The 66,136-nt window shown below is 56.9% G+C and overlaps 3 protein-coding genes across 4 annotated transcripts; 2 read left to right on the forward strand and 1 right to left on the reverse strand.

The window, feature by feature from the left end:
• The first annotated feature begins 19,808 nt into the window (after window positions 1-19,808).
• Window positions 19,809-23,194, forward strand: TIMM22 (translocase of inner mitochondrial membrane 22). The gene is made up of 4 exons (XM_026036979.1): window positions 19,809-20,029; window positions 20,220-20,416; window positions 21,475-21,547; window positions 22,637-23,194. The coding sequence occupies exons 1-4, from the start codon at window positions 19,816-19,818 to the stop codon at window positions 22,711-22,713; spliced, it is 561 nt and encodes a 186-aa protein (XP_025892764.1). The 5' UTR covers window positions 19,809-19,815; the 3' UTR covers window positions 22,714-23,194.
• Window positions 23,195-24,573: 1,379 nt separating this feature from the next.
• On the reverse strand, window positions 24,574-49,466 carry ABR (ABR, RhoGEF and GTPase activating protein). Of its 2 annotated transcripts, none has more exons than XM_026036983.1 (22): window positions 49,304-49,466; window positions 44,130-44,234; window positions 43,323-43,508; window positions 42,138-42,245; window positions 41,441-41,501; window positions 39,455-39,507; window positions 38,992-39,132; window positions 38,528-38,649; window positions 38,220-38,385; window positions 37,853-37,975; window positions 37,523-37,598; window positions 37,244-37,348; window positions 36,598-36,672; window positions 36,316-36,413; window positions 36,094-36,225; window positions 30,581-30,640; window positions 30,391-30,500; window positions 30,158-30,297; window positions 29,250-29,384; window positions 28,889-28,994; window positions 27,059-27,206; window positions 24,574-26,793 (listed from the first exon to the last, which is right to left on the reverse strand). In XM_026036983.1, the coding sequence occupies exons 1-22, from the start codon at window positions 49,409-49,411 to the stop codon at window positions 26,704-26,706; spliced, it is 2,448 nt and encodes an 815-aa protein (XP_025892768.1). In that variant the 5' UTR covers window positions 49,412-49,466; the 3' UTR covers window positions 24,574-26,703. The 2 variants fall into 2 exon arrangements, with proteins under 2 accessions (XP_025892768.1, XP_025892767.1); XM_026036982.1 differs by lacking the exon at window positions 49,304-49,466 and adding an exon at window positions 45,883-45,996.
• An 11,443-nt stretch (window positions 49,467-60,909) lies between these two features.
• Window positions 60,910-64,158, forward strand: BHLHA9 (basic helix-loop-helix family member a9). The gene is made up of 3 exons (XM_026036968.1): window positions 60,910-60,935; window positions 60,973-61,121; window positions 63,647-64,158. The coding sequence occupies exons 1-3, from the start codon at window positions 60,910-60,912 to the stop codon at window positions 64,156-64,158; spliced, it is 687 nt and encodes a 228-aa protein (XP_025892753.1).
• The last annotated feature ends 1,978 nt before the right edge of the window (window positions 64,159-66,136 follow it).

A 66,136-nucleotide genomic window follows, 5' to 3' on the forward strand; every position in this document is an offset into this window, starting at 1 on the left:
AAAAAAAAAAAAAAAAAGAAAAAAAAAAGATAGATATGAAAAGAACAGACTTCACAGCAACTGGACACTAAACAGACAAGCAGAGATACCTGGCATGGATTGAATAAGGTGTATTAACCCATGCTTAGTTCCACGCTAAAAACACATATCTTAAAGATACTTACAAGGTTTTCACCCATACTTAGGAGCTGTGGACTGTACTACATGAAGGCCCAGGAACATGGTCATGAAGGGTTCAGGTCAGGTGAGCAGCAAACCAAAATCATCATGAGTTTAGAACTGTCCCTTCCCCTTCTTACTCTAGTTTAATTTATTCTGCTTAGAGTGAGCACTACTAACAGACAGGTATCTATAGCATAAAAATTCTAGATTTTAACAACTTTGGGGAGAGCTGTGCAAGTCAGAGACTTCTTATCAGCTTCAGGCAAAGCACCCATGAAAGTGCTTCAGGTCATTAAAAGACTCACTGAGAACATTTAAGTGCAAAAATCCACAGCTATTCAAGACATCCTCAGAAAAAAAAAAGAGAAAATACCTCTCCACTGTCAGATCCAGAATCTTCAACTGAAATAGCATTCACTTCAAAAGAATTTACATGAAAAGCAAGCTTCCTTGTTATATGGAAAATGTCATATCTTTATCAAATTCTTCTAGAAAAGTAGCAGCTGATGTTGCGAGTGATAAAAAAAGAAGTTTCACAAGACCAAGATTTACAAAACATGGTAAAAATATCATCTTTGGGGTAAAAAAATCCCCAAAACGTAGATTCAGTATTCCTCAGAGATAAGCTTATGCAACAGACAAATCCTGCCAGGAATCAGTAAATAGACCCAAGTTTCTATTTTTTGGATGTAGCTGAATAAATTCAATCTGCCAGTAAGAACAACTAGTCCGTTTCTCTCCGTCGACCATTGCCACATGAACAGTGAGCTCAACTCTTGCAGATCTAAATAAAGAAACTTTCAACAGCCGTGGTCCCATTCAAGCCAGGAACAAAACAGATGATTTGTTTTTATAAATTCCCCCAACTATAGCCAGGGTGGGAGTGCAGGGGGTGGAGATTGCCTGATATCTCCTCCCTCTCTCCATTGCAGTATCATCATTTTTGTTTCACAGCATCATTTTCTAAAACAGACACAGGATGCAGATGCCTATCAGACTTGTGTGTACAACAGCTAATTTGTGTCTCCACTGTTAGACAGGTAAGCAAAGTGCACAGAGAACTCAACTCAGCTGTCCCAGCTAACAGCAAAGCTATTATTTTATGACCTAAGCATCCAAAGAGACCAGGAGATAAAAATCAGAATTTCTTCTTGGCTGCATGAACAGAAGGGCTTAGGTTACATATTTTTATTCACACCATTTGCTTTAAAAATTATTCCGCATTCACAAATCATACCACTCACTGAACTCATGGGAAACAAGTCCGTGTGGGTAGGATTCATATTCGGCCCCTTCCAGGTGCCACCAGGGTCTCTCTCAGGAGGGGTTTGCTCTGCTGCTCTTCTCCAGAGAACAAAGGCAGCAGGAGACATTTCCTGCCTTCAGCATGGTGCATTTGCAGGGAGGGCTCTCTGCTTTCCCCACATCCCTAACCTGTCAGCCCCTAATTACTACTGACATTTATTTATTTATTTTTACTAAGCATATTCATTAAGCCATTAAAATTCTTAACACATACCATATGGAGCCATCCACTGATCTCATTAGAGGAGAAAGCGCTACAGGCTTTGTTGGGGATTATGCTGATCACTTGACTCTTTAAAGCATTCACAGATACATATGCTATATTACAATAAATAATAACCTTCAGCATTCCCACAGTTCATGATTTACCTTAACTATCCTTGGTGCTTTACATATATTTAATAAACTATTTTTAACAGCCAAATAGTTCACAGTATTTATGTGGATGAACAAGCAACCGCACATGCAAATTATCTCACTGATTAGATCTCCAAATTACGCAGGTTTGGGGTTTTGCAGCCCCAGTGGTTGCACATACGTTTTTGTCTCATTACTCCCTCTGGATTTCTTCATAACTGTATCTGATACTTTCCTGCTGGGAACTGCACAGATGCTTCTTTCCTGATATCCAGAGGAATTTACTCGAGTCATCCATGGCATTACAGAGTGCCAGTGGAGTGGTAGGTACATTAGATTGTGATAATAGATGTAAAAGGAAAGGTGCTAAAACAAACTTAGAAAAACACAGCCAGGAGCTTCACATGACTTTATCATGTCTGTCCTGATAGCTGAACTAAGTGCTGCGGGTATTTAACAATATTTTACCACATCAAGCAGATGAGTCTAGAATTTTTCATTAATTTTCCATGAATTTAGATGGGAATAAGCATCTGTTAAATATGGAAAAAAGGCTTCTCATGTAATTGGCTAACCTGAACCTGTGCTGCAGGTAAAAAGCTGTAAATCTCTGAAGTGGGAGCCCAGGACTTTCCACAAGCCTTATATGTGCTTCAAAGAATAAAGCCAGGTCACACACATCTTAAGCTGCTTTCCTTCCTCGGTGACACGCAGCTGAATTATTAGAAGCATTACTTCAGGAGGAGTTCAAAATAAAACTACTTTCCAAAAGAAAAAATCCTCACTGTTTTTTGCTGAGAGCAGGAAGAGTCACACAGTGAACATCAGTTTTTCCTTCTCCAAATTCAATTCATCATATTAAAGAAACCAAACAAACAAGCAGAAAAAGCATCAATGAAGCTGCAGGCAGCTGGAACAAGGTTCTCAGAAGTTCTGTATCATGGAATGACATTGTGCACTGAAGACTGAACTGTCTAGTCAGCAATGACTCCTCAACCAAAATATTAGCTTGGATGCATAAGAGAGCAGCAGCCTGCTGTGTAGGGGCAGCTTGAAATCGTTTGTAAAAGACACCATCTCCTTTGTACAAAAGAAACAGCTTTTATCCAGCTCAAGACCAACATTACCTGTAGCTGCATGATTAAAAGCTAAAATATCTTTTAAGCCTGCAAATATGAAAAGAGGTATTTGCGGAGAAACAAATATGCTGAAACAAAGCAACAAGAGCAGGGATTGAGCACTGCTAAAACAAGCCACAGGTACCGACTGCAGCTTCTGAAGAAGCTCAGGATAAAGGACAGACCCTGCACCCTTCCATCCCGAGTCTTAAGCAGGGCAGCAGCCTCAGAGCAGGGCAATTGCTGCCCAGCAGCCTCTGCTGCTTGGGAGCATTTCTTGCAGTGAGGCTGGGAACACTGGCTTGCAGAGATGGGCCATCTGAGCCAGTAGAAATGACTCTGAACATGGCCAATCAATTGCCGCAATCCCTCTGGAATCACAGTCTGGGAATGGGATCACCATTAAGTTTTTAATCACAGCTGAATGGATTTGTCCATTTCACAGGTCAGGACAGAGGTCACATCCACATATTCGGATTGGAATTACTGTAGCAGAAGCTGCTGTTCAATAGCCTCTTGCCCACAACAGTCCAACCCTGCATTTCTGTATCTGCGAAGCTGCCAACAGGTAATGACTCCCAGTGGCTTTGGAAGGCAGTCACAGAAATGAGCCCACTGTAGTTTAAATAGACAGCAGCATTTCCTTCCAAAAGGACCCAAGAGAGATTATGGCTTGATTTCTAGATTACCCGTAGAGAAGCCTGAAAAAGAGAAAACCAGCAGAAAATGCAGCTTTCCACAAGAGCTGCAGTCAAGCTGTTTTTACAAAATAGCTAGTTTTATACCCATTATACCACAATGTGCTTCAGCTGAAGCTTCCTTCTGCGCAGCCTCGCTGCAGATGAGTTTATGAGCAATGCCTGGAGCAATGATTCTGCTTCTCCTTCCTTCCTTCCTTCACATTGCACGGGGATCTCTCCTTAGGAAGGTAGAATGCAGCTGTCCTGAGATCCAAAGCTTTTTCCTGGCATCAGCGAGAGCAGGTCAAGAGTGGCCACAGCCAGATCACTGCAGCAGGCGCCGCTTGGAGCCCTGCGCTGGAAATGGTCACGAACCAAAGATAAGCAGCAGCCCCGCGTTGCTGTAAACAGGAGTTTGTGCCCATAGCAGCAAAATCAGTTCTATGGCAAGCAAATTTCAGAAAGAGACTGCAAGTGTTTTGATCTTTTAAACTCTAAACTGTTAGGGTTTAAACATCCAGCTCTCCAGATTTAGGTGCTGCAAGAGAGCTAACTGGAGAGTTAATAAAAATGGAAAGCTGGTCTTGACAAAGCTTGGCAAGCTTTGTGATGACAAGCCTTATTAATTCACAGTCAGAAAAACTAGCAGTCGCTCTATTAAGTTAATAAAAATCATTAACACCCTTGCAGAAATGAAATTACATAGGAAAATTCTTTTTTGGGTGCTGAAGAGAGTATGTATCTATATAACCCTCTATATTTTGCATAATTTTTGTTTGGGTGCTCATGTCTAATGCTATTCACTCAAGAGGGCAGTTGAATTAAAGCAGAATCATCCAAGTTGCTTTGAGAAAACAAATGAAGGGGAAAAAAAAACTCATTAGTAGGTCTGGAGAGCAATATAGCAGATGGCAGGTTTGTTGATACCTGTGACTGCCCAGTGCTTCTGAAAAAATGAGGGCAGAAGGACCAGTATTGCAGACAGGACTCTCAGAGGACAGAAAGTCTGTAACTTTGGCTGATTAAAAAAAAAAAAAAAAAAAAAAAAAAAAAAAAAAAAAAAAAAAAAAAAAAGCAGTTCCAGGGCCATTTTCCTCCAATTCAGCTCCTTATGTTACACTGAACGGTTAGACTATTCCAGAATTTGTATTACACACTCACACAAAAATCAAAGCATGATTCTGTTCTGGATTTTTGGCATGTAAAATCTGAATCACGCTTATATTGCCTTCCTTCTAAACTCATCAAGCTCTGCTATTTTCAGGCAAATTATCAGCTAGAACAGAGAAAAACCTAACAAGTTCAGTAAGCTATAAAGCATTTCCTACTGGAGTGTGGGAAGCTCTGTGGCAGCACAGCCATTTCTGCTGAAATAAAATTTGTTTCTGCCTTTCATATCAATTCATTTTAAACAACAATTTTTAGGCTTGACAGATGCTTCCATATGACTCATCTTGATTCCTTAGCTGAGATCAGGAACCAAGCCAGGGTCATAAAGCGGGATGGCTGCTAGTCTAATATAGTAATTGCCAACGTGACAGTAGATGGTACAGAAAAATAAATCATACTGGGCTAACAATTAAAAACAAAACAGAAAAAGCAAAAGCGAAGCTTTTTAATCCTCTTCAGCAGCTTCTTTTAAGCTTCCATTCCTTCCAACTCAATGTGCAGCGTTTCTGTATCTAACACATCTACTCTTGCTTCTAGTTTCCATGATCTTGTTTTCAGATTGTCTTTGAGTCTAGGTCAGTGCAACCACCGACATTATTCTCCCCATGAAGGATTTTTGCTGGTATAATGCTGACCTTTTATTAGGACTGGACAAGTAAAAAAGTCACAAGCCAGACCCTCTCTTGCACCCAGCAACAACCCCAAAGAAGTCAACAAGATCTGTCTACTTCCCAGCGCCTCAGCCCTAATTCTCTTAGTTTTGTTGGCCACAGAAACAGAGAATCAATTTTCAATCTGACCCCAACCCCTGAGCAGCTGTTTCCTCTGCTCTGCCTCCGCAGACTTGCGTTCCCATCTCATTTGCAGCTGAACTTTCATGTTTTGCTGGTAAACTACCAAGAGACAAGACATTACTTGGAAATGTTCATGTCCAGACTGCATGCTACAGCAGGGCAAATTCTGCTGGGTTTGTGTGTGCCTTAGGCAACTTTGTAAAGCTTTTTTAATATAGAAAAGCATAGAATAATAGAACAGCTAAGCAGTTATAAAATCAAGGTGTTTTTTGCAAGATGTTAAAATGAATGTACATTGGTTTAGGTATAAAACAACACATAAACATATAAAACAAATAAAGGCTCAAAGTCACACACTTGGACAACAGAAGAATATAGACCAAAACACCAGGTTTAAGATTTAACCAGCAGCGGCTCTGATATAACTTAGCAGTCACAGGTTCATCGTGCTAAGATTGCCCCACAGCGAACCCTTTTAAGGATTTCTGGAAACCTCAGAGGAAAGCTTTTATACAAGACCAGGTGAGAGGTTTCTTTACAAGGCACACGGTTCCCTTCCTCCACAGTATAAGCAAGTGTGACACGGTGCCTGCTCCTCTCCCTTCCACTTTGTGGGACCAGATGGAACTGCAGAGCCAACGGGAACTCCCTTGCAGCTCCCAAAGCCAGAGTTACCTGCCCTGTGGTTACTGCGGGAAGGCAGGACCTCACATTCTTGTTTTTGTGTTTAAAGCTTTTCTTATTTGCTTCCTAACTGCCTTTTCCGTAATTCTCTAAAAGGAAGACTTAGTAACCCATAAATAAATATTCTGGATGGTTACAAGGATGAGTAAATTATATCAAAAATGGTCTAAGTGAAGAAACTTCCAGTGAGACATGAATGAAAGGGTCTGACCATCGACTCGGCTTCCTCAACCATCCCAACACAACTGCCCAACTCCAGGTGAGCACCTACAGGATGCTCTGTAACTCTGAACACTGATTAAAATAAAATCCTGTTTTCTACTAGCTAGCATTGAGCTCATTGATGATTTTTCCAGGCATGGATAGATGAGACCAGCACAAGGCCTCCTGCCTTGCCGCCCCCACAGAAATTCTCCCCAGAGCTTGGGATTTATGAACGTTTTATTTTCAATTAGATCCCATAGAGCAGCTGCATGAGAAAAAAAAAAAAACCACAACAAACCCCTCATTTGTTCATACGGGCAGAGAATTTTCCGCTGCATTCCTCTTGTCCTTGCTCCACAATACTGGTAATTTGTAAGATGGGGGGGGGAAAAAAAATATATGTATACATATACATATATATATATATATATGGAGAGAGAGAGCACGCGCATGCTTTGTTACTTCACTGGATAAAATACCTGGAACAAGCATCAGTCTCTCTGCAGGATGACTAAGATCAAGCCAAAGCTGTACTCTGAAATGCTTGGGAATCTTCTCTTCCAGAAATGTAAATTATGCTGTTTATAGATGGATATTCAATCTCCTCCTCATCACACTGATTATCTAACCAGTCACCACTACACATCTCAGAAGAGAAACTGTGCTACCTCCCTGTGACCCCTGATCATATAAACACGTAGGGATAAAGAGAGGGAGAAAAAAATAAATAAATCAAAATTTAAAATCAAATCCCTGCATGTGGATATGACAGGCATGGGCAGCACATGCTGTCTGGGTCAGCGTGTGTTGAATGAGGCAATGGTTGTTGGTATACGTGAAGGTTAAGAAATTAATTCCCTGCCTTTTCAAGTCACATGAAAATTGCTGCAGTGATTCCACAGTGCAGATTTTGGAGCACTCTTACAAGTTGCAATTCCCCTGTAACATGGGTGTTTGACAAGCAGACAAAGGAAGGAGTTTGCACGGTGCTCATACCCACCCTTTAGAGACTTAAGGCAAAGGAAAGATAAAAGAAGGGTAAAACTCATGCACTGATTCTAAACTTCCTAGTTTGGGGAGGTGAAAGTCATGCCATAAGGATTTAGGTCACTCTGGGCTTTCCCCAATATGTTTCTGCTCTGAATAATTGGGTTTAATTGATGTGCGGTATATTGCAGGTTGAAAACAAAATGTTTTTAGAACAATTTCAAGGTAGCTAGTGCTCATTATTCCAGTTCTTTGAATTAGTGTCCCAATGCACAAAACAAGTGACACATACAGTTAATACTTCACATTTCACCAATCCACAAGTAGGAGGAAAAGAAGGTTTCATTTTAGATAGGGCAAGAGCTACGTAATTGCTAAAGAAATGTTAAAATAATGACAAGGGGTCTCTTCGGTAATTACCTATCATTACTTCTTTCTGTAGCATAAGAAGCAGATACATCTAAAAAGAGAGAAGGAATGATTATGTTTTTTAAAAGTCAGAGAGAGATGAACAGTGTGTGGCTTCACACGAATCCTGCCTGGTGCACGTACACAGCACACAGCTGGTTCCTGTCCTCTCGAAGCCAAGAAGGATGAGAATGTCCTCAATGGATTGGTTTGGGATTTCATCCCATTCCACCCTCAGCTCCACCACAGATTTCTGGTACTGCCTTGGATAAGCATGTAATATTTCCATGCTTTGATTTTTCATTTGTAAAAATGTAATAATGATTCACCAAGCTGCAGATTTAGAAGATAAAAATGATGATGAGTGAACATCACTTGTGAGCCTTGGAAAGGAACCCCATAGAAAAGCAAAGTAAAAAAATGAGATAAATCAACATCTCTCTCAACACATAAGTGAGCAGACCCACAGATGGCCATTTGCCAGGATGTTTCCCTGATTATCATTTTCCATCCTTCACAATGCAGATATATAATTGAGATCTGAGGGCTCTTCCTGGAGGACATATTTATCCGTAAATAAAGTGCAGAATAGACCATTTAATAAAGTCAATAAACTGGGAACTTCTGAACTTCAATGTAAGTAGCAGGCAGTATGAACACCTAACAGGATTGCTTTGGAAAGAAGACGCCATTAGTAATTTTAAAAAAAATGTGAAAAGAACCACAGAACTTCTGCATTTTAAAAATATCCGTATTGCACAGGAAGAGAACAGATGAAACAACACCATCCAGGTCTTACAGGACTACCAGGGTAGGAAAGATCCGCCTTGGTGTGCTGCATAATGAAATTTCTGAGAACTGAGCTAGAAAGGGGAAGAGGTAGCACTTGTGTGCCTGTGTTAGCATGAGGTATCCCTATTGTAGTTAGCAGGAGATTTCTATGAACAAAGGGCAGTATATTAAAAACATAAATAAATAAATAAAGCCAAATATCCTGTCTCCAGCTGAGGCTCCAATAGCAGAGAACAGTTCATAGGTTAGAAAGAACTGAAGAGAAACGTTTAGAACAGTCCCTTTTGGAAGAAGCCAGAGGCAAAGAACAAGCAGGGGACACATGGAGGACCTTAGGCTGTATACAAGAGAAGGGGATAGAGAAGCCCTGTTTTCAAACCAGTTCTACCTGTAATCCTTTATTGCTAAAAACAAAGACTTAATTAACATCCGTACAATTTTGCAAAGCTCCAACACGCTACATAAATACTATTATTACTACTATTGTTATTATGATCAAGCTTCAGTGCAGAGCATGTTTTTAAGACCAACTATTAAACTATTCCAGCTAAAGGGTCCTGCGAAGAGTCTGAACAACTCCTTGCTGTGATGGTGCAAGGGGCGACCAGGCTGGCACGTTCCCGATGCTCTAGTGCCCACAGGCGCACACGCTGCCAAACCGATTTGCTCTGCAGCTTGCTTCTTTCTGCCCTGTCTGCTCTGGAGCATACGAGCATGCAGGAGCACAGGAAAGCCGCTTGGGCTTCTCTTTGATTTAACTCTTAGAACAGAATCCTAAAATCTCAGGGAAAAAAAAGCAGAAACAGGCACAGAAACAGCTTCAATCCCTCTGTCACTAACCTCCATGTACCCAAAGCAAATCCAGTAGCTAGCTCTCACAGGCTCATATGTTTGCTATTCCTGTTCTAATGGTTTTAAATCATCCTCGATCCATTTTCTGCCAATGCAGCATTGTTTGCAATGTACATTTTAGGATTTTTTTTTTTTTTTGGCATTTCCTGCAATTCAGTTTCAATTAGAATGAGATACTGCAAGCCAATGCTGTTGAGCAAAGCAGGTCCGTTCACTCTAAAAACACATCACTAATCCCAGAACACTGCTAGAAATAATGTAGTTCCCTCCTTAAAAAATAAAAAAGGATCAAAATACTTACAGTAAAAGCTTGTCCTCTTTTCTGCATTGAGAAAACTGTCTCCCACTAGCTTCTGACAGCATGTGCAAGCCAGACTGAAAATTCAGGGCTTGAACGCTTCCCTAAGAGGAAAACCACATTGCAACGAGACATAGAGCTGCTTGAGAAATGATTCACATACGGAAGCAAGCTGCCTTCACCAGCGCTTTGGCATTCCGCACACACGCACACACATATGCACACTTGCTTACTCAGGGGAAAGAGAAATATTAGATTTTCATCAAAGCAAGAAGGAGTTATGCAAGCAAGTCGTTTGTACCCCACTTCTGAAACACACAGAAATGCTTCAATTCTTAAAGCAGCAGAGGAGATGCTTTCAGCATCCCATTGTAAGAGCAGAACTGAACACTGGGGAGAGAGCAGAAGCCCCAGACTAGTCTGTATAATTAAGTAAAATTGTAGGAAGAGCAAGGTGGTCATGGAAAGACAACTTTTTTTTTTTTCCCCCAGAAGAAATCACAGAAGCAACTCCCAGAAGCTTTTATAGTCCCTACTAATGATCTCACTCCCAGAGTGCCAGTGATCTCAGCCAGGATATCTTACGACATTTCCTTTACATCCATCATTGCTTCAAAAAAGTGAAAAGTCTGTACAGAGCAGGGGACGTTGCATTAAAATGGAGGGTTTTACTCATTTATAAGACAGAGTATAAAACGCATGCACAGACTCACATACAGTCAAGGGCTGAGAGCACTGCTCCTTGAATGGACAAGGCTCAGTAACTCAGTCCCGAGTGACTTGCCTTGAGCTGTGCAAGCAGAAGTGTCCATCTGCCCTTTATTTAGAAGGGAACAAATAAGGGACAAGAGGGTGAGGACTGCTAAATAAAGTCTCGCTTGCTTAAGCTTACTGAAGAGCATTTTATCCGTGAAAAGGGAAGGAAAGGGTCAGAGATTCTAACATACAGACATCAGGTATAGAAAGGATAAAGCTGGAGGTAACGGAGGGGCTACAAACAGAATCAAATTCAAAACCAAATTTCAAACACTTAAACCCAAAAGCTTCTGAAGTGGGACTGAAAATGAACAGGGTGCTGATGCAGATCTGGTGCAGATTTAACCTAAAATATTCAAATTGAAACTATAGATCAGGAAGTTTCTTCTGAACTGCACAGAGGGAATCTCTTCCAGCAACAAGAACACAGCATATGAACAATGTTGTTACAGTGACAGCCTCATAATAACAGAGTATGAGAAGATCTACAATATGACCGTAAAAACAGCTGCTGCATTTGAATACTTACTCACTTACCTTCAGTTCTTAAAACACCATAACACGAAAAAGTGCATGTCATTACTTATTTAGCAAGTAATAATATTCTATGTTTGACAGATCTCAAGTACACATTACTAGCTGGGAAATCCCTAAACACTCAGTCCTGTCAAGTGTTATCGCAAGTTCAGAGATATCCAGGACTGACTGTGTGATTGATTACAAGTGGCAGAATTTATCTGTACACAACTGAAGAACACCGACTCACAAGCCAAAGACTGCAAGCCCCCAGACTCTGAACTCCTAAATGAGGGCAACTTCAGCTGCATACGCTCTGCAGAAAAGGTTTCTTGTTTGAAAAAAGCCCACAACTTTGGAGACTGCAGCATTGCATCTCTTTGCCTTTGCTAGTGAGTTCATATGGACCCAGTGAGAAGCAGCTTTGTCAGCTCAGTAGATTTTCCTTTCCTTCAGCCAAGAAAAAGCAAAAATTGAAATGAAGGGAGTGGGAAAGGAAGAGGAGCTACTACATTTCAAAGACACTTTTAGCTTTGATAAATATAACTTGACCAAAACCGAGGAATGAAAATGCTTGAGTATAAGAAGACAGTCATAAGATGCATCAGCTTTGGTAGATGGCATAACAATTTCCCTAAATCCAACAGGATCAGTCAGTACATTGCTTTTTAAAAGGCTTTTTGTAGCATTTGTTGCTATAATTAACTGGTCTCTTCACTTAAACCAAAGAATTTATCAGCACAAAACCTCCTCAACTGAGAAATTCCCTCTGTAATGAAAAAAAGAACCCAGAAACAGACAACTAAAGTAACTTGGCCGAGGTCAGGAAGAAAGTTTGTGGCCTGTCCAGGGCCTTAGCCATAATTATTTTCACAGAGAGAAGATCTAACAAAAACTTAAACCAAATTTTATATCACTATATCAAAGTCACACCCGATTTCTACATTTGTTTGACAAATAAACAGTTAGCAAACTTTGCATGATGGCCTGTCCCCTAGCACATCCACATCCCACAACTATGCAACAAGGGAAGAGTGTTAGACCAAGCTCCACTAACCAGTACACCTGCACCTCAAGTATTGCACTCAATTTTTATTTTCTTTCTTTATATTGCAACTTGAGTTGCCTATACTCTTTGGTAAGAAAAAAAGGTGGATGAGACAACTTTATGGAATGTTGAAAGGCAGAATTTGTTGTTGCATAGCTCATTTGAAAAACAAGTGCACTGAAAAAAAAGAATGGTTAAAAAAAGGCTCATAGAAGGAACATGCAAGATTAAAATATCTGTGCATTTACAGATATTTATGCTATATTTAATTGCTTTTGTGCATGCAACAACCTTAATTACAAAGACAGAGATTCTATAAACAAGACTATTATGTGAATAACAATGTCTTTTTAAACCAAGTCTTTAATTCAGTTATAAGGCTTGGAGCAGTACTGTCTGGAGTTATAAAACCAAAAGTAATTACAAAGGAAAGTCTGCATCAGACAGTGCGTATTACTGGAGTCAGACCATGGCTTTGGGACAGTATTTACTCCCTCTCATTCCTCCCCTTTATACATAACTGATATAAACTTCTTTTTATTTTCCCAGTTCCACTACAGATGTCAGGAAGTGTCTAGTAGACATTTGCAGAATGAATCATGGGGCACTAGTTTCCATTTTGACAAAAACAACTGCTGTTTAGTTTGCAAGATGATGCTGATCAAATGAGTGGATATAAAAAGTGAACTTCTAGAACTGCTGCCAAAAAGGCTCTGGCAGTATGAGAAAGTTGTGTGTGCAGACGTGGAGAACTTTTTCTTTCTTTTTTTTTCTCTTTTTCTTTTGGTTTTTTCTTTCCTCTCCTCCATTTAGGAGAATATTATGTGGTTTCCTGTTCCCACTCATGTACCTGAGAAGCTCAGTCTATGCCATGGCTACCAGTTTCGACCTGCAACTAGAAAAGATTTTTGTTGTTGCGAGAGCCTGGAATTATTAAAGTTGGAAAACGAGCAGATACGATTTATGGAACAGGGAGTGATGACGAAAAAATAGCTTCCTTTGTTGTCTATTGCCAAAATTTCAGAAGACTGGACAACAACTTTAAAAATACCAAGGGAACAGCCACTAAGTATGTCAAAAATTAGAATTAGGAAACAGACTGTTTCAAAAGTAAGCGTCTGTAAGAGGCTCCAGCATTTTTTAGTATTTCTCTCATTTCTAAAAGGAACACAGAAGAGTTAATAGACCACTATATATCACCACCACGCCCCAAATCCTTGGAATGGGGCAAAATGAGAAAGGAAATCTACGCGGTGATGGAAGATTCATATAAACCCCGTTATTCATATATTTAAAATAAGTCTCAGGTTTCTTTTGCACACATTTAACCAATTAAGGTTATTTTTCTCTGCAGTTTTCTAACAAACCAAGGATAGCTTTAAAGTAAAGATTTGGTGGAAGGGGAGTATCTCCAATCTAATTTCTCACTGCTGTTTTTCTGCTGTATAAGTTATAATGCAGCATTCATTAACAATTCATAGAGAATTACCATATTCAAGTAGCACAGCAAGTTCCTAGTACCTCCACAGGCAAAATACTGCACAACCTTGCTTGCTCCCTTTCCCTATTGTCCTCGATGGATCGTATCCCTAAAAAGCTAGCATTTTAACACCTAACAGGAAAGGAATTAGGGCAGGTATCCATTAGAAACAGTAAGAATTTTTCAATAGAAATCATTTTGTTACTTTTTTGCTGATCATTGACACTGGAGAGCTATACAGGAAACATAGGAACATAGAGAATGTGTGTGTAACTGCCATGGAATTAAAATATCCAACAGGATGGTATAAGAATGCCCCACTGCTTTGAACTTTTCAGTGCATTTCAGGGTGATGCAAATAAAAGAAACGAGTTGTCGGCTTTGCTTTAGAGGAACCTGAATTGCTGACAGTCCTTAAGTAGGAGCAAACTGCAGGATATGGCTCCTGTATGGGATGCATTGCAGGGAGCCCAGCAGCAACAAGAACTAGGACAAATTAACAGAGAAAAAATGATGAAGCACAGGGAGTTCTAACCCCCCCAGAGATGAACAGACTCTCTAATGTAGATCAGAACTTCAGAAAAAAAACTGTCCTGAGGTTTGATTCTTTATACAGAAATACCTTAAGAGTTTGCCTTATTCTTATTCTCTGCATACACTTCACATTACTTCAACAGAACAACTAATCATCACTAGAGCTTAATTGTTACCCTCCCAGTATTAACTGCAACGTTACATAATAAATATTATTAAGAAATATGCAATGACATAATGCAAGGAAATTCCATTCTAAGATTTTTGGTTCTGCTTTCAAGATTTATGATAATTATTTTATTATTATTTATAGTATTATAAATAATAAAAATTCTGTCCAAAAGTATTTGGCATACAATAATAATGCTATATCAAAAATGAGTTACAAGCATTTCTTAACTCAGCAGAAAGATCTTAGTATGCAAATCATGCTGCCTACAAAGCAAGTAAGAAAAAAAATACTTGAGCTTCAGCAGCACAAACTACTTACTCCTCCAGATGGATAGAGCTCTTTCTGTCATACAGGTACCCAGTACCACTTGCTGCAGCTTTGTTAGGACTGTTATCCCCACACACAAATCCAACAAATCAGTGCAAATTGCTCCTGGCTTTAAGGCACATACACCAGCCTCTCAATTTCTTACAATGACTAGCTAAAGGTACAAATGGAAGCATCGCTTACCTTTAACGGCCAAAAGCAGCAGGTCCAAAAGATGGAGAGAGGATTATGTGCAGCAAAAGACAGAGCCTCAGCTTTCCAAGTTTATATAAAAGCAAATGATACTTTTAAATGTTCAGCAGATACTCACAAAAAGCAAGATGACATCTTATGGGGGCAAAGGGAAGAAGTCTCTTATGGACTTTGTGGACACTTTATTAGAAAGAAAAGAAACTCAAATACAAGCAAAACAAATCATCTGAGGTGATAAAGAGATAGCATGAGGTATATTAGGGAATTTAGGAGAGCAAGAAAGTTGCTCTAGAAGGTGCCCAACTTCAGACTCCAGAATCACCAGTCTCGCTCCTTTCAGTACCATTAAAATTCATGTTATTAAAAATTTTTCCTCTTTGATAACGCACGTGATCTCATTCAAAGCGCAAGTACAGCAGCCTAGGCATTCTGTCCTATAGTAACTCATGGAGCTGCAAATCTTCTACCAGCAAGAAACTCTTACAGCTGTTGCCATGGTGACACCCAGTAATAGATATTTAAAGGCAGCTCACTTGTAATCACATCTATTAGATATCAAAAGGCTTTAGGAAGAAGACATGAAAAGCTTCAAACCAAAGAGCCAAGTCTAGTGCTGGAGTAAGTGGACAAGAAACCTACGGAGTAAGATCTGATTATACCACCACTTAGTGGTGGTATAAAAAATACCCGTTCTGTTCAAATCTGCACAATAAACCACTTTGAGTTAGTCATTAAAAATTTGTTCCAAAAATCCTCACTACAATAGCTGTGGCCCTATGAGTCCTTTCCGAGTTGTCATCGCTAGAAGTATAATAAAAAGGTGTGCTCACCCTGCAGTAGAATCAGCCTGACAGAAAGTGCCCTGCCACACATGGCCTCAAGCTGTTTCAGGCAAACAAACGCTGGCAGCAGCCGCAGCAAATGCTGTCCCAAGCCCTGCCCTGGAACAGATGGGCCCACTCGGGCACCACAGCCACGGACAAGGGACTCTGCCTCCACCTCTGGAGGCAGAGCTACCACAAAGAAGAGGGTGTGCTGCTTTTTTTTTTTTTGAGATTGCAGGGCAGTGAGGAAACGTGAATGTGGATACAGCTGAAGCCAGCTGAGTTGAGGAGGTATGTTTAGTGACCTAGAGATATGAATGATAAATACTATGTGCCTTCAGGCCCTAATATGTAGTGTTGTGGCCCACTGGAATGCTATATAGACTCTGTAGGATGAGATCTCTAGATATGAAATCTCTTCACAAAACTGGCAAACCCTTTGTACCATTTATGAAATGGAGGTTTCCGTTCTCTTTCTGCTGCATATTTCCATGACAACTTTCCCCCAGTATCTACTTCTTGGAGAGACCTCTCTCAAAAGAGAATGTAGGCTTCTATAGCAACAGCTAAAATCCCTGGGAGGTGATGATGTCTAAACTTTATATAGATCTTTTTTTAGTCCTTGAGTTACAACACAAGCGCATTTCAAATTTAATAGGTGAAAACAACACTATGGCTAATATTAGGGAAATGGGGAAGAAGGGAAGGATGAGCTTGCTGAAGTGGCACAAGCACAAAGAAACCACCTCACTTTCAAAAAGAGGTGGTAGAAGAGACATGTGCTTTAAAATATAAAATGGTAAAGAGAGATGACAGAATCAAATGTCTTAAAAACCCACATCCTGTTCCTTCCTCCCACTGAGTTACAAAACAGTCACATGGAACGAATCTGTTGATCCTAAAAGAAGATTTTACTTTAAAACATACATATATATATATATTATCTGCAGTCTTTTTGGTTTTAACTTCCCTATATGCCATTTGTAATTACAAACTAAGATTTCTCAGTATTTTACCCCTTTGCTACCATTGCTACAGCACTTTTCAGCATTGTTACCTTAGAAGAAAAATAACTGCATTCTCAGACAAAAGATTGGTTAAATTCATGTAGGTCAAGGGAAGCACAGGAATTAAAGCAAATTCCAAAGTTCACAAGGCAGTTTACTTCTCCAAGGCCCTTTCAAATATGAAATCTTAAAATCTTCTCACCAAAATTCTATTGCATCCACAACCTGATTGAGAAGTAGGAAAGCACCTGCCTTAATTTACACGAGTAGTCTATAGAATGCATAATTACAGAAAAGGCTCTGGGACTGGAGTGATTTATAAAACAAAGTTGAATAATGAAAACACTTTTTTTTTTTTTTTTTTTTTTTTTTTTTTATAGCAGTGCCAAAAATGACAGCCTAAGCCTATCGAAAACCTGTGAGTTCTATAACCGAGGAATGGTCACAGAAACAGGAATTCAGACAAAAGTGTTGTCTTCATGGCTTAAATATTTTGGAACCCTTTTTGGAGAATATTGAAGTTCAGGACAAAGCCATGTGGTACTGCTGTGCATACATCTCTAGTGAAAACGAAATATTTACTATTTCTTAGGAGCTGTCCTCTGCTGAAACAGAGGCAACACATTAGCACATTGGTGACATTGTAGGCTATAGAAAAAAAATATTGATCATCTGCATCTAACACCATCATCCCATAGGAAAATACACACACACAAATGCCATCAAAGTGCTTCATCTAGGACTAGGAAAGGTTAAAAATAGCCCAAGGTCTTACATTGGAGTTAGAGCACCAAAACTCCGCGTGTGGTTTTCAGCACACCATTCATATGAGAGCCTTATGAAGGAAGATCAAAAGTGCTGGCTGCACATCCGCAGGAGTGAAGTGCCACGGGATTATGAAAGAAAATAAGCAGCTTGAGGTTTCATATAAAGAGCTTATTAACCAAGGATATGTTGAACTCCCGGGTTCTCTCTCTGCAAGCCTCAACCTTCCATCTAATTGCACTCACATGAAAAGCCCAATCAAGCTCTAAAAATCAAGCACATGTATTTGTTCATATGCAGAACACAGATCTGCTTGTAATGAGAAAGGAGAAAAATATTCAAATAGTTGAGGGGGGAGAAAAATATAACAAGCAAACATAAAACATTTTCTTCTAAATATAAAATATTTATATAAATAATGTTTATAAACATTTTATTGTATTTGTAAACAAATATAAATGCCACATTTTCTCCAAAATCCAGGAACAACAACAAAAGGAAGTCAAGGCAACATTCCAGCTGTATATATAAACTCTCAGTGCTTAAATGGTGAATCCAAGATGTCTTTTTTCCCCTTTATGCCTTAGAAAAGAGAGTTTGCAGTGCAACTTTAAAATCAGCCCAGCTAGGCTATTTTGGATCAAGGAGAAGATTGAAATCTAAAGTTCAGGAGTCCTTAGGGAGATCGACCTGCCAGCAACCTTCTCTTCCGTGTAAAGATACAGCTTTACTAGGTTGTAAGAGCAGGCTTTTCAATTGCTTCTGACCTTAAAAAAGGAGATTCCCCCTCTACACTCAGCAAAGAGCAGCGTTGAGCAGGTCTGACGATCTAGCCAGTAGAGGGCAGTGGAATTTAAGAGGAAAGTTGTAGACAATTAACTTCATATAATGAAATACCTGAAGTGGTAAAATCATCAATTTATATTGTTCTTTGAACTTATTTATCCAGGCCCGAAAGTGAGATGTAAACAAAATACAATGCAAAGGATAAATAAAGAAGAACAGATTACGTCAGAGTCCCCCATAGAGCTGAGCTTCATGGTTAGAAAGATCTCATACTTATTTAGTTAATAATTACTTTTTAAAGGATGAATTATTTTTCAATTACTGAAATACAGCACTTTGAACTATCCTATTGAAGCCATCACAATTATTCCTCAGAAGTAAAAAGGTAATAGTCAGCTTTCTAATTTAAAAAAGAGAAAAACGTATAAAGAAACCAACAAAACTGGGGGTTTTATTTATTTTATTAACATACCTATCTTCCCTTGTCCTAAGTTGAGCAGAAAACTGGTTCTAGTCCACGAGAACAAGAAGGTAAACCTGGCTAAGCAAATGAAACACAAGCAAACCCTATACAGAATTTTTTAATCTCAACAACTCCTTGGTTACCAAAAGAGCACAAAAAAAAGCAATTCCCACCTCATCACCTAGCAGGGCAAGCTATGCTTTTAGGTGAGTCGACCCTAGTTAAGCCTGCGTTCTGTGACAGAAAGCAGGATTTTGTTTCTGCCCCAAGCACTTCTGAGCTGCACGTAAAATCCCTTCTCCGTGCCGCGGGAGAGGCCGGCCCAGCCGCTCTGCCCTTCGCACCTTCCCGCCAAGAGCGGGACACGGAGCCGACCGCGCTCCCGGGCTGAGCTCCGCGCTCCCCGCCTGCCGCCCCAGGGGATGCGGGACGGGGACGGGGGTGACCGCGCTGTCCCCTCCCGCCGTGCGGCCACTAACGGAGCGCGCTCACCGCTGGCCCCCGGCTCCTTCCCGGCGGGGACGTTCCCTGCCGGGCTGCGAACCACGGGCGCGGGGCGGCGCCGGGGGAGGCGGCTCGGCCGCACGGGACCTGTTGCCCCCGGTCAGCCCGGCGGGAGAGGGGGGGGGGGGGGGGGGGGGGCGGGTAACCGCGGCGCCTCCCGCGCCCTCCCGGCGCCTCAGCCGGGACACAGCGACCCGCGCTGCGCCTCCTCGCTCCCCCGCAGCACCAGCCGTGCCCCGGGCGAGCGCGCCGGCCGCAGCCGCGGCGCCGCTCCGCTCACCTGCCGCCGCCTCGCGAGGATGCCCGGGCAGCCGGCGCGCTCGCCTCACCTGTAACGGTCCTAACGGCCGCCAGGGGGCCGCCGCGGGGCACGCCGGGAAGCGTAGTTCTGCCCGCCGCCCACGCGGACTGCCGATCCCGCCAGCCTCCGCGCGGCGCCCTGCGCTTCCAGGCGCGGAGCCTGCCGGGAGTTGTAGTTCTGCGTGGCGCGTCGCGCGAGGGAGCTGCGCTCAGCGGAACTACAACGCCCGTGGGGCGCTGCGCGGAGGAGCGGGTTGGTGAGGGCGCGTTAGCGGCGTGTCCCCTCGTCGCTGTCGCGCCGGGACTCACCGCGGGCGGCCGAGGGCGGCCATGGCGCCGCCGCCGCCCCCCGAGGGCCGCGAGCCGCCGCCGCTGCAGTACAGCCTGCTGCTGCAGTACCTGGTGGGCGAGCGGCGGCAGCCCCGCGCCTGGGACCCCGCCGCCCTGGGCGGCATCCCCAGCCCGCCCAAGAGCGAGGAGCAGAAGATGGTGGAGCGGGTCATGGAGAGCTGCGCCTTCAAGACGGCGCTGGCCTGCGTGGGAGGTGCGTGAGGGACGGGGGGAGCCCGCACGCGGGGCCTGTGACCCGCCGGGGCCCTTCACTGCCCGGGGAGCAAAGAGGCGTCACCTCCTTTCCCAGCTTTGGGTCCCATGATGGAGATCGGGCCTCAGCTACACCCCCGGGGGCCAAACCTGCCCTTGGCAGCTCATTTCACACCTCTCGTCTTCTGCAGGCTTCGTCCTGGGCGGCGCGTTCGGCGTCTTCACGGCCGGCATCGACACCAACGTGGGGTTCGATCCCAAGGACCCCTATCGCACCCCCACGGCCAAGGAGGTCCTCAAGGACATGGGGCAGCGGGGCATATCCTACGCCAAGAACTTCGCCATCGTGGGTGCCATGTTCTCCTGCACCGAGTGCCTCGTGGAGACTGTGAGTAACAACGTCCGCGGCATTATGAAGTGTTTTCTTGCACATAGATCTAAATAAATAGGAAACCAGTATTTCCTTTTGTAAGAAAGGGAGCACAGACATAATAGGCTAAAGTTGGTTCTGCTTCTTGGCCAACAAAGCTTCTCTGCTTTGAGATGTGACTTGGGAACTGCTGTTCTCTGTGGTGGAATAACAGAAGTGCCACCTGCTTCAGGTCCTTGCAGTAATAAAGTGCTTGTTAGCTCAGGGCCTGAATGCATTGGCAAGTATAAACATTACCATTGAAACCCTAGCTGCAGTTGGTTGTTACTTTAAAACATCAATCCTGACTTGCAACCTGGTAATTTGAACCTACAAAAATTCCAGATGCAGAAGGGGATCCTTTGATGGAAAGTCTTAAGTAACAGGCCTTTTCTCATCCTGGCCCTAAAGCAAAAAAATGACCTTGTGCAGCTCACTGGCAAAACTCTCAGCCTTTCCCTAAAACAGCAAAATTGGCCTGTTTTAAATTTTAGTGCTGCCTTATAATTGAAAGATGCAATTATTTCTTAGTCCATCCAGAAGAAAAATGCTCTTTTCTTGCACAGTGAAGCAGTATGTAGAGATCTCTGCACCAGTGAAAAAAGGAGCGTGTTCTGGCTATTGAAATAATTTATCTTTGTCAGCAGGGTGCAGCAGCCCGTGCCTGTGCTGAGAAGCAGGCAGTGTGGACAGGCTCAGTGTTGCATTGCGTGGTTATAGAGCCTTTAAAAACCACTGAGCTGGCACCTCTGCCCAGTGCTGTGTTCGGGGGCTGTATCAGATCTCCTGAGGATCTTCGCCACAGCACTGCATTGCACCACAGGGCTGACACCTCTGCCAGTGACCCGCTCTGTCCCCCCTCCCGTCCCCAAAACTCTTACATTTCAAAGTGCAGGGGGCCATCTGCTGAGAACAAAAGGAAAAACATCCCCAGCTGGGAAGGGACTGGAAAGGAATTTAATATCTGTTGGCATTAGCACGGGTGCTGGATGTTGATTCCATATTCCTTTTTTTGACTCTGGTTTTTAATTCCACAGTATCGTGGAAAGTCAGACTGGAAGAATAGCGTTATAAGTGGCTGCATCACGGGAGGAGCAATCGGCTTCAGAGGTTGGTAGTGCCCTGCTAGGAGCTGTTTCTGTCAGGAGTCCATAATTTGATTAAGTAGCAGGCAGTGTTTTTAAAGCAACACACAAATCTTTTTGCATGAGGTTATGATAATGTCAATGTGAACAAGTACTCCAAATGACAGGAATGCTATCTCCATCGCTTTGCTGTCAGCTTGAAAGATTTGCGTGGGCAGGGAAGGCTGGTCGTACAGAACAGCGAGAGAGGAGAAAAATCAACAGAAGTGACTTCAAAGTAAATCAGAAAATGCTCTTTGCTATCCACACTTTTCTGTGGTGTCACAGGCAGGGAGCCAAAAATACACAGTGATCAACTCACTGAAGTTACAGCTTTTGTGTTAACAGAGCTCTACTTTATATAAGCATTTCGTTGGTAGGAACTCTATTAGCTTGAACAGTGTGTAAAATGCAAGCCTATGTTTCCTGATGAACTAAATCAAACAGGCAGTTCTACCTGATGGTAGCAGGAGAACCAGGGCTTTAGTTCATCAGCCACTAGCAGGGACCTTGCTGGGAAGCACTGAGGGTAATGACAGCTGGAGAGAATCTGCAGATAGGAAAAAGGCTGCTCTGCTTATCAGAAAAATCAAAATTGTCTCAGCTCTTCTTCAAAAAAACAAGCTGTCCGAACTGCACAAAATAAAAGAAAGCTCTTGCAAGCCACCCTCTTGGAGCTTGTTACAGTGGGGCTATCCTGCACCTATTCCTCCTAGAGCTTTCAAAGCAGCAGCTGCTCTTCCTATCCATCTATTCTCCTATCCAGAGATGCCTGCAGCGCTCAGATCAGGGTGCACTGAAATCAGCCACGATCACTAGGGTCTTCTAGCCCTTAGGGGGACACCTGGCAACAGAGAGGCCAGTCAGTGTGTCAAGCTAGTCCAGCCCTGGGAATGCAAATCCAGCGTGTGCCAGGTCCCCTCTGCTGAGCGGAGGCAATGCCAGCTTTCCCTGGTAGAGCACTGAGAGGTTCCTGCAGCTGCAAACTCTTTGAGCCAGCAGTGTAAGCTAGTTAGTGTGAGGAAAAACATCTCCCCTGTTTTTTTCTCACTCTTTCCACTCTTCTGCATTGCAGCTGGCTTGAAGGCAGGGGTCATTGGATGTGGTGGATTTGCAGCGTTCTCTGCAGCAATCGATTACTACCTACGGTAACAGCGGGATCCTGCGGGGGCAAGTTCCCCTTTCGTTCCAGTGTTGCTGGCAGGAGCCTGCGTCACAGCAGAGGAATCGTCAGGCGTCCCTTTCCACTGCCTCTGGAGTCCCGGTCAGCGCAGGCTGGAGAGCGCTGGCTGCTTTTCCTGAATGACTAACAATAATCTGGCTGTGAGCCTTGGCGTGCTGCTTCGGGCAGAGCTGCAGGAGTATGTGAGCATGGAGCAAGCAGAAACAGGGAGCAGTATCACCAGGATGGATCAGCTGACTGTCAGTTTCCAGGAATCAAGCCTGGACTCTGAGTTTTCTAGATCCTTTGGGTCTGATTTTAATTAAATCTGTTGCTAGCATTGAAAGAGGCATAGGATAATCTTTGTAAAGAAATGCTGTGGTTTAGGTTACTGTGTATTTGAAGATGCTGAAAGTGTTTAGCAGTTATCAGTTTGCAGCTTGCCACTCTGCTGGGGAGAAGTAAAATCCTGTGGAGAAATACTTTGTTCCAGGCTTTTCTTAAAATACCAACTGAAGACAAACCACCATCTGTACAACTTGTCTTATTTCAAGTACAGAGAGGAGAGCCAGATTTCTTTACCACATTTTAAAGGGAAAAGCTAAAAAGAATCTTTAGCCTTCGAACTGTGTGGTTACTGGCAGATGAACAAAATAATTTAAGGGGAAAAAAAGAGGCAGTTGCAGAGATATAATTCTCTGTAGCCACTTGGCTAGCCTGGTTTAACCTCGCTGTGGGAGAACATTTAATCTTGCTACTGCTTTAACTGCTGCAGGCTCACACCATTAGTTCCAACAGCTTGATGGCTAGACTAGAAAGCAGAGAATAAGAACGTTGGTTGATAGCAAGGCATTCACTTAGCACACAAACCGTTTCCCATGATGTTCTTACAGCACCCCCGAGTGCCCCAGTGTTACCCCAGGGAAAGGAGAGAGTAATTTCTGCTGTGTAGAAACATTGGTCCTGAAGTCAAAGCACCCGTCTGAGCACAGGAAACTGCTCCCTCTTTGATTTGCGCTTATCTTGCTCTTATTACCAAATGCTCAAAGCCCTCTTGCCAGGTCTCAGAGGATAACTTCTAAACTGAATATTTTAGAAGGGTTTTAACCTTCCTTAAGCCACTCCACAAGGGCAGACACCCCTCCCTGTGTTATAGAAGCACTGGGATTTCAGGTTTTATGTCCTCCCTAAAGGGTCTTCCCCCCACCACAGCTTCCCGTTGTGCACATCCATGGTGTGACATCCCAGAACAGCGACAGCGCGTGCTTACCTGGAAGAGCACCGGGCTGCCCGGGTGGCGAGCACGGAGCCCGACATCCCCACGCCACACAGGCAGCACCACGTGAGGAGGTTCCCAACTCGCCAGCTCCTTTGTTGCCCCTGACCAGTATCCTCAGGCCAGAAGCTGTGCGAGTCAGCTGAATGTGAAGCTTGAGTAATTCTGGGCTAATTAAACAGGCTGGCTCCAGACAGTCCAGGTTTTTTCCTCCAGAATGTACTGAAATGCAAGGATGTAGCCCAAACCATAAGGTCTGTCTTAAAAGATTTCCTGGCATAATGCCTGTGCTTGTATCACTGGCTCAAAACACAACACAGCAAGATTTCTGTGTTGGGGGAGAAGCTCAATGCCACAGTGATCGGATAGGGCAGACAGCAACACCACAGGGCTCTTTTGTGCAAATGTTGGGGTTTTGCATTTTTATTAACATTTTTTTTTCTTCCTCACATGGTTTACAGCCATTTAAAGTTTATAATCTACAGAAATTGAAACAGAACACAAACAAAAATATATCCTTAACAACTTTTAAAAGTCAAATATTAATTAACAGTTCTATTCTACCTGTAGCTGCAAAAATCCATCCCCCCCTCCTTTCCTTTCCTTTCCATAGGGACAAACCCAAGGCAGTCACAGGGACAGCCGCAGCCTGTTGTGCCAGGGCTGTGCAGACCAGACCTCCAGCCGCTGGCACGCGGGGGGAATTGGCTGTAGAGTGTCTGAGTGACACTATCATGGACAGAGACTTGGATACGTGTAACAGGTCAGACACACACAGGGATCCCTTGTACAGTCAGATCTAAAAAGCAGCCTCCTTACCAGGTCCGGGGCCAAGAAAGATGCCCGGGGATCTTCTGCAGTGCTGTTCCCCTTCTGTTTGGCTGGTAGTTCAGAGGAGCAGGGTCTGGAGTGTGAGCCCTTGAGAGGGGGACCGAAAGGCCTCCCCTCCTTTGGTTGCGTTGCTGGTGCGGGGCTGGCAGGTGCCCCCTTTCCCGGACAGGGGGCTTGGGACATCCCTGGGGCATCACTGGAACGGGGGTGGGCTCTGCCTGGAACAGTCTGTTAGCAGATGGGTAAAGGCAGCGCCGCTGCGCGCACGGAAACGCTCCGTCACTTCTGGTCCATCTCCATTTGGCACAGGAGAGCGCAGGGCCAACGCGAGGGCGGAAGGGGCTTTTCCCACAAGAACTCGGCTCACAGAGCGAAAGGATTTGTGTCCCAACAGGTCCCAGCACCTACCTGAGAGCGCGGCAGAGGGGACAGAGCGGGAGCCGGGCGGGCAGGCGGCTGCAGCGGGGCCTGGCGAGCAGCACCCACCAGCTGCCTGCCTGGGGACGCGGTTGGCAGCTCCAGCCTCTGGGGCCACAGCTGGCACTGGAGGCTCAAACGGAGCTGACCCCGCTGGGCACACCGGAGCCAGCAGGAGGAACAGCACAAGGACCAAAGCTGCCCCCAGGACCGAGGGCCCAGCTGAGCGGAGCCTCCAGAGGCTTTCGCTCCCCATGGGCCTCCTGAGCGGGTGCTCAGGCTGGGTTGCTGGCCAGGTCCAACACAAAGAGCTCCAGCCTCCAGCAGCCCAGCTAACAGCGTGGCAAAGCCAGGTGTTTCTGTTTGCCTGCGGCTACGGGCAGCAAGGAAGGGCCAAGGAGGGCAAGGAAACGCTCCCTTCCCGGCAGCCACGTCAGGCCACTCTGCAGGCTTGTGGCAAGAGGCTGCAGCAGGTCGTGGCCAGGAGTCGGTCCTAGCAGAGCTCGGCTGGAGAGAGGCAAACCACATAGCTAAGGCAGAGATAGGGACACCTGGGAAGGGCAGGGACAGATCCTCCTGCTTGGCAAGAACAAGGCCTAAACCCCGCTGCCTTCCTCACTAGGGCTCATTGGAGAATTTTTTGACCTTCATGCCCCGATGGCCATAGGCCAGAACACAGGGTCAGCCCGTGGCTAGAGGGAGCAGACGTGGCCCCGTTGGCCGTGGCTCAGGCCCCACACAGCACCTCTCGCTCCAGCCTTGGCACTGCAGCTCACCCCAGAGCGCAGCCGGGGACACGAGGGACGGTGAGGGGAGGTAACCACCATGCTACACACACAGGCAAAGCGCACGCGACCGCTAGAGAGGAACTGGCCTGCAAGCAGCCGAGGAGACGTGGCGAGGAGGATGCGGCGCCCTGCTCCGCGCTCAGGGCAGAGCGGGCTCCAGGCGCGGGGTCCAACGGTTGCGCAGGCAGCAAGCCACAAAAGGGAGCCGATCGTCACTGTCACCGGGAAGCCCTTGAGCTGCCGGCCTCCGAAGCGAGCTGGTGCTGCACATGCAGGTGGGCTGGGCAGAGAAACAGGCACTCGTGGGATGCTGCAGTCTTGGAGACGTGAGGACACTGGGCAGGAGCCAGAGGGCAGAAAGGAGTCCAGGAGAAAATGACCCGAGGGGCAAGCCTGTGTCCACAGCCCTTGTCAGCCACTACCTCTTCCGTTGAACAAATATACATAGAAACAATTCCTGAACACAAGAAGGGACATAAGACACGACTACTTTACAGCGGGGCTCGGCGCCTGGGCTGAGGCCGGGCCACTGGTACGTGATTGTAGCAGAGCTGCAGGCGGCACCGCGCGGGGTGCGGGCAGCTCTCCCTGGGGGGCTGTGGACCCTTGCGTGTCCCCCGGCCCAGGGAGGCTGGGAGTGTTGGCAGCTGGTGCCTCCCCGCTGCAGGCTACACGTCCGTGGAGAAGTAAAGTGTGTTGCGCTTGAGCTCAGTGAAGGAGATGGGAGGATGCTGCAGGTAGTAGAGGAGGACCTGGACCTGCGGGAGGCAAACGGAGGCGGTTTGGAAAGGGCCAGAGCTGCCAGGTGCCGCTTTGTCTCTGCACCCCATTTTTTCCTGCAGCACCCTGTGGGGAGCTCAGTGTCAGCCCAGCCTGCGGCAGGCACCAGGCTCTCCTTGCAGCTCCCTGGGCCTGCGCAGGCTTTGCCCAGGTCACTTCCCTCCTTGCCCCGGGACCACGTGCAAGCAGCAGCGAGCGGCCAGGGCAGCAGCCCGGCATGGCCAGCACCCCACGCAGCCCCACCTGGGCCATCACGTCGTGCGACCAGATGTCAGAGGCCAGCGTGAGGTGTCCTTTGCTCTCTCCCTCCGAAGGTCTCAGCAATGTCGGCCCAAAGACCGTGGCCAAGTTGTGGAGTGACATTTTGTTGATGGGCTCCTTTTCAGCTACCCTGTGGAGAAGGGAAGCAGAGTGAGCATCAGACCCTAAGCCAAGGAGGGGGGACCAGCTCCAAGCTCCCTCCTCCTGGTTTCCAGCTCCCGGTCACAGCCCCTCACCCTTCCCAACCCCACGGCAAACCCAGGTGCAGGGCAGCAGCTCTGCCTCCCACCCGGCCGCCGCTGCAGCCGCCAGGCTTGGCTGCGAGCCCAGCTGTGATGTGGCAGCGACCAGGCCCCACGTGCCGTGGAGCCCCTGCCCCTCCCGAGCCCCCACGGGGCACGGGGAGCTCTGCACCCGCTCCCCCAAAGGCACCCAAGGCCTCCCACCCCACTGGAGCGCAGCCAGCCCACGCCGAGGGAACCAGGGCCGCAACATGGCCATGTTAGGAGACAGCTGTGCTCCCCCGGCACACGCTGCTCCGCGGCGCGGCCAGCGCAGCACATGTGGGAACTGGCTGTGCCCGGCTCTCAGGCTGGAAAACGAGCGGATTTTCCTCCCCCGCCCCCAGCAGCGAGCACTTTTTCCTCTTTGGTTTTAGCCAAACCAGAGCAAAACGTTTCACGATGCAAGTAACACGAGCGGCCAGGGCTGCTGCCGAAAACAGGGCGAGTGCTCCGGCCAGGTCCTGCCTGCAGGAGCGTGGCCCTGTAACAGCCCTGTGTCCTCTGCAGGGCAGGGCATCCCAGAGCTGCCCTTCCCCAGCCTCGGATGGGCTGTCCCAGCTCCACACAGAGCCTGGCTCAGCCAAGATGAAGCAGAAACGGGAGCACAACTGGGAGAGAGCCCAATAGAGCCCCAGTGCCAGCAGCTCTGGGCAGCGCAGGGCCATCCCCGTGGGGCTGCAGCACCCTCAGGGCTGGCCATACATCACAGGCAAGTTGCAGGATTTACTGCTACTTGTTTTGCAGGGCCCTGGAGCAGTGGGAAGGGATGTGACACTTGGTTCTCCTGTTAAGGGTGGCATTGCACAGCCCCAAACCAACAACTCCTGCAGTGAGGCCGGGGGTCCCTGGGGAGAGCCCCCTGAGCAGCTGCCCGGCTGGGCTGGGGCGGCCACGTCTCGCCAAGGGACGTGTGCTGCCCGCAGAGCAGCCCCGCTTGAGCGGCCATGGGGTCCCCACCGCCACCACTGGCAATGGCCCCGGGGCTGCTCTGCGAGGCTGGGCTGTGCACAACTGCCCCGGGGCCCTCCAGGATCCCGGAAAGCCGCGGGAAGCCCAGGGAGAACATGAACCCCAGGGGGCTCACGGTGTCCAAGCCTGAGCAAACTGCAGCCCGCGAGGCCATGGATGCACCAGAGCGCAGGGCGACGGGGCTGGGTGCACACCCGGGGCTGGGCACAGCCAGCACCAAAGTGCCCCTGAGCAGCCTCTCCAGGGTCGCACTGCAGCCCCCAAACACATCCCAGGCCTGGCAGCGCCCTGCACTCACCCTGGCTGTCCCACAGCCCCATCCCTGCCCTGCAGCTCCCGGAGCAGCGGGGCGAGGAAAAGGGCCTGGCTGCAGCCTGCCCCAACGAGCAGCTGCCTCCTCTTAGGGAGCAGACCACGCTGCAGGGAGCACAGGCTCTGTGCTCAGAAAATGGGACACAGCAGCTTGTCCCCAGCCCCCTGGCAGGGGGACAGGCCTGTCCCTCACGTATCCCGCCTGTGCCGGCCAGCACTTGCTCTGCTCCATGGGCCCAGCTGTTACCTTTTCAAGTGCTCCAGCAGGAAGAGGAAGGTGATGAGATTGGGGTCAGGCAGCGAGCGGAGAAGGTGCATCATGCAGTTCTCCTTGGCAGCAGGATCCGAGAGGGCTGGCGACAAGGAGACGCAGCTCAGGACAGGGTGCCAAAACCCTGCGACTTGGGACACTCAAGAGGCGCACGCGAGCGGCTGGGTGTCACGGGGCAGGGGGTATTCGAATAGCAGGTCTCACACTAAATCCACTGCCAGGAGAGGTCCCCGGGTGCCCGAGGGGTGCCCAGCCTCCAGCACAGCACTGGCAAGGCTGCCACTGGCGAACAGAGCTGTGCTTGGGCACCCGGTGCTTCCCCAGCGCAAACACTCACCGATGCCCTCCATGAAGGCGGGGTAGAGCCTGTCGGTGAGCAGCGGCTCGGGCAGCTCGCGGAAGTACAGCTTGAGCGTGCCGGCGATGGCGTTGATGTCCATGTCGCTCAGCATCACGAGGATGTCCTTGTTATCTGCCCGGAGAGCACCCACGTGTGACACCCTTGCTCTGCTCACAGACACCTGCCTCACCCCAGCTGCTCCCAGGAGGCTGGGGGAGCAGGGACAGCACCGCAGGGCCCAGGCGTGTCACCCGCTCAGGGTGGCACCGAGAGCCCTTGGATTTGCTGAGCCCTAGGAGGAGGGACGTGGGGAGCAATGCGAGTGTTAACGCAGCTCCTGGCTTAGCTGGGCCTGGGAACCGGCGGGCAGCTCCGGCCCGCCCAGGCAGCGGCACGCGGAACAATTTGCAAATCCATCTGCAACGTTTCCCTGACTCAGTGTCTCCCCCGGAGCCGGCCAGGCATGGACAGGGATCAGAGAGAGCAACACACAAACACTGCCGAAAATAGGTCAGGGCAGAGCAGGGCTGCTGGGATCCCTCGCGGGGGTGGCCGCCCTCGTGCTGGTAGGAGGCCAGTGCACGGGCCCAGTGGGTGAATTCCCCTTGCTGCGGGGCAGCAATTCCAGTAGCCATGGCCTGGCCATCCAGCTCCTTCCCCCACCTCCTGCTCCCTAGGGCCCTTTCTGGGCACATCTGATCCTTTTGTGCACGTACGGTGCCAGCTCACAGGGCCGGCTGTCCCAGGAGGTGGCTGCAGAGGAGCCAGCAGGGCTCTCTCCATGGGGCTTGGCCAATGCAGCCTCCTACCCAGGTGCTTTCTGAAGCTCTGCTTCAACCCCAAGCTCAGCCAAGCCCTCCCGGAGCAACGCGGCAGGACGGGGAGAGCCCCAGCAGGCCACTCACTCGCATCAAAGACCGCCTTGAGAGCCTGGATGTCAGTGGCGACACCAGAGATCCTGTAGATGCCGACCTCCTCGATGCCCCTCTTCTCCACCTCCTCGATGCACTGGCGCACGATGTAGGGCACCTTGGAGCGCTCGCGCCTGGCCCGGGCAGCGGAGGGGTGAAACACACGGTGAGCGCGGAGTGGGAGCCATCAGCCCCGGGCCCCGCGGCTCGGAGCAGCGGGAACCTACTTTGTCACCACGCTGATCTTCACTCCGAAGACACCGGTCTGCTTTTTGGACGGGGTCCTCTTCAGGCTCATGTCCCGGCTCGTGAACTTCATGGAGAATTCCACCTTGATCTGCGGGAGATGCGGGTGGGCAGGGCCATGAGCGCGGCCCGTCCACACCGTCCCCAGGAGGAGCCCTCAGCCCCGCTTACCCCGTTCATCTCGATCACATCCATGTGCCAGTTCTTGGTCTGCACGGCCTGCGGGTCCAGCTGCAGGGAAAGAGAGGGCGTGAGGTCCCACGTGCCCAGGGCCTCCTCAGGGCCACTGCAGCCCCTGCTCAGCACACAGTCCCGCGAGGCAGATGGGGGACCCGTTGGGACGGGCACCTTCCTCACTACCTGCCCCACAGGGCAGCACGAAGCCCCCGCCGAACCCCCAACAGACCCGAGCAGCAAGAAACTTCCAGGAATCACGACTATTTCTGGAGGCAGATTGATAAAATAGAACTAGGGCAGCGTTTTCCATGCAGAAAAACAACATCTTCCGATAGCCAAGGCTATTTATAACCCCTGGGAATGACGAGCTCGGCTATTTCTGGCTTTGGGGCGAGCAGGGGACTCTGCTGCGCTCCCCGCGGGCCCGGCCTGGCCCAGCCAAGGTTTTGGCATTCCCAAGGCCTTGGCACAAGCCACGGTGGCTGCACACGGCTGGGGTGGGTGTCCCCATGCCCAGCGCATGGCCGGAGGGTGCACAGAGCTGTCCTGGCCCCCCGTGACATGGGGCACGACCCGGAGCAACAACAACAGCCCACAGAGCGGCCAGGGTGATGAGCTCCAGCTGCAGGCGCCTGCCCAGCCCGGCTCTCCCTCCCACGGGGACGGGCTCTCTGCTCCTGCCCAAGGGCACAGGGCAGCCCGGCAGCTGCCGCGCCAGTCCCCGTCCATCCGCCTTGCAGGGCTTTGCTCCCCAGCTGGTGGCATTGACCGCTCACCATCGATCCACAATGCAGGCGGTGCGCGGGCAGCCGGGCCCAGAACGGCACTAATGTCCCCGCCGGGAAGGGGACGGGGCAGGCGGAGGCTCCCGGGGCGCGTGTGCAGCCACCGGCCGAGGCTCCCGGCGGTCACTGCTCAAGGACACAGGGGTTTCCTCCAGCAGCTGCCGGCTCAGGACACTTCCCGGACGCACAGAAACCACCCGAGCTCCCGTGGCAGCTGCGGAGCTGCTCTGGAGCTGCGGAGCAGGGCCCGGCTGCCGGAAACGAGGCCGGAGCCGCTCCGCGCGCGCCGAGACCGGAGCCACTCTGCGCGCGCCGAGACCGGCAGCGTCCCCGGAGCTGCAGGCTGCCGGCCGGGCCGGGCGCCGGGGCCACGTGAGCCGGCTGCGGTTTGCAGCGCGGCCCGGGAATGTCTCCTGACGTGGAGCCCTCGCGGGCGCCCGCCGAGCGCTGCGGAGGGGGAGAGGAGGAGGAGGAGGCGAGGAGGAAGGCTTGTCCCGTGCAGCCCGCTGGTGGCACTGGCGCATCTGGAAGGGTTTAGCAGGGCTCTGCACAGAGCTGCAGCAAGAGCCAGGTTGGCGGCCGTGTGAGCCCAGCGCGTCCCGCCGCCGCTCCCCACATGACAACCGCAGCCAGGTGGGCACGGCCCCGGCCTGCTCCCCACGGCGCCTGCCACGACCTTCAATGTCACTGCTACCCCACCAGCCTCAGCTGGGGAGGCCCAGGGGGAACGGGAGGCCCAGTGTGTGAGGAGGCGCCTTGACCTGCCCCTACATTCCGGCACATCCCTGCCGGGGCCAGAACAGCCGCCCGGGTGCTCGGGACATGCATCCGGCCTCGGGGGGCAGCTCTGCCCAACACAAGGTGTTTGGGGGTCCCCCAGGCTGAGTCGGCTTCAACCAGCCACCAGCGCCAGGGCAGTGACCAGTTGCCCCCCAACTCCCGCTGGCGCCAGGATGGTTTTGCTGTGCGGCACTCGTGCGGGGAAGCGGTGACTGTGACCCACAGATGTCTGCCCTCATCCTCGTCATCCTCTGCTGCCACCTCGTCCCAGGTGTTGGCTTGTAGGACCTCTTGGTGCTGGGAGCCAGGTTACAGCGTGGCCAGAGAGCAGCATCCCGGAGGGAAAGGAGCATCCCAGCGGCCCTGCAGAGCCTCCTGCCTCCAAGGGCCATCCGATGGCTGGGAAATCCCACGGCCGCCTGTGTGGGCTGCTCATCCCATGCACGCTGGACTGGGAAATGAAGCCACATCCTTGGATTTTGTCCTCAAAGCGCCCCCAGGCCGCGCCGAGACCGGCAGAGCCATCAGCTTCAGGCTGGGCCCTGGACAACTCCCTTGGGCGGCTCCCCGGGGCCGCGGCCAGCTGGGGCCGTTGGGCTGGGCCCGTCCCCTCCTCATGCCATGAGCTGCCCCAGCGCGGGGCCCTGGGCGACACCGGCACGAGGAGACCCCGCGGTGACCGAGCCGGGGCACCCCCTGCACCGGGCACCCCCTGCGCCGCGGCTCCCGCCCCGGCCCACGGGCGCAGCACCCGTGGGCCCTGGGGCACCCTGGGCATCCCAGCGCGGCGCCGTGCCCCCGTCCACGCCAGCCCCATACGGAGCTCCCACCATGCGGCTCCGGTGCCTCCGTCCCCAGGGAGCGGGCGGCTGCTGAGCGGCTCTGTGGGGGCAGCACGCCCAGGGAAGCAAGCGGGGCCGCTTCCCAGCTGGAGAGGCCACAGCTCCAGCCGCGGCGGCGCGGGGGGAAGCCCGAGCCCCGCGGGGTTTGACCCAGCGCCGCGGCTGCGAACGGGCCCCTCGCGCCCCTTAATCCCTCTGCAGCGGCACGGAAAGGAGGTTAATGCGGCTGCGTCACAGCCAGCCCCGCCAGCGCTGTTACCGAGCAGACCTCGGCCCCGGGGGACACGCGGCTCCTGCCTGCGGAGGGGGCTCTGCCGGGGGCTCCTGCATTCCCTAATGATCCCAGGAGCTTTGGGATGGCCCCTTTCCCACCTTTATCAGCCTGCTGCCCGCCCTGAGCGCTCTCCTCCGCAGATGAAGGGCACCTGTGAGCGCAGCAGCAGCAGCAGGGCTGTGAGCCCGGCCCCAGCCGGGAGCCCGCGGGGACCGGGGCTGTTTGCAGAGCACGCAGCACCCAGCGAGCCCCGGCCTGCAGCGCTGGGTGCTCCGGCTCCCTGGGAGCCCAACGCACAGGGAGAAGAGCCCAGAGAGGGACAGGGACCGCAAACACTAGCACTAACAACTCCTGCGAGCAGCCTCGGCCCCACAGCAAGGGACACCGCCGGACACAGAGACCCCATCCCACTCCTCCCCTGCAAGGAAAGCCCCAAGAGTGCTGCCAGCCAAAGCCGACCCCGCGGCCACCCGCCCGCTCCCCGCGAGGCACCTTCTGCCGGAGCAGCTTGCTGCGCACCCTGCCCCAGAGGCGGGCGCCCGTGTTGGCGGGGCGCCTGCCCTCGGGCTCCTCGGCGCGCTCCTCGCAGCCACGCTCCAGCTGCTCGCCCCCCGCGCCGGGGCTGCCGTCCGGCTGCACCAGCGCGTCCGTCATCGCCGCCGCTTGGGCTCCGGCCGTGCGAGACTGCAAGGATGCCCCGCAGGGACGGGGGGGCCCGGGCACGGCCCCCACTGCCCTAGGCACGCGCCGGCATCGCTGCGGCGGCGGTGGCAGGGCCGTGCGTGGTGCCTGGGACCGGCACGACTCCGGCGCGGCGGCGGCCCCGGCTCATCCTGCAGGGTGTGAGCAGGGCTGGCGCTGCGCGGTAGCCCCAAACCTCCCTCCCCCTGCGAGGAAGTGACTCAAAGGCGGCCCCCCCGCCGGCGGCCCCCGCGCGCTTAACTCTCACGGTGCCGCCCGCCGCGGCCCCGCGCGCCTCCGAGCCGCCCCGCGGCGCCAGGCACTGCTTTCCTGCTCCGGCGGGAGCGCCGGGAGTGCCACAGCGGCTGCAGCTTCCCCAGCCCCGCAGGGAAGGGGAGCCCATGGCCCCAGCATGGCCTCTGCCCATCCGCTGCACCCAGGGATGCTGCGAGGAGCGGGACGGAGACCCACACGGCCCCATCCCCAGCTGGGGCACTTGGCATCCTTCCCAGCCCCACGCCAGGGATGTGGAGAGGCTGCTCCATCCAGCCCCATTGCTCCTGCCCGGAGCGGCATGTGGATGAGGGTTAACGTGGAGCGGGAGCAGGAGCGGCACCGGAGCCGCCCCGCGCCCAGACGCACCCTCCCACGGCACAGCCGGCGGTGCGGCCCACGCGGCTCCGCTGCCATCCCGGCTCCCTGCGCCGCCCACCCGGGACCCACAGCCCGGGAGGGAGTGTAGCCGTGCCCCACAGCCCAGCCCTGGTGACAGTGGCACAGCTAGATCCTGCCCCCATGGACACTGCTCCGTGTGTCTCCATGCTCTGTGTGTCCGTGTGTCAGTGTCCCCACGGACACTGCTCCCTGTAGCTTGGCCCCTCTGGAGCCGGCAGCCCCAGGGCCTCCCCTTCTCCCCCCGGTTTTCGCGGTGGACGCGGAGCGGGGCTGAGCCGGCCCCGCGGCCCCCAGCGTGACTCACGCTTGTTGACACAGCCCGCCCGGAGCCGCAGCTGCGCTGGCTCCCTGGGGGCGCCGAGCACCCTCCATCCCAGCCCTCCTGCACAGCTGGGCCTGGTGCCACCCCTGTCCCCAGGAGGGGCCCAGGGACAGCGTCCCGTGGGCATAGGCTCTTTGCAAGGCTGAACCCCCATCTCACACCTCGCATAGACCCATGTCCCACATCGCGCCTTGGGCCCAGCAGCGCTGGCTCATGCTCCTTCCTCCTCCCCAGGGACCTGCCCTCAGGCATTTTCCCACGAGCAGGCGGCCCGGCCGGGCCCTTTGAAGTGGGCTGGGGTGGAGGGACACGTCCCCAGAGCAGCGCTGTTCCCAACAGAGGAGGGGCAGCCGGGCTGGAGGTCCCCCACAAGGCACTACATGGGACACCCCCGTCCCAAACCCTCTCCGGTTGCCCTGGGCTGCTCTGCAGCCCAAAGAGGGTGGAAGGCTGTGGGGATGCAGGTGCTGGGCTCGGGGGACACACTGTCCCCTTCCTCATGCCCTGCTGGCCCTGCTCACCTGGGAGCATCTCAGGGCAGCCGAGGCCTCCATCCTCCCTGCCCAGCAACCGCCAATCGGAGGAGGCTCAGCCGTTGCCCTGGCAACGCCCGTTGCCATAACAGCCGCGCGGATGGAGGCCCAGGCGAGGCAGATGGTGGCAGAGGGGGACAGCGGAGGCCGGCGGGGAGGGGCGGCTGCGCTGGCACGGGGAGCAGGGCCACGCGCCCAGGGCCCTCTCTGGGGCCGGCAGCACCGTGGCAGCGGCGCCGGCCTCCGCCCCGCAGCCTCCATCTGCCTGGTTGTGCCGGCAGGAAGGCAACACTCCCGGCCCGGCACACGCCAGCCGGCTCTGTTCCCGCTTCCCCTGATGCGCTTGCACTGGGCCCGAGGCAGGAGCTGCGCCGGGAGCTGGGGCCGGATGCAGGATGGGGGCAGCCACCGGCTTTGCCGCCTCCTCAGGATCCTCCCTGGCTTTGTCCCACCTTCCGCTGGGATGACAGCCCAGATCATCGCTCGGATTCCTGATGCCCATCTGCTTCACTTGCCTTAACCCCGATCTGAGAGCCCACGCTCTGCTCCCAGGGCACAGCAGCCTGTTGGGCTTCTCTGATCCCCGGCACGAGCCTGGAGCGCCCCTGCACATACCTGGATCTGTCCCTTGCCCATGATCTTGTCCACGATTTCATTGTTGTCCTTGTTGAGTTTGGTCTTGTCGTAGCATTTCTCATAGCACAGGATCCGCAGGGACTGGGAGCCCTCCAGCTCAATCTCGAACTCCTGTAGGGCAGACGGAGGGAGGCTTCAAAACCACGTCTGTAAGGAGAGGGGAGCACAGCCCCTCTCCTGCGTCCCACTGCCTCCTCTCACCTCATTCCACTGCGGCTCAGTTGTGTCCCGAAAAACCCTCGTCTTGGCTTTGCTGACGAAGTACCCAAAGGAGTCCACTTCCAACGTACAGTAAAGGTCTGGGAAAGAAGACACAGCTGAGTGACACCTCCTGGCACTCGCACAGGGGACATCAGCACTGAGCTCTCAGGCCCTATTGGCTCCTGAGCCTTTCCCATGGGGCTGCTGAGCAAAGAACAGGGCCCCAAGTGGGAGCCAAGCTCACGAGGGTCCCCCCGAGCCAGCCTGGCCACCCCCACTTACTGGCAGATTGCTTGAAGCCCTTGGCAGAGTGGACAATGACGTGCAGGAACCCATAGAGCCCAGGGGACTCGTCATCTGCAACGCAGGGAGCAAAAGGACATTATTAGGGTTGCAGATTCAGTCTCTAGCACCCCAGCATCAGGACATCTCCCTGGACAGACTTTCCCATAGCAAGCCCCAGCACAAAGCACTCAGATGTTGGGGACATCGCAGTGACAGGGACATCGCAGTGACAGGGACATCGCAGTGACAGGGACATCGCAGTGCCTCCAACCTCTGTGGAGGGCTGCCCCACAACGCTAGGAATGGTCAAGTCCCTTGCTGCTGGACAGCCTGAGGGGACATTCGCAGTAGGACTGGCTCGTCTTGTTCTGGGGACATCTTGGTCTTGCCCAGCTTATGGAGATGCTGGAGGGACCCCAAAACCCGGGGGGAACAGAGACCGTGGTGATGTTGGGACACTGCCTCTGCCTCACCAGTGCCACCTGGTGGGTACATGTCCCCAGCACAGCCTGCACAGAGGCCCAGCTCCAAGCGGTGGCCTTGGCCAGCCCCAGGCCACGCTGCGTGGGGACACTGCTCCCCGAGGAGGAAGAGGCAAGTCGCCCGCAGGGGAAGAGGGACCTCCAGCCCAGCGAACACTCACCGTCCTTATTACTGGTGACTGGGATGTTGTGGACAGTGCGCAGCTTGAAGCAGGATCCCGTGAGCACCTGCAGCTCCACGGAGCTCAGGACGAAGGCCTGGATGTCTGCGGGAGGGCAGGCAGGGAGCCTGAGCAGGACGCAGCCGGCGCTGTCCCCGGGGGTCAGACTGCAGCAGGCTGCAATCCTGTGGGGCCATCTGCGGCCCAAGGGACCTGGGAGCTGTTGCAGCTCCCATGGGGGTCAGGAACCCTCAGGGGGGCTTAGCAGCCCTGACTTACCCTTTTTCTGCAGTTTCTGAATGGCCTCCCTCCACTCAGACCTCTCATAGTCGGATGATAACAGGAACAGGTAGCTCTGGAAGAGAGAGGGCGATGCAGAAAGCAGTGAACAGACAGGGCTGTGTGCGGGGCCCCAGAGTGGCAGAAATCCCAGCACCGGCGGGTGGTTGGGATGGAAGGTCTAGGGTGCAGCCGCTGCTCCACACACTTGAGCCCTGCTGGGAGGGCTCGAAACAGCAGCTGAGAGGGACAAGGCTTGGCTGTCCCCGGCCAGCGCAGTGCAACACGGCCCTGTCACCCCACTCGCTGCCTCCAAGCTGCCCCGCTCACCTTGCCGTTGCGGTTGTGGATGCGGAACGGAATGGCGGGAGAGTTCAGCAGCAGCCAGAACTCGTTCTCAAACATCTTCTTCTTGAGGCGCTCGATGGCCCGGCTCTGCCCCTTGTTGGCTTTCTGCAGGCAGGGGGAGGACAGAGGGTCTGGGTTGGCCAGGGACACAAGGCTGAGACTCCCCATGTGCCATCACCCATGATGTGTCCCATGCCCAGGATGGGGGCATCAGCTGCCCATCTGTGACCCCTTACTAGGGCAGATAGTCCAGCCCCATGGCCATCCCAGTGCATGGCCCACTCCAGCCCCACACAGCCCCCATTAGAAGTCCCCATGTCCTCACTGGCTCCCCACACCCTCCTCTCACCTCCTTCTGCACCTCGCTCTTGATGGCCGAGATTTTCATCTTCATGTCCTCCAGCTCGTGATCGGGGATGACGTGGACCTGCGGGCAGTGCTCCGACTCCTCCGGTGACGGGAACACCAGGTCGGCCAGGGGCACGTACCACTTGCAGTCGTACTGCTGGTGCTTCCTGCAGCCGAGAGGCAGGGGCTGAGAGATGCCTCCCAGCCCCTGCCCCATCCTCCTGCCTGCCCCATGTCCCAGAGACACCCCCTGTCCTGCTGGAGGCCAGGGCATGCAGTTCATGTGCCCAAGCTCCATGCCCTCCTTACCCCACTGCTGTCTTCTTCAGCTTGGCACAGAGCAAGACGTCGGTGAAGAGGAAGACGTGTCGCAGCTTCCGCGAGCCCTCCGACAACTCCACCAAGAACCCGTCCTTGATCAGCTGCCGGGTCTGCAGGGAGGCAGGGCCGGCATGAGAGCAGGCAGAGAGCAAAGGCCAACAAACCACAGAGGAAGGGACAACTCCATGTCACTCTGCAGCTTGGTCAACAGCAGCAGTTGAAGGTCCATGCCTCTACATGCCACAATGGCCCCTTGCTTTCAGTAGGGTGTCAGCAAGCAGCAAGGACCAGGTACAGCCCCATCCCTACACCCCAGGGCTATGTCAAGAGGACCTCTCCCCATCTGCTGGCTAAGTACCGTGCGGTGGCTCAGAGCAAAGACACAAACCAGGCGCCTGCAGAGAGTTCAGCCGTCACCCTAACACCAGCGCTGCCCTCCCCGCCTGCCTCACCTCCCCCTTGGGGGTGGTGACCGCTGTCCTCCGTGGATCAATGTCCTCATTGATGCTGGAGAGGAAGTTCTGGGAGATGCGGAGGGCATCCTGGAGCAGCGGGTAGTCGGGGTGGTCGGTGGGAGTGTGCTTGAGCAGGTCCTGGAGGAGGAGAGCAGGGTGAGCGGCCCCAGGGGGCTGCCCTCCTGCAGCTCCTCCATCCCAGCTGCTCCCAGAGGACCCCAGGCACCGGTCCCCAGGCCACAGGCAGCTCCCGATGAAGAAGCTGCCAGGTGACCATCTGCCAGGAGCTACGGACCCCGGCACAGCCTGGCAAAGGGACGGCACAGCCACCATGAGCCTGCTCCGTGCCAGGCAAGGCCACGGCAGCCCCCACACCCAAGGGAACACAGCCTCCGTCGGCCACATTGCCCCTCAACATCTCAGTGTCCCCCCTCCACCTCCAGGCCGGCGTCACACTCACGTGCAGGACGAGGGTGCTCCGCGTCACGCGGTCAATGGGTTTGTACAGAAGTGCTGTGGGGAAACACAGGTGTCAGCGGCCACCGGCCTGATGGCACCAGCACCTCTGCCCTCCTGTCCCTGCCCCGGGAGCCAGCACAGCACCCGGCAAAGGCTGGGATCATCCCTGCCGGCCTCAGCCCCACTGTGCCGGGATCAACAGCAGCCAGGCAGGACATGGAGCAAGCAGCAAGGCCTGGCTCCATGGCCCAGTGCTGGTGACAACACCTTGACGCACGCCCGTAACGTGGGTGCTGAGCGAATGCACCGAGCAGGTTCCCTTCCTGATAGACTGCAAAGCCAGAGGGCCTCCATCATCATCATCATCATCATCATCACCACCATCAACATCACTCTGTGCTATTCCATGCCAGCCATAGGACATCCCAGCGGCAGCCCCCTCCGCAGAAGGCAGCTCTGGAGCGGGGAGCAGCTGGCGCAGGCCCTGCCGGGCGGCTCCGCTGGCTCCCGGCTCCGGGCGAACGTCTTCCCCTCGTTCCCCCCGCACGCCAGGCACCCCGTGCCTGGCCACGATGCCATGACGCCGCTGCCGAGCGCGAGAGCCACTCGGTGCCACCCGCAGCTGGAGCCTGGGCAGATTCCCACGCTCCCAGCATTGACTCCCTAGGGCGAGGGACACAAATCCCCTGCAAGGAAAATCCTGCCACAACCCTCCCAGCGGGAACAGGCACTGGGGGCTCTTTGGGTGCTGGACCCCCATCATCTGCTCCCCCTCCTCAGGAGGGTAAGCCCACAGAGCAGGGCTCTTGCACATCTCCTGGGCTATTTATACCCCGACAGATGCCTCTGGATTTTCCCCTCGATTCAGACCACTTCCCCAAAGCGGAGGGCCCAAGCGAGGAGAGGCTCCGGGTGGGAGCAGAAGAGGGAAACGCGCGGCCTCTCTGCGCACCCCGCTATGAGTCACGGAGCGGGGTCCTATCTCGTTTCCCTTCCCAGCTCCCAGAGCAGGGGCAGTTTCCCAGGCAGGGAGCCAGGGCAGAGCAGGGGCGAGCCAGGGCGGTGGCACCCAGCGAGGAAGGCAACCCTGGCATCCCATGTCCCTCCCACCCCAGACCCACAGGGAGGACGGAGCCTCCCGCTGTCACCACGGAGGCTACAGCAAAGCACTGAACAGCCCAGGGCGCTGCCGGTTGGGACAGGGATCCAGAGCAGCGCGAGGCGAGCGGGGAGGCTCATTAGGGAGGTCTGGGCCTCCCTCTCTAGCACTGGGGAGAAGGGGGCAATGGACCCAAGAGGCTCATGGCCTCCAGCCAGCACATGGGGACCCTGCCCAGCACCATCCCCGCCGTGGAGCATAGACAGAGCAGGTCCTCCCCACCATCCCCGTCCCACCGCCCCATGGGGACGGCAAGCGCATGGCCACATGTGCCGGCGCCCAAGGCGATTCCAGGGAGCCGGGAACAAAGAAACTCCCAAGTTAAGGCTGCAGCGCGCGATGAGGCCGCCAGCCCCGGCAAGGACAGCGCGCCTGGGGCCCGTGGCCATCCCCTTGCCCCGTGGGAGGGGGCCGAGCCACCCGAAACGCGTCCCCATCCCTGCGCAGCCGCCGCACCTCACCGTAGGTGCAGTTACAGCAGAGCCGGACGACGACGAGGATTTCCATGGCAGCCCCAGCTCGGCGCAGCCATCGCTGCCTCCCCTCGGCAGCTCAGCCCGGCTGCGGCAGCAGCCCCTCCGCGCGGCTCCCGGCGCAGCCCGCGCGCGGCGGCAACAGGGTGGGCAGGCGCTGGGGGGCTGCCGCACGCCCCCCGCATCCTAACGAGGTGTCCCCCCGCTCGGCTCCGCGCTGTCCCCGCTGCCGCCGCGCGTGGCTGCACAAAGGGCCGCCCTCCCGCCCGCCGCGCGGCGATTCCTGCGCTCCGGTCCCGCGGAGACAAAAGGCTGCGCCCCCCTCCCCGCGGCGCCCGCCCGGCGCGTGCCGTACCCTCCATGGTGACGGACGTGTGGCTCTCCTTGGAGTCCTTGGGGCCTTTCACCTTCAGCTCCTACGGAGGAAATGGCCCGTGAGAGCAGGGGCTAGGGGCCGGGCAAGGACGGGGCTCAAGGTCACAGGGACCCCCCCAGCCGGAGCATCCCGCCGCTGCTCCCGCTGAGCTCCGCACTCCGACCTCCTGCTCCAGAGGGGCTGCAGGAAGCAGGGGGTGGGTTGCAGCCCTGGAGGCCCCTATTTCCCAGGGGACGGGGGCAAGGCATGGGGGTGCAGCCCGCTAAGGAGAAGCTCACTGCTTGTCTCAGTGATGGCAGCAGGGACCGGCCCAAAGCGCCGCGCCGGCTGCACCCCCTCCCCAGCCCGTCTCCCAAACCTGCACCCAACCCCACAGCACTGGGTACAAAGGGTGGCTGCTCCCTGCCAAGGTCAGGGCTGGGCTCTGCCACCTCCCACTGCCACCTCCTGCACAGCATTGCCCCAAATTGCTGGCACAGGGGAACCAAAGCTTGATTTGTGCCAGCTCCCTGCCCAGCAGCCACTAACCTCCAACTCTGCAAGGATGGCCTTGTCCCTGGGACAACTACTGACCAACCCAAGGACAGGGACAGCACCTTAATAGGGCATCTGGGAAGGACTCGGCCACGGGGACAATGTTCTCTGTCCCGCAGGGTGCAGGGCCTGGCGAGCTCACCTCCGAGATCTTCTGGAACTGGTAGTTGCTCTGGCTGCATTTCTCTGCTGTCTCCAGCGCGATTTTGTAGTTATCCACAAAGGCCTTGTACACCCCGAGCTGGCTGGCCTGTAGGGAAGGGCACCCAGCGGATGGTAAAGCCTGCAGCACTGGCACGGGCTGGGTAGCAGCAGAAGGGATATGTCCCTGCCTGCAGGACAGCATGGGGATGCCCACGGCCCCCAGGGATCACAAGCAGCCAGGGCCAGAACCGAGGTCTGCCTGTCTTGACTCCATGCAGGGAGCCCCTGGCCTCAGCAGGACGACGGGGCTCACCCCAAGTCCCAAGCCCTCAGCCATCGCTGTGCCACCGATGCCCAGAGCTAAGCGGGCACCAAGCTTAGCTAAGCTAAGAGACAGCTAAGCTTAGCAGCAAGCTAAGCTAAGCTAAGAGACGGCAGCGGCTGAAGCCAGAGCTGCCTCCCAGGGCCCGTGAGGCTGCCCTCTCCCCGCCACGTCCCCTGCGAGGCCTCGGCAGGGCGCACAGTCCAATCTCCGCTCCTGGGCACGAGCGAGAAGCGGCTGCAGAGCCCGGAGTGGCCTGGGGGAGCCACCACTGCAGCGCCAGCCTCGGCCCACGCGCCAAAGGAAGCGAGTTCCCTGCCTCTCCCTGGAGGGTATCGCAGCTGCGCACCTACCTGGCATGCCCCGAGCTCGTGCCAGCCGCAGGGCAAAGCCAGGCCTGAGCTTGGAGCCCAAACGCCACCCGGCTTTGCCCTGAGGGCTCCCTGCGGTCAAAGCAGGAGAAGAAGAAGGCAGCTGGTGTGGGCAGGGCCTGGCACGGCGAATGAACAGCTGAGCGCACCACTGCTATGAGGCATCCCTGGCACACAGAGGGGCTCCGAGGCTGCACCCCAGCTTTCCATCCTGGGCTGAGCATGATGATGGTCTGGAGGCCACATTAGAGCTCCCAGGGAGGCAGGCACTGGGCAGCAAGCAGTGTATTCTGGACACAAGCAAAGCAGACCTGGGGCTGCACGGAGCAGGGGTGCAACAAGCTCCCCAGCCCAAGCTGCAAGTGAGCACGTGGCAGGGCAGGCACCAGGCGATGCCCTGAGACCCCTCTGAACGTCCTGTATCAGAGCCCAGTGCTCCAGCCCTCCTCCTCCTCCTCTTCAGCAAAGCAAGCCCTAGCAAGGTGCATACCAGTTTCTGGAAAAGGTGGCCCATGGTGATGTTGCTGTCCCACTGCTGCACCTTTGGGGACAGGCTGTCGTAGAACTCCTTGTGGATCTCATAGATGTCCTGGATCTTGTAGAAAATTGTCTCAATCTGCTGGAGGGTGAGGACAGGCTGCGACGTGGTGGCCGTGGCCTTGAGTGGCTTCATAGGCTGCCAACGAGGAGAAGGGAGAGTATTTGAGGCCCGGGCTTGGATGGTAAATGACCTTAAGGACATTTCCAATGCAACAGCAAGGATCCCATCACTGCCCAGGGCGGCACCCACGGCACCACCAAGCCCCACTGCTGAAGGAGCAACCAGTAAGGGTTGGCCCCAAACAGCTAAAACTAGTCCCCAAACAGCTAAAGCTGCGCCTGGACGAAGGCTGTCCGGGTTAGGGGCTCAGAGAGGCACCTCTGCCCCTGTGCGGGCAGGGAAGGCCGAGGACGGGGCGAGGAGCCGCCTCCCTGCCAGGGCCGCGCTCGGCCCGTGCTTCCTCGCAAACTTCCCTGTCGGCGGCAGCCCCCTCGTTGAGCAACTGCGACTTTGCCACGACGGCCAGCGAGTCCACAAGAGGAAGCAGGGCTATAAATACCTGCCCCCAGCCACGCGAGCGAGGGCGAAGGCGAGGGGGATGCCCAGGCCTGGGCAGAGCTGGCTCCAGCGCGACTGCTGCTGCTCTGTTCCCTCCGAGGGAGCTCAGGGAAGGCTCGTTGGGAAGCATGGACCACCTCCCCATCCCTTCGGGGGGACCTCCGTAGGGAGCAGTGCCCTGGCTGCTTGGGTGCTTACCAACAGCAGGGCCTCCAGCTGGTTGATGTAGATCTCCTCGCTGGCCAGGAAACCGGAGAGCACCAGCTTCCTCATCTCCAGGCCTTTGCCAGCATCCCGCTCGCCCTGCGCAACACAGCAAGGAGCCCAGAGGAGTCAGCAGCCGGCACGGAAGGGATCCCCGCATCCCGTCAGGCCCGTCGCTGCAGATACCCACATGGAAACACGTCCTGGGTAGGGCTAACGCTGCAGCAAGGGCCAGCGAGGCCGGGTAGTGCCCAACGGGCGGCACAGCCAGACCGGAGCCAGCTGGCACATCCCAGGCCGGGCTGGCGGCGCTCCCGGCCTGGCTCCTGGCTGGCCTGGAGCCCAGCACCGCTGGCAGCGCTCCAGGATGGCGCAGGCCACAGCAGGACTCTCCCAGGGCAGAGTCCCGGTGAAGTAATGCGCGGTGGCCACGTGAGCCAGCACCGCCCGGCCAGGGCTTCCCCGAGGCCTGCACCCACCGCCGGCGAGGCAGCGCCCACGCGGCTGCCGGACACCTCCCAGCTCCCGGCACGCCGGCGTGTCCCAGCGCCCCGTGCCCCTTCCCTACGGAACACCTTCCGGAGCAGGGCTGTGCCACCGACCAGGGCCAAGCAGAGCCGCAGCCCGGCAGCATCAGGACCCTTTTCCTTAATTCAGTGGCTGCCAGTAGTTCCAGAGGGAGAACCAAAACTCCCAGCTCAGTTCCTAGCTGCTGCGGAAAATGCACTGTGTGGGATGCATGGGGGCAGTGCAGCCCCACGCAGCTGGCAAGGGGCTGGCTGGCACAGGGCAAATGCTGCCGAGGGAGCCAGCGTGGGACGGGGCTGCCCACACACTCCTCTGCTTCCCACCGGCGGAGGGAAGCCCCCCACGATGTCCACGCGGGGTGGCCGGACACCGCACGGCCGCGCCAGGCAGGACGCGTGGCCCACGGGCCAGGCAGGCGACGTGGGCGCTCACGGGGCCGGGAAGCGCCCACCCGCCTCGAGCCTGGGGTCTGCACCCTGCAGAGCTGCCGCCGCTGCCGGGCGGGCGCGCTCGGCGCTCACGGGCTCTTTGCCACCGCTTAGTCACGGGCTCTTCCTGCTTCCCCTGAGGCCGGGCCCTGCGGGGCAGCCTGGGAGATAAGGGCCCTGCTCGTTCCCAGGGCCCGTGGCACCCCAGGGGGTGACGCCAGCCTGGGGGTGACCCCAGCCAGACCCCCCAACATGGATGGGAGAGGAGCAGGGGTGGCCTCAGGAGAGCCCAAGGATGGAGCGGCTGCAGCTGCAGCCCCCTGCCCAGCTGGGGAGGTGACAGGAGGGCGCAGGGCTGGGGCTGGCAGCAGGTACTGCCCGGACGCCAAGGTTTACTGGGGAGCCCAGGACAGGGCGCAGCGGGGACACCAGCGCCCTGGGGCTGCGCTCAGGGGGTTGCCCATGGCCGTGAGGTGAATCAGTTGCACGGAGTGGTCCAGCCTTTCCTGGAGCATCCGGCACGGGCTCTGCATGGCTGGGAGCCCTGAGCACCCGCTCCCCTCGCTGCCCCATGTACCCTGCTCCAGCCCTGCGACACCTCGTAGCCAACCCCGCGCTCAGCCCCACAGCAGCCCGGGTGGCAACAAAGCTCCGTGCCCGCCACTGCCACTGCGGGGACGCAAGCGAAGAGCCCCAGACCTGGATGCTGCCAGCACTGGCAAAACGCCCCTTGTTCATCCCGCCCTCGGCCTGGCGCGAGGCGCCGCTCCCCAAGGGGAATCTGTGCCCACCTTCTCGCTGGCCAAGAACGGAGGGCCGGGGCTCGTGGGGGTTCCCGGCTCAGAGTCATCTTCATCCTCTAGGACTTTATCCAGGTACCCTATGGCCTCCTCTTCCTCCTCCATGGCCTGCGAGCGGCAGGGGGGCAGAGGGGACACGGCGAGGCTGCCGGCGGGAGGGCCTACGCCGCGGAGCCAGCCTGGCCTGACTCAGCCCTGGGCGCCGGCCACGGCGCCGCGATGAAAGGAGCCATTATGGCCCCGCCGGTGCTCCCGCCTGCCCAGCTCAGGCCGTTGGCCCCGGCGGGACACGGCAGCGCTCCCCGGGCGGCCGCCCACGGGCCTGCGTGGGGCCGCGGGGCCGCGGAGGGCAGCGCGGCGCTCCCGTTACCTCCGCGGCGGCGCGGGGGACCGCGAGCGCTGGAGGGGCTGGCGGTGCCCGCGGCTCCGCAGCCGGCCCCGCCGCTCCGCCCTGCGCTCGTACAGGAAATGCAAGTCTTGGCGCGGGAGGTGGGGCGGCTCCGGCAGCGCGTGGTCAGCGCCGGGGTGCCTGCCCGCGCTCCCCGGCGCCGGGCTGGGAGCGGCGGGCGGCCACGTGCGTGGCCCCTCAGCACGGCGAGCAGCGGCTGCCCGGCCTGGCCCCCGGGCAAGGGGCGTCCTGCAGCATCCAGCTCCCTCCAGGGACCTCGGCACGGAAAGCAGCGCCCGGCTATGTGCTCAGTGTGGGCACTGCAGCGCCCACCCATGCCAAGGGCGTCCTGGCTGGCGTCCTGGCCTTGGGAGGCCACAGGAAGCCACCGTGCGCCCTAGCACCGTGTCCCCCCGCTAATGCCCATCCTGGCGGCTGGCACCCATGGGCCCCCGCTGTCCCCACAGGCAGGGAGGCCACAGGACTTAGTGGGCAGCAGAGTGGAGCAGCTCCCATAAAGGGGACCTGGACCTCATGTCCCTGGGAAAAGGCTCCTGGAGTCCCCCTGGCCCAGGGGGACCCGTCCCGGCAGCTAACAAGGGAGTCAGGAAACAAGTCCTGGTGCAGACATCTCCTAGGCCCCGCAAACAGGGCCAGACAAGGCTGGGGCTGGTGCAGGGACAGGAATCCATTACTTCAAGACTACCCATTACTACCCATTTCAGCAGTTCCCCCCTCTCCCCTGCAGAAAAGGGGAACCGGAGGCTGTGGACGCTCTGCCTCCATAAGCCTATTGCTTCTCCTTGCTCCTCTCAGAACCCCCAACCAATTCCTGGCACTGGAAGCACGGGCAGGAACACAGACCAAGGGCCTTTCCAGAGCCCGTGCTGCAACACGTTTCCATGATGAAGCTCCATCTTGGCACAGACATGGCACAGGACAGCAGGACTCTGGGCACGGCAGCCCAGGGCCAGGCAAAGCCACCTCGCACCAGCCCCTGCCCTCAGCACACAGATCCAGGGCAGGCGTGGGGATGTGGGGAAGAAGGCCAAATGCAAAGCCTATGTCCTATGCCAAGCCCTACAGCATCCAAGGATGACCGTGGCCTGCGCCAGGGCAATCATATTTTCCAGGTGGGAGGGAAATATGGGAGTGAGGGAAATAAGCTCTGCGTTTGCGCTCAGCAAACAGCAGCCTCAGTTACAGCCACTCGAGTAGCTCACAGGATGCCCTGCTAGAAACCCTCTCTGATCCTGAGCTGAGACACGTCACCTTTCAGCACGGAAAGGCAGAGACACGAGTCCCACCTCACCGGAGAGCAGCGAGGGGCTGAGCCAGGCTCCCTGTGCCAGCCGGACAGGGGGATCATCATCAGCCTCATGCCCACCCTGAGGTCGGAGGCGCAGAGAGATGAATGTCAGCCCCATGTGGGGCTATTCAGATGGCACTCAGCTAAGCCCCAGGACAAGCAGCTACAGATAAAGAGATTGGAGGCAGAGCTGGCGCTGAGCTTTAATGCTTTCCAATCCTGTTAGCTCCGAGACAGCACAGGGCCAGCGCTGAGCTGAGATGGCCACTTGACACCATTCCAGCACCTGCATCTCTCTGAACAGCTTCTCCATCCGCACTCAGGCAATCCTGAGGAGCACAGCTTTGAATCTCCCCATCCACCATCCCATTTGTCCTGGGAAGACAGACCAGGACAAATTTGCCCAGAGAAGGGCACCGCCTAACAACAATATCCACCAACAAAGGCCGGTGCCAAGGTCTCAGGGGACAACTGAGCCGCTAGGAGCAGCTCCGCAGAGCCCAGTGCTCCACAGGCAGCCCCAGGAGGCAGCGGGACGGCCTGTCTCAGTGGAGGCAGCGCAGCCCTTGGCTTGCTGCTGGGCTGTAGGGTGGAGGCCACCTTTGCGGGCGCCAGTGCTGGGTGCCCAGAGGACTGCGGCCGGCAGGGGAAGGCAGGGGACCCTGGGGAGGAAGCCACACCTCTCGGTTCCTCTGTCTCCACATCCGGGTTTAGGGCTTAACTCTTTCGATGACACAAACCCTCTCACCCTCCGATGCAGCCTCTGTCAGGGCTAAAGTCGCCCTGAAAAAATGACAGACCTCCACCCAGCTGCAGCTCACCCTGCCATGCCCGGCAGCAGCATCTGCCCAACGCTTCCCCTTCCCAGGGCCTGGCAGGCATGTTGGGAAGGTGCTCAGTGCCAGGGCCAGCGCCCAGGGAGCTGGGAAGGAGGCGGCCGTGGAGCCTGGCCAGAGCCTGCCCTCCCGGAGCACACCGGGAAGAGCAGCATGGAGCGCTCCCTGCAGCCGGCATCGCCACCTCCAGGCTCCTGGGAAACAGGCATGCAAAAAAAAAAAAAAAATGTATTTTCTCCTTTGGGTTTTCCACTGCAAAACTTTCCAAACATCTCGCCTTTAAAAATAATATAAAATGCCAGTTCTTCACATGCCCTACTAAGAGCCCCAAGGAGAGCAAGAGTTAAATCTAAGTTTCCCAGAGAAGAGGAGGGGATTGACGAGGTGTCCGGCTGGCGACTGTGTCCCCAGCGCCGCTAGATGGAGCTGGCAGCCCAGCAGAGCCCAGCAGAGCCACTGTCCTCGTCCCCAAGGCCGGGCTCCTCCTCAGGGACCTCACACCTCCTGGCGAGCCTGGCTGCAGGACCCAGCCTGTAGATCCAGGCAGGCCGGGCTCGCTGCTCCCCTACCTCCCTGGGCTCTCCTGGCTTTCCCCTATCCCAAAGGATGACACCCGTGTGTCTGTGAGCTTCCGCTTTCCCCATCTTCTCTTCCCACAAACACAGCATCCTCCAGGACAGCAACCAAACAATGTGCATCTCCTCCCAAGCTGCAAAGAGGAGCCCAAAGCCTGGAGGGCCAAGAGCAACAGGGAGTGGAAAGGCAACCTGGCCATTTGGGTCACCGGATGATCATCACCGCCACCACCAGAGACATGTCCAAGCTGGGCAATCCTGCTTCAACCGCACCCGGCACAGCGCTCCGTGTCCAGCCACCTACCCCGGTGCCGAGGCCGTCGGTGGGCGTGGGAGAGACACCGTCCCCGCTGTCCTGGCCACGGGCACTGAGCTGGGGGGACATGGTGGGCGACTCATCGATGTAGGGCATGGTTTCCGAGCCCTCCGGCAGGGCCTTGGGCTCCTCATTCCCCTCGGCGTCGTAGTCGTCTGCACCATAGCTGAAGTCTGCAGGGAAGCAAAGATGGCCACGGTGAGAGCCCAGCAGCTATGGGCACATCCAGGCCACAGGGACCCGCTCGCTGCCCGGTGCCTGCCAGCCAAGGACCGCAAGTCCCAGGTGGACAGCCCCTTGCTTCCATCACCACTTGCCCAGGCTCTCCCGCCTCCAGGACGCTCCGGCGCCCCACAGAGCCATGGGGAAGCCACTCTGGGGAGCCCCAGGATGGAGGGAGCGAGGGGGGTCGGGGTCTGTTGGGGCTCCCCCAGCGTGATGGGGGGCCAGGGTACGGCCGTGCCGGTTCCCATGGAAACACAGCCGGTTGCCAGCAGGGAGAGGCGGATGTAGCCGGCAGAGATGCCGGCAAAGGGGAGGGAGGACGGTACTAGAGGGGGAAGGGAGCCCGGCCACGGTGTGGGCACCATGGAGATCCCATTGGCACCTCAGACCCCCACTGCTCCTGGGATCACATCCATCTGTACCCCCTTCTCTCTCCTGACAGAGGTGGAAAGAGGACACGGGTGCCTCAGCCACTGGGGACAGGGGAGATCGGGGGCTCCCAGTGCTGCCCCAAGCAACGTCCCAGGTGGGACCCCAGGGCCACCACCACGTCACCCCTCCCTCCATGCCGCCCACTGCCCGAGCTGAGGGGGCTGCTCAGCGTCACCAGCCTGACACTCCTCAGCCCATCAATGCTTTATGCCATTTAATAATTAAAGCTGATAAATCTTTAAATAAAAGAGCGGTGCCAACGCCAGGGAGAGTAGGAGGGAGGGAACCCCATCCTGCGCCCTGGCGCAAATGGAGAAGGGGAGCCCCAACGTGGCCCAACGCATCCAGCTCCGCGGAGCCGCTCTCATTAGCGATTAGCGGCTAATGAGCTCCCCGGGAGGCCGGGGTGCCAGCCGCCATCGCCCGCCGCGGTGGCCATGATGGTGTCTCCATGGCGACGGCGGCTGCCGCGGGTGGGAGGAGGCCATGGCGCCGCCCCGCGCGGTGCCACCAGCGCGGTGGGTGGCCACGCCGGAGCCGCCTCGTCCATGTCGGCTCTGACGGGAGAAGCCGAAGCAGCAGGGAGCGGGGGAAACCCAGCGGGCACGCACAGCCCGAGCACCATGGACAGGAAACCCGTCCAGTGCCATCCTCTCTTGTCAACCAGGCTATGGCCGCCAGCTCAGCACCTACCAGCGCCCACCTACTGCAGCGCTGGCCTGGCCAAACCCGTCTGCATCTGCAGCAAAGCCTGCGCCAGGGACTGTGCGGGCGGCCAGGCTACTGGCACCTCCTCCTGCCTTTCCCGAGGCGTGTTCTCCGGTCCCTCGGCATGGAGGAAGCACACATGGAGCCCACCATGGACTGGGCAACACCCGTGCAAGCAGCCCCCATGCCAGAGGAGAGGAGACAGGCAGCACGACGCTGCCACAGCAGCGGCAGGAGGCACGGTAATAAGCAACAGGGTTTTAACAAGGTGGCTGGGGACCCTGCCACCCACCAGAGGTGACGTCTGTTGTGCTAGAGGGGAAGGGGGTATCCAAGGAACACACAGACGAGGAACCATCCTGCAGTTACAGGGAGATGAGGCTGGCTGTCCAGAAGCCATCATGTCTCCTGGGCCTGGGAATCAGCAAGGAAAGACAGAAACCATCCACCATCAGGAAAAAGGGACCACTTCTCAACGCCTTTTTGGCTCTGTGTGGCTGAATCTGGATCGCTGGATCCAGGATCAGGAGATGCCTCTTCTCACAAACAGTGACCATCGCTAACCCTCCACATGGCCTCCGCTCTGATCTGGGGCAAAGCAACCAAGCTCCTGGGGGCTCTTCACGGACCACACTGCCTCGGTCTGACCCATGTTATCTGCCTCAATGGCTCATTGCAAAATCCAGACCTATATTTAATCCAAACACCTGGGTTTTAGCAGCAGCAGCAATTTTGCCCCACCCAAGGTGGGGGGAACTAAGGCAATGGAAGAAGCCTGGCCAAGCATAGTCATATCTGCTGGTGAGGACACCTTGACCTGAAGCAGTCTCGTCTTATCTCTTCCAAGACGGTGTGTGGTCTCAGCGTGACCAGCAACACACCTCCACAAAGAACACAACAATTCAGTTCTGCTACATTTTTTCAGGCCCAAACCAAGCTAATCCTAGCAAGATAATCTCCAGGAAGGAGCGCAGCCCAGGCCAGCAGCCAGCTCCTTCACAGCCCAGGCCAGACCCATGCCTCTAGCACAGCCATAGCAACCTCAGGTGCCTTTTTTTTTTTTTTTTTTTTTTTTTTTTCCAGGCTCTGGCATACCTTGAGAGCTCATTTGTCCTGTCCCATTTCCAAGAGAGATGTTCAGTGATATCGGTTAGGAGGATTTTGCTATTCTGAGACAGCAAGGTTTGGGAAAATGCCATGTTTTTTACTGTGGCTGGGTGCAAATTCACCATGACAACACTGATGCATGAGCTGGCCTCAGACCTGCCTTGCTCTTCACCACCTTCCTCCACAAGGCTCCTCTGAAGGGTAGCTCACAAGACAAGCAGCACCTTCCCTGCACCATACACTCCTCCTCCCAGCCCACCAGCACAGCCCTGTTTGTGCCCATCAGGTTGTCCTCTCAGGATGCTCAAAAAACAGAGAGCTGGAGAGCACAGCTCACTGTTGTCCTGACATGCCACAGCCTTGGCACCGATTCCAGGTGCCAGCATCCTCCAAGCAGGCACAGCAGGAGGACACCTGGCAGCTGGAAGCGAGTCACACATGTCTGCACAGGAGCCCAGGACAGCAGCCACGGCGCCCGCAGAGTAGTGCCTGAGCAGCCAAGTGTCCACAGGACCAAACATGACCACAGCAGATGCATCCACATGGATGGAGACCCCCTGCCACACCAAATGCTTACAACGGGGATCAGGAGGCCTTACAACGGGGATGGAAAGGCCTTTCCTCAGCCAAAGCACAGCTCGCTCCAGGCAGGTGGAGGAGGAGATGCCAGCACAAAAAGATATTGTGTACCCTCTGCAGACAGAGCCCTTGTGCAAAGTCCTCCTCCAAGTGAGGCACCATGGTGCCAGCCTGCTAGCCAGGGTATTGTGGACCGCACAGGTCTGACCAAGCTACAGAAAACAGGTTGGCTGCTTGGACACCCCTTCTCACAGCTGCACACAGATCCAGACACACAGACCCATCGTTGCCTTCACTTACAGGATGGAGGCCAGACCCTGCCAAACACCCCAGGGAATATTTACATGTTGAGCAGTCTCCCTTGGGCCTCTATTCTCGGCAGCAAAGGTGGCCAGAGAAGGAATGAGCAAGTTGGAGCCAAGCCAGCTTGATTCGCAGAGATGCAACTGCTGGGAAGGAGTCCACAAACACTAGATCTGGATGTGGCCTCCAGGCTCTGTTCCAGCTGCCAGCACTACCATAAGCAAGAGATTGGGACTGACAATCTTGGAAGCAGCCTCCAGCTGTGGGTGTCTGCGGTGCAGGTTTCAGGCTCAGTTTTGGGGGGCTCATCCTGCTCCCACATCCAGCCCCACTCAATCTGCCCTCCAACCACTCCCATGACCCTCTCACTTCAGATTCAAGGGGGGACAGATGCTAAATAGATGCAGGGAGGATGTGTCCCCCTACTCTTTGAATTCCCATTTTACCATCCCACATGCTTACATCAAACCTCACTGCCCTGCTGATCCAGCCCTCCACAAACACCAGACTCGGAACTCAAACGCTTTGGAACAAACCTCTTTAGAGGAACTCAGACTCCCAAAACTGCCCACGTCCATGGCCACACAGCCCAACACCCCCCCAGAACCAACAGCAAAGGCTGCACCCGAGTCCTCCCCCATCTCCCAGCTGTGTCCCAGGCTTCCTTGGCCAGGGCTTCGTGGGCTGCCCAAGGCTGGGATTGCTCCAGGGAATGCTCCCCCCGCACCAGGTCCGGATCTGGCTACTGCGGGGTGGGAATCACACACAGCCCACACAGACGTGCCCTGCAGAAACCCCCGGCCCTGCCGGCTGCCGGTCCTTGGATACAGACCCCACAGGACCGCATTTCCACAGCCTCTTCAGCACAGCCGCGGAGCTCACCGCTAAAATCACCGCTGGCAGACAGGGACAGAGGAGGCTTCCCAAGGCTGCACAGAGCCAGGGAGCAGAGCAGAAAGCCCCCATGTCCCCAGAGACCCCCACGGCAAAGCAAGCTGCCGGCCTGCTCCGGTCCCAGCCCCAGCGAGCCCCACGGGGCCAGGGCCACCATCACCAGAGCAGCTCCCCTAAACGCAGGCGCTGCCCGCGCCGAGCCCGGCTCGTCCCCATGCAGCTCCCGCCACCGCAGCTGCCGGGGCGCGCCGGGGTGGCCGCACGGCAGCCTTCCCGCCGCAGCGTTACACAACAGGTAGCGGGGGGCAGCCGGCCGCATCCCCCCGCGTCCCCCCAGCCCCGGGCACGTACTGCTGTAGAGGGTGTCGATCCAGGAGAGGCGCGGCAGGCCGCGGTGGCTGAGCGGCTCCATGCTGGCGGCGCCGCAGCTCACAACAAAGGCGGCGCGGGCGGCGGGCAGCGGGGCCCGCGCGGCGGGGCCGGCCACGGCAGCGCGGGCCAGGGGCGCCGGCTCGCGCGGCCGCTGCGCTGCCAGCGGCGCCCGGCGGAGGAGGTGCCGCCCCGCGACGGCGGCGCGTCCCGCCCCCCGCCTCTGCCCGGCCGGGGGGAGCCGCGCGGCGGCSCCCGCGCAGCGCCCGCGGAGCGGCGGGGGGACGGGGCGCGGGGGCGCCGCTCACCTGGGCGCTGCCCCGCTCGCCGCCGCAGCGGGGGTGCCAGGAGGAGCCCCCACCCCAGCGAGGCATCCTCGGATCCCTGCCAGGGGCATCAACGAAGGCAGCGGACTCCTCCTCATCCCGCTCCCCACCTGCCTCCGGGAGGCAGCCCTGATCCCACAGAGAGGCATCGGCACCACGGGAATGTCGCTGGAGCCGCCCCAGCACCCCAGGGTGGCACCTCGGTCACTAGCAGGTCCTGCCACTTGCCAGGCTGCTGCATGGCCAGGTGGCCACTGGGGACGGGAGCTCCCCTTGTCCCCATGCAGGGCTCTTGGCGCTGGGAAAGGCAGACCGGGCAGGCAGGGGTTAAAACTCCCTCCCCATCCCTATGTAGCCGAAGGGACTGCAAAGCGCCGGAGTCATCAACCCCAATATGTCAGCACGCCAGCCAAGCGTTCACACGCCCAGAGTGCCCTCCTGCAGCACCGGAGGCACCAGCAGCATCCAGATCCGGTGCTCTCGGCCGCCCAGGAAAGCACCTGCAGCGGGAGCAGATGGGAAACACGCGGGAGGGATAACGCTCCTGGGGCCCACGGGGAAGGAAATGCCGCTCGAGCGTGACGTGCCAGCACGCGAGTGGCAACGGAAACGCCTGGAAAAGCTGAGCGGGACAGTGCCGAGGTGCCACCATGCTGATCCCCCGCCACCACCAACGCTGCTCCCCTTGGATGCTGCCAGCACGTTTTGGGGGAGCGAGACGATGCTGGGATGCGGCCGAGGCCTGGCACGAGGGGAGAGGGCTCAGCTCTGCCTCCCGCCGCGGTTCACAGAGACCTGCACCACGACTCGACGCCCCCCGCCTCCGAATCAGCTGCCATGAGTCACCAGCACAAGGTGCAGCCCTGCGCCGCGGGCAGGGAGCAGGGATTGCCCCCCATTCGCTGCTGGGATTGCAGGGAATGGAGGCAGCACAGACGGCCCTGCCCCAGAGCAGCACCCATCACCACAGATCACCAAGGGCAGGGATGGAGGCAAGTGCTGCCCTGCCACCAGCAAGCAAACGCTCGTGGCCCAACCAATGCCATGGCAAGGAGAGATACAAGGTGAGCAGGAAAAGCTCCCTGTGCACCCAGATGTGCAAACCAGCGCCATCCCCACACAGCAGCCCAGCCCGCACCAAGTGCACGCAGGGTGGGCAGCGATGCCCAGGGCAGCCCCACGGCTCCAGCACAGCTTTAGCACCAAGCAAAGGGCTGCAGAATAGGGAAGAAGTCACGGCAAGGCCGGCTCTGCAAGGAGACAGGAGGACACGAGGGATAGCAGCACATCCGCAGGCACCTGTGACCCAGTGGCACAAGGCGGGATGCTGGGAGCCCCGTCCTCCAGCACCCCCAGCTGCTCCTGCACCCCAGCTGGGAGCATCCTTGCGGCTCAAAGCTGAGCTCAGGCAGCGCCATGCGTGGGCTGGTCCCTCCCAGCCACCCGCCGGCCCCGCGCAGCCGGCCGGGTGTCTGTCCGTCTGCCTGGCGGCCGTCCAGCCGCTGCCGGGCAGCCCACGCGTTGCTATTCCCGGGCACTTGTGCAAGATGCTCTTCCAGCCGCAGCCACATGAGCCTCGGCACTCGCCCCACAGGCGCCACAGGGAGCTGGGTGGCACCAGAGCCACCAGCGACCGGCACGTGGAGCTGAGCACTGCTGCAGCACCTCTGGAGCTGCCTGCTGCTCCCGCGCTGGTGGAGGGGAAAAGGGAGCTTCTCCCAAGGGAAGAGCCAAGAGGAAGCGAGTTAGGGAGCACTAAGCAAGGGGCAGTGCTGGGCAAGGAGTGGGAAGCTGGCAGCATGGGGAGAGCGGAGCCACGGATGGCTCCATCACCCGGAACCTGGGGGTAGAAACACAGAAAGTTGTCCCCACTGGGACAACAGGCTGGGGGCCAGCGTGAACAAGCAGCAGCGTCTCCGTGGAGAAGCCCCAAGGAACCCGCCGGCGCAGGACCACGTCTCCCGTGGCCCCGATCACTTACTGCCATTTGCTCCTGCAGACCCAGGGCTGCTGCGCCCTCTTATACAGCGTCTTGTCATGCCCTGTGCCAGCTCCGGGCAAATCCCCAAGGATTTCACCACAGAGGCACTGAGACTGCCAGGTCCACGCTCCAGCACTCCCGCATCCCCCCGCTCTGCCTGCTCACACCTTCCCCAATGCAAATTCCACTCGGGAAAAGCTGATCTTTCTGGGCAGGGAAAGGGAAACAAGCTGGGAACAGCCCTGCTTGCCTGGCGCTCCGAACAACAGATCCTAGAGAAGGAAAGGAAGGTGGTGGCCTCTCATAGGAAGGAAAACAAAATCAGATTAAGGCCTGGTCCAGCTATGTGTCCCTTATCATATCTGTTTTCCTAGAGATAGAAGACAGCCCTGTATCAGATCCCAGACCAATGGACTGTCAAAATAACCGCTGTCAAAATAACTTGCCTGGTTTCTTTGAGCTGCAGCATCTGGGAGGGAGAAGGAAGAGGTGTTGGTCTCAGCATTAAATGGTAACAGCATCAAAACCAGCCCTGTATCAGATCCCAGACCAATGGACTGTCAAAATAACCGCTGTCAAAATAACTTGCCTGGTTTCTTTGAGCTGCAGCATCTGGGAGGGAGAAGGAAGAGGTGTTGGTCTCAGCATTAAATGGTAACAGCATCAAAACCACACACAGAGGAAAGGCCCAGGGCCGGGCACCAGCGTCTCCCTGTCGCCAGGTCAGACGAGCTCCGAGCTCCGTGGCCGCAGGTTATCGCGGAGCAGGTCTCCGGAGCGTCCTCCTTGGCGTGCCGGTTTGGGCACAGCCCGGGCTCTGCTGCTGAATCAAATCCAAGGCAGCCATGAGGCATCGCTGCTCCTCATCTACATATGCAAAGCAGCCTCGTTAGCAAACACTGATAACGAGATTAGGGATGGAAAAGCCAAGTCTATTTTAAGATATCTCTTGCAAGGGGTGCAGCAAGATTGGCGCCTTCCCCAGGACGCTGCCTTGGCACCTGCTTAGCAGCCCCGGCACTCCCGGAGCCTGCGGATGCTCTGGCCCGCAGAGCCGGGAGGACCGACCCTGCGGTGTTGTGACATGGAGCAAGAAGCATCGTGTCCCTGGCGGGTGTCGCCCCTCGGGAGTAGCTCTGCCTAAGCTGGGGCCACCGCGGAACATCTTCCCAGAAGCAAATTCCCAGGTTCACGGCTCTAACAGGAGCTAAAGGCAAACGCATTCCGGACTCACAGGGCACTGCCGGCTGCAGCCGGGCAACTAAAGAGGGTTTCTGATGCATCCGGCAAGAGTGCACGAGGACATGGCGACAGAGGTGGGAAGGGGCTGGCTTTGAAAGAGGAATTTGATGCCAAGCCTTGCCGTGTGCCCGGCGCAGCTCGGGGACCTCCTTTGCTCGGCCACCCTCAGGCACGTGGCAGCGGAAAGGGGGGCAGTGCAGGAAGGAGGGCGGCAGCCTGCAGCCCTGCCAGCCTCTTCCTCCCTGCCAGGGCAGCGGCGCTCGGCACACGGCAGCTCAGCAGCTCCCTGCTCCCAGTGCGGCGGGAAAATCCCTCTGGAGGGAAACCCACATCCCGCAGTGCTCTCGGGGACACCCTTCCATCCACCATCCTGCCCTGTGTTCCTAGGGCATCAGGGCTGCAGCTCCCACCAGAGGCACTTCTGCATCCAGCAGATCCCTGGGGGCTGCTCCGCTCTGCCCGGAGCAGAAGCCGCTGGCACCGTGGAGCCAATGTCGCGTTTCGGTCTCGCTCTTCCAGCTCTTTGCAAGCAGCCCCTCCACTAACACCGGGAAGTTGCTCCAGTAACCAGTGCTTACAGATTGCATTTAAAAGCCATGAAGCCAGAGTCGGCTCAAAGGCTTTTAACCTCGTGATCTTCTATACTTATTTGCTCTTTGGGCTTTTTTTTTACCTTTTAATAGTGCCAGTCTGTCTGCAGCACAACCCTCCCACCCCAGCAAGGGCGACCCGCATCCCGGTGCCGTTAGCGGCCAGCACGGGCGGCCGTGCCGGGATTCCCGGGGAAAACGGCACCTTCGGCACTTCCCAACCCCCTACTGGGCCAGCGCGGATGGAGCTGGCTCCGAGGCCCCATGCAGGGCTCGCTCACACAGACCACGCTGCGATTTCGCTCTCTCCTAAGGAAGTAAAATCACACACTTCACTCTCTGTGTCCTTTCCCCACTCAAAGGGGAAGCTCCAGCACATTCAGAACCAAACAAGCGCTTCTCCAGCAGCTGGGAACACTATCAAGCTAGAATAAAGAGCAAACGAGGACACACACCTTGCAGCTGAGCCATGCTGGAGCGAGAGCTCCTATGCAGGCACCGAGACCCCTTCCTTGCTCCCAAGATGTGGAAATGGGTGCATGGGGAAGGAAGCAGCTTGACAATACAACACTCCACGGGATCCTTCACCTTTCACACACTGCAATTACCCGCACAGAGAGATGCCGCGAGATACGCTTAGGACTTTGCTCACTATATTCTGTACTCCTTTTGTTGGGGCTTTGCAGGACTTTAGGAGGAAAAGAGGAGGACTCAGCAGGGGCCAAGGGGACTGAGGACGGTGGGACGGAGCCAATCCTCCAGCACACCCCCGGAATTCCAGGCTCAGGAGCAATCCCGAGCTGGACTGGCATTAACCACACTGCAAAGGGCACCAAGCAGCCTGTTCGTCGGAGGGCCAGGCAGCTCCGTGAGCATGAGTTCCTAACAATGCAGGAAAAATAAGGAGAAGTGAGAAAAGACAAGCAGGACTGCTAATTCAAACAGCTGCGAGAAAAAAAAGGGATCCAGGCAGTGGCCTCGTGTACTTTACTGAAGCCCAAAAATCTGCTTTTAAATGTCAGTGTCTGCAGCGCAGTCCACACACAGGACTCCCTTATACTGCCCAGGGAAGGGCAGTGCTGACGCCAGGGAAGCACTTGGGATGAGGCTGGGAAGAGCTCGGCACCACCACGACCTCCCGACGTTCCCGCAGCACCGCTTGCCACGGAGCAGCCGGCAGCCCCGTGCGGAGAGCACACGGCCACCGAGGCGAAGCCACCGGGGTCACAGCCAGGGGAGGAGGAAGAGGAGTCGAAGGGCACACTTAATCCCAGCAGATACAACTTGGCTTCCAAGATGCAGCCTAGTGGGCTGGGACAGTCCAAGCTTCACAGATACGGAAGGATGCGGCAGGAGACCCCTCCAGAGGGCAAGTCCCTTGCCCAAAATGCACCCTCCTGTCGGCCCGCTCAAGAACAGTGTTGCACAACTGCAAATGTTTGGAAACACTCAGGAGCATCACCGAGATAAAAATTAAATACAGACACAGCATCTGACACAGCCGGCGCTCCCAGTGCAGACCAGGCTCCCACTCTCCCATCCGGCCAAGCCGGCTGCTCCCTGCGGATTCACAGCTGGAGCAGGGGAGCTGCAGAGCTGCCCGCACGGGCCAGACCGGCACCTTTCGGAGATGAACATGGTCACCGGACACGCGCTTGGAAGTGTCACCTCCGGAGCACTGAGGGATGCACGGGGAAGCTGGGCTCATTCCCGGCTCTGGAGGCTAATGCAATAAGTACAAGCCCCGCTCAGTAAGAGCATGTTTATGCATCCCAGTACTTGCTACCTGGGCACTGGGAAACAGCGCAAAGCCGTATTGCAAACAGACCGCCCCGAGCAATCAAGCAGCGACATCATTAATTCAAGGCAGCTGCAGAACTGGCTACAGAAAAAGTGACACCCGCTCCCTGTCAGGACTGCGCTTGAACCAGGAGCGAGCGCGTGGGCTGATGCAATAACAACTTCCAGGCTGCTGGAAGTAGGACAGCGCAACACGCGCCGCTGCCGGCGCCCTCCTGGCACCCGGCACGCGGGCGCTGGCACCATGTCACCAACCTGCGCACGCGGGACACCCGCCCGCCCGCTGCTGCTGCAGCCCCCCAGCACCCCAGGAAGGTCCCGCAGCGTCACCTTTGCGAGCAGGGCGTCCCCGGTCGCTCCCGGAGCAAGTGACCTTCACGCAGTGCCCCTGCTGTGGCCAGAGGCTGGAGCGCGGGTTGTCACTGAGGGCTGCCCACGTGGGGCCGTCCCCTGGCTGGGCCCTCTCACAGGCAGGGCTGGGTGCCCTTGGCACTGGGATGGGGACAGCGTGAGGCCTTGAGGTGTCCTTGGAGATGGGGACCCATTGGGGTGTTGGGTGGCCTTGCTGGCGGGACGGGGAGAGCGCAGAGGGCTCAAGGATGCGATTGGAGCAGCACGGGAGGTCAGGATGGTGACACAGGGAAAGCACGGGGGGCTGGGGAGACAGGGACGGCACAGGGAGCTGGGGTGGGCGCGCTGGTGAAACAGGGGCAACACAAGGAGGAGGTGGCCTCAGAGCCGGGGTGCCAGCAACGAGACACGAGGCAGCCCAGAGCCGGGACGGGCACAAGCGGCCAGAGCCGGGGTGACCTCAACGACGGGGCGGGCGCAGCAGCGAGAGCCGGGGGCACCTCGGGGGCCGCGGGGCACCCACCTGCCGAGGCGGCGCCGTCCTCCGCGCCGGAGCTGCCGCCGCTGCCCGGCTCGGGCGGCGCGCGGGCCAGCGCCGCCTCCAGGTACCGCACCTTGAAGCGCTCCTCGGCCAGCGCGCGCTGCAGGCGGCGCAGGCGGCGGCGGCAGCGCCCCAGCTCGCGCTCCATGGCCCGCACCGAGCCCAGCGCCATGCGCGGCGCCGCCTCGCCCGGGAACTCGGCCTGCCAGTGCCGCGCGAAGTCGGCCCGCGCCTCGGCCTCGGCCGCCGCCGCCATCCTCCTCCTCCTCCTCCTCCTCCCGCCGGCCCCAACTTTCGCCGCCGCCGCCGCCTTCCGCCCCCGCCCCGGGCGCTGACGTCGCCCCCGGCGCCGCCCCGGGCCCGGCCCCGACAGGGCGGGCGGCGCCGCTGCCGCCGCCCCCGGCCCCGCTGCGGGGTCCGCGCTCGGCCGCGTTTGTCCCCCCGCAACCCCGCGGCTCCCGCACCCACCCGCCCGCGCCCGTTTCACCCTGTGCCCACACTGAGAGCCACGCGACGGGGTCCGGTCCGGTTCCGACCGACATGGGCTGTGACTGACCCAGCGCCCAGTGCCCGGGAGGCTGCAGGGCCCGGGGCTGCCTCGTGCCCCGGCATAGTCCGGTACCCACGGGGCCAGCACGGGCTCCGCTGGCTCCTGTCGCAGGACAGAGGGTCTGCAGGTCCCAGCACAGGCAGCGTTTCCTGCTGGGCCACATGGGGCTGTGGGGTCTGCACAAAATGAGCACAGGGCCACACTGGGTGCCACTGCGGGGACAGAGACTGCAGGAGCCTGTGTGCACCGGGGCTTCACGGGGCCCCTTCCCTGCTCCCTCCTTCCCAGCTCCCTCCTTCCCAGCTCCCATGGCACTGGGGTGACTCACACGTGTCCTTTGTGCCGCCCGGCTGTGCCCCAGCAGGGACAAAGCATCCAGTTATTCCCCCCCAGGACTCCCCTGCAGTGTCGCAACGGCCTCCTCCTCCGGCTGGTGGCTCCCTGGGGGCTACCAGGATATGGGAGCTCCCAGCCCTGTCTGACCTTGGCGGAGGGGCTGGGGGTGACGAGTCTGACTCTGGAGCCCCACATGTGGGGTGTAGAACCAGCCCAAAATGTGGGTGCCTGGGTGGGGATTGGAAGCGCCCACATTCTGTGCACCCACCCAGCGCATGTTCCCCACAAGGGGCCAACCCCTCCGCGGAGGCTGATTTATGCCTGGCGACGGATAATTGCGGCTCTCGCATCCGTCGGGTGGGCAGGCTCGGCCGAGCCCCCGGGACGCTGCCGCCCCCCCAGCCTCGGCATGTAAATTTCCCGGGCGTGTGGCCATAAATCATCAGGAGCCGCTCCCAGGCTGCCCCCCCTGGAACGGGCATGTCGGTAGGAAGCGCCCAGGACGAGGTGGGGACGGCCGGCGGGATGCACTAATTACAGGCAGCGGGTGGCATCCGCTGCCCCGTGATTTATGGTCCCCTCGGCAGCAGCTCCGGGCGCCACGAGCGCCGCTCGCGGTGGCTCCACGCTGGGCACGAGCAGGGGGCAGCAGGGGTGGCAGCTCCTGCGCTGGCCTCACCTGATCCAGCCTCACCAGCAACATCCTCATGGACACATCCATCCTACTCAGACAGGTTTCCAGCAGCATTCCTGGAAGGGAGCCGCATGTGGCACCATCCCAGCGTATCCAGCTGGCACCGAGTGCCCCCCAAGAGCCTTTTGCCCCATGAGCAGCTCACGGGTCGGGGAGAGCAGCCGCGCGCGCAGGGGAGCCCTCGCCAGCCTGCACGCCCCGCACCTCCGTGGCAAGCCCAGCTGCCTCATCCCCGCTCCCCCCGGGCCTGGCTCCTGATTTATTGGGTTCCTGGAGCACAGGCCCCTAAATTAGCCCCGACTTCAAAGCGTGACCAGAGGAGCAGGGTAACAGCCAAATCGCCTACCGCTAATTGCGGCCATTGATCAAACTCCATCCAGGGCGATCCGATAGGAAGGGGGATGTGAGCAGCGATGCATCCTGCCAGGAGCTGCTGCTGCTCCGTGAATCCCAACAATTTGTCAGCGCGGCTCCCGCTGGGCTGTTTTCCGAGATGCTGCTCCTGGCACACGTGGGCCCGGGCAGCTTCGCGGCGGGGCCCGGCGGGCAGGGGACAGGAAGGCTCCTGGGGCAGGTAGCGCTCGCGCTCTGTTATCCGGCGCCGCGGCCGCTTCCTGCTCCGCAGGGCAGAGGTGTTCCCAGCCCCGCATTCCTGCCCGCCCGCGCCAGGGGGCTTGTCCTGGCCAGGGGGCTGCCGCTGCTCCCAGCCCTGTGCAGGCTCCGTCTCCCACTCCCGAGCTCGCACAGTGCTGCCGACCCCATCCCGAGGAGCTGGTGTGGGAGGACACGGAACCTCCAGGGTGGCCCCGTTTTGGTCCCTGGGCCCCCATGGTCAGGAGCGGCTTGGCCTTCCCCTTGGTCCCACACACCCGGCTCCTTGCTGCTTCCCTCAGCAGCCTCCTCCCTCCGGGCCTCAGTTTCCCAGCTGGAAACAGGAATAACACTGGAGAGGCCAACAGAAGTCACTTGTGGGGCCAGGGCCGTTGCCAGAGGGGAATCATGGGCTGAATGGCCAGGGAGGGCGGCGCGGGCGGCCGCGGCACACCTGGGCGCAGGTACGAGGGGGTCGGGCCGGGCCCACGTGACCGGGGGTTTAGAGGGGCCGCGGCGCCCGGGGGAGGGTCTGGCAGCGGCAGCGGGTGGTGGCAGCGCCGCTCCCGTCCCCAGCACCGCTCCTGTCCCCAGCACCGTCCCCCCGCAGCCATGGCCAGAGCAGCCACCAGGAAGGGCCCCGCGCTGCCCCGGGAGCCCCTCAGCCCTGGGGAGCACCCGGCCGGGGGGGCTGCAGCCCCCGCCGCCCCAGGGGAGACCAAGGCGAGGAAGAGGAGCAGAGCGGTGCGCTCCAAGGCCCGCAGGATGGCCGCTAACGTCCGGGAGCGCAAGAGGATCCTGGATTACAACGAAGCCTTCAACGCCCTGCGCCTGGCCCTGCGGCACGACCTGGGCGGCAAGCGCCTCTCCAAAATCGCCACGCTCCGGAGAGCCATCCACAGGATCGCGGCGCTGTCCACGTCCCTGCACGGCGCCGCGCGCTGCCGGCCCTGCGCCCACGCCGAGTGCTGCGGGGGGCCGGAGCAGGGCTCCAAGCGCTGCCCCCCCGGCCCCGCGCCCGCCGCCGGCCCCACGCTCCCAGCCCCGCTCCCGCACCGCGAGGAGAGTCGCTCCTGCCCTGCCTATTGCTCCGGCGGGAGCCTCCATCCCGGCCTCCTGCAGAAGCACCCGGGCAGCCTCCGAGCCCCCCCGGCTGCCCCCTGGCCCTGGCAGCCGGGGTATTTGCAGCGCGCGGGGCAGCAGCAGCGTCTGCCCATCCACTGACCTGCGGGGCCGGGGGCAGAGACCGCGTGGGAAGGTAACGTGGCTGCCCTCGAGCGGGACGGGGCTCTGGCCTGGGCGGGATGCCGGGAGCAAGGGATGCTCCGACCGGGACCCCGGTCAGTCCTGGCCCTCTGCTCTGCAGGAAGCCCCAGTGCTGGGGGAAGCCGGCAGCACCACGTTGGCCCTGGAAGATGCTCCAGCCCCACATTGCTTTGCTGTGAGGTTGCATTTCTGCAGTTTGTCAGAATTATTTATTCTCTCTTGCTTGCTTTGTAAGAAAACACGACTTGAACCGCAGCAGCAGGGCACTGACTCCTCATGTTGCATGAAGGGGACAGATGGTCCGTGCAGGTCTGGCCAGGGTCACCCAGGCCGGCTGGTGGCTCCTGATGAGCAACTCGGGAAGCAGGAGGTGGGGAAGGCAGACGCGGTTGTGCTTTAGCTCAGCCCCTTGGTGCCTGTGTCCCGGGTGGATTCCCAAGCCCGATGTGCGGGCGGGGAAGGGGAATGGATGTCTGCACTCACGAAAGCCCCGGCTCCTCCTGGACACTGCACAGGGGCTAACGCTCTGGGTGCTCCGAACGGCTGCGACAATGGATGGGGGCATTTCTGGGCACTCACCCCAAGCCAGGGCAGGGTTAACGCAGGGCTCGTCCCGCCCGGCGCTGCGGCCAGGCTGGATACAAGCGACTCGGCCATGAGCGTTTGGGGTGTTGGGCTCCCCCCGTGCGCAGGTTTTAGCTCTGGCTCTGCCCAGGGCCGGCGCACGCAGGTTCTCCCTGAAATAGCTGAGCCGGCCCCCTGCTCCCGTATGCCATCCGCCAGGTCCTGGTGGGAAGCAGCTTCCTGCAGCCTGGGAGGGGTCGGGGAGCTGGGATCGGAGCCCAGGCGCAGAAAGCCGGGAGCAGCCAGGAGAGAGAGCTCTTAGCTCAGCTAAGGAGGCTGCTCCAAGCACTGAGAGCCTTGCCTTTAATCTGCCACAGTGGTTCCCTTCTGCAGGCGAGGGCCTGCGCCTGTGGCTGCGCAGGAATCCGCAGCCCCGCACAGCGCCCGCGCTCCCGCAGCCTGCGGGCACCAGGCTCGCTGCCAGCCCCGCGCGGCACCGGGGACTGAGCCGGGGCCGCTCCAAGGAGGCCGGAGTGGGGACGGAAACGGATCCCCGGCCTCCCTGCGCAGACCCCCGTGAGCAGCTTTTAGCCCCAGCGCTGCGGGGAACCAAAGTGGAGCAGAGGGAACCGGTGGCCAAGGTGGGTAGGAGGAGAGGGGATTCCCCTGCGGATGCTGCAGGATCCCAACAGAGCCACTCGCCGTTCCCAGGCTCACGTTAGGATCCCGGCTCCCACTTCTCCACCCGCGGGATGCCGAGCGGTTGGACAAGCCGCCCTGCTGCCCCCGCAGCCCTGTGGGACAGGATGGGGAGGGACAAGCAGGGGCTGGAGGGTCGGGCGCCACAGCTCCCTGGGCAGGGGTACTCCCTGCCTGGGAGAACCTTGTGGCATCAAGCGAGGAAACACTTGCAATGGAGACGCCGTACGGAGCGTCGGAAAACACCCGTGTCCGTGGGCACCTGGGCGCTGTGGTGGTCACGGTCCTCCCTCCTGCGGCCGCCCCTGCCCCACCGCGAGGATGAAGACGCTGCTCTTTCCTCCGCAACCCATAACCCGCCCCTGCAGCCGCCCCCTCCCCTGCAGATCCGCGCACACGGGGACAGGCTCTTTGTCCCCAACACGCCACGGGCTCCCTATGCCCACGCTCTCCGGGCCGCCCCCACGGCCCCGCGCCCCTCGGGTGCAGCCGCAGCGCAGCCCTGTCCCGCGCGGGGGGGCTTCGCACCCTGCCCCCCCACCCCAGCCCTGCGCAAAAGCCTCCAGCGGGGGCGGCCCCCCCGCCCGGGGACACGGCGGGGCTGGGGGCGCCGCGCGACGCCGCCCCCCCACCTGCCGCAGTGGGGCCCGGTCGCCCCCCGCGGCCGCCGGGG

The sequence above is a fragment of the Nothoprocta perdicaria genome, unplaced genomic scaffold, assembly GCF_003342845.1.
Source record: "Nothoprocta perdicaria isolate Ctin4 unplaced genomic scaffold, notPer1 scaffold_189, whole genome shotgun sequence".
NCBI lineage: Eukaryota > Metazoa > Chordata > Aves > Tinamiformes > Tinamidae > Nothoprocta > Nothoprocta perdicaria.

Bases quoted from the DNA above. Each gene is read 5' to 3' on its own strand.
- TIMM22 (XM_026036979.1), top strand. From the start codon at position 19,816: ATGGCGCCGCCGCCGCCCCCCGAGGGCCGCGAGCCGCCGCCGCTGCAG. The intron at 20,417-21,474 runs GTGAGTAACAAC...TTAATTCCACAG, and splicing joins CCGAGTGCCTCGTGGAGACT to TATCGTGGAAAGTCAGACTG. The intron at 21,548-22,636 runs GTTGGTAGTGCC...TCTGCATTGCAG, and splicing joins AGGAGCAATCGGCTTCAGAG to CTGGCTTGAAGGCAGGGGTC.
- ABR (XM_026036982.1), bottom strand. From the start codon at position 45,996: ATGGAGGAGGAAGAGGAGGCCATAGGGTACCTGGATAAAGTCCTAGAG. The intron at 30,641-36,093 runs GTATGTGCAGGG...CTTTCCCTGCAG, and splicing joins TGGGCAAGGGACAGATCCAG to CTGGACCCGCAGGCCGTGCA. The intron at 30,501-30,580 runs GTAAGCGGGGCT...CATCTCCCGCAG, and splicing joins ATGTGATCGAGATGAACGGG to ATCAAGGTGGAATTCTCCAT.
- BHLHA9 (XM_026036968.1), top strand. From the start codon at position 60,910: ATGGCCCGCACCGAGCCCAGCGCCAT. The intron at 60,936-60,972 runs GCGCGGCGCCGC...TCGGCCTGCCAG, and splicing joins CGCACCGAGCCCAGCGCCAT to TGCCGCGCGAAGTCGGCCCG. The intron at 61,122-63,646 runs GCCCGGCCCCGA...CCGCCGCCCCAG, and splicing joins CGCCCCCGGCGCCGCCCCGG to GGGAGACCAAGGCGAGGAAG.